Below are 72,089 nucleotides of genomic sequence, written 5' to 3'. Positions count from 1 at the left end.
GAAATGTTTCCTCCCTCTGTGAAAAAGTGAAGATTCCTATTAGTCCCCAAAATGTGTATTATTCTTCTTACTTTTTATGCGGAAATGGCACTTAGTAGATTGTAATTTTTGCGTCTTGTTTTCTTAACAATGTCAATTTCTGGCAGACAATGTAGTATTCTAAGCAAAAGAAAAACAAAGAGGAATGGTAATGATAGTACTAATAATAATTCATAATAATAAGCATGCATACTTACCGTAATCGCCGCTATACTTACAGTGGGTGTTCCTCCCATTTCATTTCCTCATTACATTGACATTGGGCCTCATTACGCGTGTGCCGGTCCGGAAACAGCGGTGCCGGTAAGCCTACTGGCACTGTTCTTTCCGGACCAGCACACTACGGGTTTGCCTGCCAGAGCCACTGTGCCCGACAAGGCTGACCCTGCCGGGCACATCAGCCGTGGTAGGCAAGCCGTTACGGAAGCACCGTCACCGCTAACAACTGTGCCGGTGCTTCCGTGGTCCCCATTCACTAGGAATGGGGACTTACAAATTACTGGTACCTGACTTCCCCAACCGCTGGATTGTAATCCCCCTGCGTTACCGGGAAGTCAGGCACCAGTCATTTTTTTCGGGTATGGCAGCAACCCGCCACGTATTGAGGGCCATTGTCTCTTATCGGAACAGCCAGTGCCAGCAGGGAGGTGAGATTGACATGTGATTTTCTTTGTATATCAATCATTCTGAATAGCATTGGGCTGAAGCACATCTATTACTGAAGGTCCTCAGGGGCCTCCCTGAAGTAGGTCCCTTGACCCACTGGTCTGGTGCAATCACAGTCCAGCTCTCCATTACTCTGGTACCTCTGCCAGTGTATTGTGTGGTGCTGATTAGTTTACCTAGAACCCACCAGATCTCTTGGCATCCTTCCAGTAACAGGTTGTTATCCTAGTAGGGCAGACTCCTCCTTCATCCTTCCAAGTATTAATAAATGGCTGGGTACCAATATTGGCGATTCAGTTGTAGCAAAACATGAATTGAGTGTCGCTTGTTGCTTAAACAGATAATTTGTAATACTAAGGCTGTCCGACAAAGATCCCATTCTGGTGTGCAGCCTTTAATTCACTACCACAGGCAGTCAACCCAAGGAGTTGTCGTACCAACTCTGGTTGCCCCCCACATTACGGGCAGAAAGGAGTATATTTTACGAGGCACACCTCTCATATTAGTGATGATTTACATAGACACTGCTCACACGCCGATTGTGGTCGCTGGGTGTATATGGCATCATAAGAGAATGTGTTTTTTATAAGGGTGCCATTGGAGACCAGACAGGCTCCTTTCTAAATACCCGGAAGAGCCAACCACGCTGGACAACTCCCCTGAACAAAGGATTGAGTGGACACCCTTGGCCCTGAAAAAAAAAAAAAAGCAAGGACTTTCTCTTTAAAGGCACACCCAAACACTAATGAAAGCAAAAAAGAATAAACATTGCAGCAATGCTTCAAATATACAAAATAAGGACAACGTTTCCTAATGACTGTACAGGATTTCACCTGGGAAACGATGAACGCAGCTTGATGTGCATCATCCGGCAGCACTGTGCATGATGGGACTTGTAGTTTCCTTTTTTCGAGTGATGGTATGGGAGATGGGATGTGTGTTAGGCAGGAGTGTGCATTGACCCACTGCTCTCAGTTTTTTTACCACCATACCTGAGATCTTCTCTGAATCCAGAACACTTACTGTGTGACTTTGCTTTTCAGATCCTGGTTACCTCCCTCCTTGGGGTCTTCTTCAGCCCTTTGCTGGCCGATGATGTAAGTAAATTGTGTGAGGCAGTGGTTATTTTTTTTGTTGTCAATATGTCTGTGTAATGGCCATGAGCTTGTGTATATCCATCCATCTATCCATCCCAGTTTTGCTACAGGCTGGCCTAATTCACAGATATAACCCACACCATACAATATTGCATAAAAGTACAATGCCCATCTCAGAGGGGGACAAACTTGTTGAACCAGTTTATTGGTGGGAGCTTACCATGTCACTGACTCTGCCCCAACCTTATTGATCTTTTAGAGTCAAACCTGCCTGTCAAGAATGTTCCGCATTATTTCATTTTTTTTATAACACACCTAATACTGTATCTGAGTTCGGTTTCTAAGTGCAGATCCAAGACTCGAACCTCTGTTGCTCTGCATGGTCTTGCTTCCAAGACCAGCGTGTTGCCCCTGTGCTATCCTCCTTACAGTGTAAGCTTGGCCAGAGGTACCTTCCAAAATCACCTAAGCCAGCAAGACGCCTTGATTAGTCCATGTACAGAGTCAGCCCATCTCATCATGTGTGACTTCCAAGTAACATGTCACTGTGACGTATGCCATCAGCTTTGTCTTCTTCGTCTCCATCTAGTCCATCTCCATCACCAACCAAGGCAATGCCTGTGGCAGTGTCCACCAGACGGTGAACATCAACAACCAGGACAACATCGCCAACATCGTGGCTCACGCCGGCATGTCCTCCTCCAGCTCCATCTTCGACTGGGGCTCCGTGAGTACAAACATACTGGGCTGTTCCTCTACACAACCGCTTATCAAATATGTCCATGGAATCCAGAACAATATTTGGGGGTGGGGCCTAAGAATAGAAAGTAGCTAAGGGACCTTTAACAGGCAGGTGGCCTATGGAAATAAAAAAGGGTGGCCTAACAGACATGGCCAGGTTTTCTTACCTGGCATAAAAGGAGGTGAAATATTTTTTTTTACATGTGGGTTCAACGTAATATATGTAATCAGCAGTCAAAAAATCAACAAAACTAAAAAAATATGGCACTATTAAAACGTATTCAAAATAGGTCGAACCAGGTTCCAATCCCTCAGTTGTTTCGAACGTTACCCACGATTCGTATGTATTGATTTCATTAAATCATTCTATGGAAAATACTGCAATATGTTGCAAAAAAAAAAACCAGTGACTTCTCTAGATTATATGTTCTCCTCAATTTTTCACAAAACAAATAATCTCACTCCAAATGTCTGAAAAGAATGATCTGATTTCCAGCATGGGCGATAGTGACATCAACTGGTGGAAGTGTGGTATTGTTACGCATTTCTTCATAGACGCTTATGCAGAGATAATAGCAGAGACTCAGCATGCAAGCACCTTTTGGATTGAGCCCCGGCTAGCTCCTGCACACTTAAAGCCCTATTGGAACCTATCATATTTAATATCTCGTGTGGATAAGTTCCTGCCACATACGCTTGACTTGTCTCTGCTTCTGTTTAGTGCAGCCTACTACATACAATGACTGCATTACTTGTTACATCTTTGCAACAGATGTTTCCGGTGTCTACCTTCATCGGCATTGAGAACGTGTCGCGCCCCTACACATTCTTTCATATTCACTCCCCGCAATGATTTCCGATGTTCGTGATTTCAGGTGATCACACCTCACCGAAAAATGGTGTACCTTACTTTGCCCTACCATCCTCACTGCTTTGCCTTGGATCTAACCTCCCTCTGCCCCTCACAATCAGTCCTGTGGTCCAGGCTGTAAGTCACTCCCAACGAAAAGGTGTTCTCGTGTATTGATTTGCATTTGTTAGGTCCCTCCGGTAACGGAACAGGTTAGCTATAGCGCCAAAGGAATACCCAGTCGTTAAGAAGCGCCAGTTCAAGCATTTCCATCCATTACCTTTCAGTTTTCTTAGTAAATCGTTTCTAATCCACTCCTGAAGAAGTTGGTGTACTCTAGTGGTGTTAGTGTGCCACGGGCCGCACTCACTGGCGTGGTGTGCTTTTTCTCCAAAATCACGCAGGGCTTTGTCGCCTCCCGGATCCTCTCCCGCAGAGCTTGCTATGTGTCCCGGATGGACAGGGCCACTTTCCCCAGTCTGCAGGAAGTCCAGCGTTTGGCCAGTACCCGCAAGGTAAGACTTTGTTGTCATCATGCCGCCTCCCATGAGGTTTCAATGTATATAGGCAAAGCTCTACCGCTGTGTAATCCTTCTCCCTCACAAGGTGTAGCGATCGCTACAAACGCGTGCCTTTACACTAATTTGGACTGATGATAATATACAGAGATAATCAAATGCCTACGTTTCTCCGCCCCGATATTTCTTCACCAGGCAGCAGCATTTCACTAGGACGGGGAAAAGGAAGCAGCGATGTAATAACACATGTACCTGTTTTTAAGTGAAAATCTTGGGGGCTGGTTTGCAAAAGCGTTTTCCAAAGGGAACATCTGCTTGAAGGCTCTTTGTACATCAGGCCCTTGGCTCCCACTGTTGATAGCCGCCTCCTTCCAAGCTACTGAAACTGGACTAGCACACATCTAACATTAGTTGCACAGAAGATATGTGGAAGCGAAATGGCTCTCATATTGAGAGGGTATTGCAGCGTTTCCAATCGCTGGCAATATATGCGCGCCTTCAGCTTTCCACGCCATGGTGCAAAAGGGCTCTGCTTAATCCATGCTGCACATTTCAGAGGCGCGCCATTAAGTGCAACGCATCTTTTGCACTATTAGTCGGGTGATGAATGCTGTGGGCCTCCACAGGTGCTTTCATTCGTTATTTTAGGGTGGGATGTATCGCTTACAGTGGTCATGCCACTGAACATGAAGGCACATAGCACATAGAGTGTGCACATGTGCAGTGCACATTTGAACCTCAAAAGTTGTCCCAGTACAAAAATCAGCAGTGGGAATTGTTTCATCTGGCCAGTGTTATCACTGGGGACATGCTGGCCCGCCATTGAACTGCATTGCAACCAAATATATGGACAGTGCACATCTGCCATCTCAATCCAATGGTTGTGTTGCGCCTGTGTCAAGATAAACAAGATGAGGGGGGGTACACAAGCAGCCGTGAAACCTCTCGCCTTTTGCTTTTCCATCAGATGAAGCCAAAAAACTCCTACCCTGAGGTCCAGCTGCAGTATTCCGGTAGCCCGCAGCCACTGGTCAACCTTGGACAGTTTGGACCACACATTCAAACCCTCTGCAGGAGCGTGCCCACCTACATGGTCTTCCCCGCCCGACGTAAGTACAAAGAGGCAGGCACACACACTGTGGCGCGGCGGTGGCAGCTTGCCGCTGAGTAACTTCCTTGAATGAATGGGGATTCTGGAAGGGCAGCAGGGCTAGTGCTGGGTCATTGCATTCAGGTATTTGTTTATTTATTTATTTATTCATTCTTTTGTAAAGCGCACATAGCCCCAAGGCAACTAGGCGCTGATTACTACTTTAGGATTTGATTACAGCTTTGAAGTCTTAGAGGCATTGCATTACCAGTTGCACAGTATTTTACAGATAGAGCAAAAGACACTTAGAGCATAAAAAAGTTAACAGTAAATTTACATTAGGTTCCAAGGCAAAAATCAGACAATTTATTGTATTTATTTATTCATTGTAAAGCGCACATAGCCCAAAGGCAACTAGGCGCTGAGCATAATGTGCTCTAGGACACCCTCCACACCACCAACATGTTAAGGCCATTTTCCTCTCAGAAAATGTCTTAATCATTATTGAACTCTCTGACTTTGACGTGAAAGACTTTAGCATCAACAGAGAAGGGTTCCATGTGTTTATATCTCCGCAAGAATATCGCCATACAAGAATATCACCATATTCCTGCGGTGATTTTTAGCCATGGAACCTCCGGGGGACAGCCCTGCAACCCCCATAATTCTTTTAATGGAGCGGGGGACACCCCCGCAACCCACGGTCCCATTAACCCCATAAATTATCCTCACTAATAATATCGCCTATGGCCTTACCCCCCGACCATATATATGGCGATATTATTGGTGGGGATAATATTACCTGATACTCAGAGAAGGTGTCCCCAGAATTTGGATCTCCGTAGTAATTGGTTGGCTGGCGGATTGTGTCAGGTTTCTTACTAACACGGTTTCCAGAAAGAGTGATTCAACTACCCGGCTTCTGTTCAGCCTTTGCCAGTCCTCTGGTTTTGACTTTGCACACCCCATTTCTTTATCTCATTCTGAAATGTGTGTTTTTGTCTCCTGTGAAGGGATAGGCCAGGATATTGAGCAGTGGGTGTTTGCCTAGGTTGTTGAACTGAAACCGTTCTCCTAATGCTGCTCTCTGAATTCATTCACCCTGCCAATCACCAGAAGGTCTCTTCCGTTCCTGCTATATCTGTCTGCAGCCTTTGGCACGGCGGATCACCCTCTTTTGATGTCACCGCTCAGTACTTTGTATATTTCCTGCTGCTTCTCAGGAGAGATCCAGTGTCACCCATAGTTTTCACTTGCAACTGCCCCGCATTCTCCTAAAGCTGCCTCTTTTGTATTTAAGACACATCTCTATGCAGAAGGTTCTCAAATCTTAACTCTTTTTGGTCACTTTTCTTAACCGCCTCTTATCCCTATTCATTATTCTTCACGGCTTCTACTGCTATAACCACAACTCCTTATATCCCTTACTTCCTCTAGTGAATCATCAGTCAATGTTAAAGGTAGGTCTTTACTCTTTTTGTTTATTTGTTGCTCCTTTGAAATGTCTTTTACCAAGTGTAGTGGTCTCCGTCCCTCCCATCAAATAGACTCTTTCCCCTTTAGGCTGGCCTCATAAGCATGCCATTGCCTCTCTGCAGTCTCTTGAAAGCTCTTATGTATGTGGACCTAATTTTTGAGTCTGCAATTTGGGTCATCCATTTTTTATTGTCAACAATTTCACGTAGTAGTCAAGTGTATCCACGCAGTGGGAGATCCTTATTCTAAACCCACTCACATCTGCTGCTAGAGTTGGTCTTCACATTCTTATTTTCACTGTTTCCTTACTGATCCTCGTCCGCTCTGTACACTGATTTTTAAGAAGTGCTTAGAAATCCTTTTGTTGGCAACGGCTCACCAGCATTGATTCATTGTACTACGGTAGGATGTGCATGTAATCCCCTTGCTATTACAGCCTTTCTGAGACCAGTGCTTTGAATGAAGGGGCCATTTGAACAATAAATAAATAGTTAATTGGGTTGGTCAAATCTTCCATTTTGCCCTCCGCTTTCGTTCTGGAGAAGAAGTGGACATGCCCCAGAATTGCAGAGAATTAGGAAAAAGGCATTTTCTCCGGGATAAGGCACATTGATCCACTACATAGTAAAATGTTGTCAGGTTTTGAGGATATCCACAATTGAAATGAATGGGAGACACTGAAATGTTAAGGATTTGACTGTTGATTATTTGCATATGTATTGGTCATTCTATAACCGAAGTGGATTTTAATATTTGGTTGGCGGAAGACCCTATTCTTATTTATTCTTCTAATTGAGACTTTTTACTGATATTTCAGTCCAAAATTAAACAACTGCAGTTTTGTTTAGAACCACAATTAAAGAAATTCTTTAGATTTAGTTTCAGAAAACTAAAAGCGTGTTACATTCAGTGGTGGTTGAGTGTGGACATCAGATTTGCTTCCCATTCTATGGAAATATTCATGGAGAGAAAGCAAGCAAACCAGCCAAGCCCCAATCATCACAGTCCTGAAAACAAGCATCACCACCAGCGTGATATGTCTTCCCGTGGCCCACAAAATCAAAAGTTGGCTAAAAATGAGTTGGACATGGCAAACCGGAGAGAGGTCAATTTACCTACTGCTGAAGTTGCCTATCAACAGCAACCCTCCATTCAGCACTGACTGAAAAGGTGGGATTACACTGGTCCCTGTTCAATGTTAATAGTAAAGTGCATTTGTGCATATTATGTATTCATCATTAACCTGTTACTAGGCATGTGTACCCCAGAGGATTTCATTGTGCGGCACAGTAGCGTGCAGATCTGCCTTCACATCGCCCGGTTCCTCTCCGTATCCATAGAGATTTAATTACATTGTGATCAGATTGTGTCTGTGCCCTCTGCAGTGTTGTGGAGAGTTGTGGCACATCTCAACCAGACTTGTACTGTATTTAAGACCTTGCTTTGGCCCAGCTGAGAATGACACGCATATCCTGATAGACATGCATTGGTCAGGACAAATGTGTGGCCAGGGGGCGTGTGGTAATGGGTAGAGGGGTGGATCTGGGTTAGAACAGGTACATCGTAGAACACATGTTTTCTGGGCAGAGCGCTGGGGATTGTTGCGCTATGCTTTAATGGCTGTTTTGTGCTTTCCTCTGTTCCCACTTGATTAGAAGCGGAGTTCTTCGTCGGTGGCGAACTCTGTGCCAGAGCTGGACTGCTGGGAATCTTTGGCATTTCCATCTGTGGTGGATTTGAATTTTAAGCCGCGTCCTGCCTCTATGGAGGATTTGGCCGCAAGTTATTCTTCTGCTACATGACCAGCTTACTCCTCATCATCGTTACAAATCCAGGGTAGCTGGACCACCACCGCCGTGCACACCGGACCCTGTCCCTTTGTGCTTTGTACAAGTAAAAAGACTGCTTGAGATCGAATAACATGTTAATAAAACAACTAGACACAGTATTTGGGCTTACACAAGTGTGGTCTTCTTTATTGTATACAAAGACATGCATCCAGAGTGACAGTGGTAAACAAACTCAGAGAACTTGGTTGCACCATGCATATGAGCAGATGATGTGGAAGGCACCTTCACCTGAGTTCAGAGGTGACCCCAGGGTTCCAACCCACCTTCCCTAGTCACTTTGCCATGAAACAATCAATGCTCTTCCAAAGAAAGGAGGAGGCATTAAAAGTACCTACCTACACATCCACCCATTTTAGACAGAGGGCCTGATCACGACTTGGGCCTTACCGCTGGTAATAGCCCTACCACCGAACTCCCCGGCGCTAATAGCGCCGGATCACGAGTTCAGCGGTAAAGTAATTCCCCCATTCCCCATTGAGCCCATTCGGGAATGCCCCATCCCCCATTGGGCTCAATGGGGAAATTTCGCGCTAATACCACCGGCGGATTTCCCGCCGGCGGTATGAGCGCGAATTTTCGGTGGATTTCCCCCCAACTCAGAGCTGATTTGGCGGACCCTTAAATCTGGCGGTAATAGCGCTACCGCCAGATTTAAGGGTTACCGCCAAAGTCGTGATCAGGGCCTTATACCTGGAATACTGCAGCACCCTCTCATATAGGGCTGAACACATATATCAATCTCCACTTCATCATTATAGATACCTTCCCCTATTCCAGGGGTTCTGCAGCATCCTCTTGTATAGGGGGCAATACATGAAATTGGAAGGATTCGGTGCTGTGTGATAGGTCAGCTACCGCATGAAAGAAGTGCTTCCGCATGATTGAATTCTAACATTGTGATGCACGAATGACTGACACGCAGGCACACATGGAAGCACCAAACCTCTAAGGAGCTTCTCGGCCTGCTTCAGGAGGCACAGGTGACCTCTGAACGATCAAATGTGATGATACCCAGTTGTAAGAGATCAGTTTGAGGTCCAGTTGGTTCCTGAGGGTACTGCTTCTCGGTAGCTTAGGGCCTCACTCCTGAAGGGCAAGTAGGCTTTGTACTTCTCATCACCATAGACACAATCACACAAAATATCCAGATAAAAGGCACCGTTGGTTTATTTATAAATCACTGTGTTCAATAATAGCCCAGAAGTAAAAGCAAGACTCATAAGCCATCGGAACAAATGTAACCCCATATTAAAGGAGTTGTACCGTTTCAAATAGTTGGCTATTGTAAACACTCCTATAAAGTAGATTAACAGCCTGATTCGTGGAATTATTTGCGTGAAAAACGCAAATGTGCGTGCCTTTCTGCCCGAAAATCCCCATACTTCAAACATGGATTTTCGGGCAGAAAGGCGCGCAAATCTGCGTTTTTCACGCAAATAATTCCATGAATCAGTCTGTAAATGTATACTGGCATTATCAAACAAGGGTCATTCGAATCATTCCATAGAACAATGGGACATTACAATTACACTGTCACGTGCATGACAACAATCATGCTACTGGAGGTCAACTGTAAGGTCTACACAGAGGGTCTTAATTCAACACATTAAAAACAATGACACATAGTGAACAATTGTGGGGCCGGGTCTGCTTCTTATCCCCTACTGGTTGCCATAGAGGCACAAATCACATCTTATGCTTCAGTTAACTTGAGATAATGATGTGATCTCAAAGAAAACAGTGACAAATCACATTCAAAGCAGCGGCACTCAGGCAATAATGCAAAGACTTATGCATATAACTTTGCAGAGGAGGGGTCTGCAACATGTGGCTCTTCAGAGGTTTTGAGTTCCAACTCGCATGACTTCTCACCATTTACAGTGCTCCTCGGGCTGATGGAAGTTTTAGTCTAGAACATCTGGAGGGCCAAAGTTTGCAGGCTTTGGGCCTAATGTCATGGTTATAGATAAGAAACCTGCCATTGGACCCATGGGGCCTGTTGCATCTGGACACTAGGATGAATCTTGCCATGCTCTGGTGCTTGTCTGTTTTGAGAGCTGGGACGCACTGTAAGCACTTCAAGGATTGATCACCTTTTGTTTGGAGAAATCCATCCAGGTTGCTACTTCCTTTGCAGAACCCATGTCTTTCTTCAGTTTAACTCTGTCTAACATTTTCTGAGTCTTTAGAGAGGGCATTGTTTGGTTGTTCTCTCCTCAGTCAGGCAACATATTCAATGGTTTCAGAGAAGATGAGTTGAAGCCATCACCCCGGGCTGGTGGTCCATTTATAGTGTCTCGGAGTACGGTGTAGGAATCAAGGCGGTTGTCCCTTATCTACATGGGCAAAGGATGTTCAGTGAAGATTCCGTGGGTGGTAAGGTTCCCACCCTGCCCGTAAACATAACTATGGAGGTCATATAAGGGCCCTGTGGAGTGCTGATGATTGTGGGTGGTGGGGTTGGCATTTGCCTTCTACCTCGAACACACCAGCATGAGCCCAGGTACAGGACAGTGGAAACATATTCCATTGGGAAAACCAGTTATCACAAGACAGTGGGCTTGAAATAAGATGCCAGAAACAAAGCGAGAACCATTACACATGCACCACAGCAAAGTGGCACTAACCAGCAAAACCAACAGAGAGCTAAGCCCATGCTCTGCCTCTCAGGAGCAATGAAGTCCCCTCACCACTCAAGGAAGGGTGAGGGTATTCCACCCGGATATCTTCTGGGACAGAGCCCAGGCTCTGCCCACAGAAGCAGACTTACAAGACAGAATCCTTCCACTCTTAAATGCTTGGGGTATGGCCAAAGAAGGGGGTGGCAAAGAGGGTTACTCCTTTCTCTACATGCCAGCTATTTTCATAACATTTAAATTGTTTGTAAACGTGTTGGTGCTTCTTGCGCTAGGTGTAGTTGGATATATTGGTCTGAGGACTGTCGTGTGGGGCCACTGGGATCAAGAAGAATTTCAAAACCAAGGAGTGTAAGTTCTTATCCACACATAGGGTACAACAGTTGTTTTGTCCCAAAGAATAGCTGCACTCAGTCAGGCCTTCAGATTTTTACAACACAATTTCAATTTTTGTTTTGTGTTTTATTTGCATTTATATAGCATTTATATAGCACTTTACGTCAAGACACTTCACAAAGTAATTACGGCACAAAATAAATGATAATGACACAACTTAAAAGAAAGAATGTTATGACAAAAGAAGGTAGTATTTGGGGCGAGAGAGGAACAAGTAGTAGGACAAGAGAAAACAGAGAGAAAAGAGAAGTGTGTTCCAATGGAGAGGTCCAAATAAAGGAAAAGAGCGAAATCGAGATGAGGCACAGGTAAGACGAGGCACAGTGAGGAGGAATAGAGATTTGGAGTGAAGCTAGCAAAAGGAAGAGTTTAAAGAAATGAGTGAGGAAAGATACAGAGGAGCAAGATTGTGAAGGGATTTAAAGACAATACAAGGGAATTTGAAGAGCTGGCAAGAGTGTAAAGGAAGCCAGTGAAGTGAATCGAGAGCAGGATACTTAGATTCCCGAGAAGGGGAAGAGAAGGCGGATATAAGAGTTGTAGATGGAGCGGAGAGGAGCAAGACAGGAAGTCGGGAGGCCAAGAAGAAGAGTGGAGCAGTAGAAGAGGCGAGAAAAAACAAGAGAGGAGACAAGTAGTTTTGTAGCAGAAAAAGAGAGAAAATGTCTAGCATTCCAGAGGTGGAAAAGATGAAATCGACATGAACGAGAAAGTACAGAGATGTGAGCAGAAATGTCAAGGGAAGAATCAATGTACACACAAATATTGATAGCAGAGGGTGACCTAGGTAGGGAGTTAGGAGGCAAAGAAGTGAAAACGGGAGGGAGAGAAGGAGGAACGTGGGAAGAAGGGAAAAAGAGAACCCCAGTCTTGGAAGAGTTAAGAAAAAGGAAATAGTTAGACATCGAGGACTGAATGGCAAGGAGGCAGGAAGAGTTAGTCTTAGGAATAGCAGGTGTGAAAGAGAAGAAAGAAAGAAAAGGTTGTGTGTCACCAATGTCATAGTGATGGGATAGACAGAACAAGCTGAAAATAAAAGCAAGTGGGATAGTAAACAAGGAAAAGAGAAGGGGCCCAAGACAGAACGCTGAGGTATACCATGTTGAAGGCTATATGTAGAGGAAATGTCTCCAGTGCAAGAGACAGAAAAAGTATGATTGCAGAGAAAGGAGCAGCACCAGCCAAAGGCATTGGTTTTGAAACCAAGAAAAGCAAGTGATGCAATTAGAAGAGAGTGGTTGACAGTATCAAAGGCTGCAGAGAGATCTAGAAGTACCAGGAGAAAAGAATGTTTGGCATAACGATCCGACAGAAGTGAGTTGGAAACAGAAAGGAGTGTAATATCAGTAGTCTGACAAGAGGAAAAGCTAGATTGGAAGCAACGAAAGAGAGAGTGAAGATTAAGATAGGTAGAGCCTTGAGAAAAGACAATTCACTCAAAAAGCTTGGAGGGATAGGGAAGGAAAGCTAATGGGCCTGAAATTAGAGGGGAGAGAAGGATCCAGAAGTTCAAAGTCCTTTAAATTCTCAGGAGGCTCTTTTACCTCCTCTCTCTGGCATTTTGTGTTTAGGAGTTCATTTACCCTTGCCCCTGTTCTGTTCTAGAAGGGTTGTGCTCTTGCACCTTGAAGCCTTTCTTGTGCCAGATGGAATTACCAATAAAGATCTCAGACCAAATAACTGGACAGACTCAAAGAATATGGCAAAGTACTACTTTATTCTCAATTTAATAAAGCATGGTCAACTGGCAATTATCGGACTGATGCTTCCACACTCACCAGCAAACTAGATTACACAGAGGTCTTATACCCCAATATGCATCATTTATGATGTCATCCTATGCAGCAAAATGTAAAACCTATTAGCGGGAGGGATTGGTTAGAGGAACATATCTACTTAGAGAATACATAGAGCTTAGACACCATTGGCTGTCTCTCATCTGTGAGGCACGCCTCGAACTACCTCTGAATATGTGTAATACTGATTATAGCAAACAAAATGGCAGCGTATTGGTCTATGCAACATTGTAAAGCAGGTTGCCCCACAGACCCACTGATTGGTTGACATTCTCACCCAGTCTTGTACTTTCGGCTCGGCTAGCATCATTTAAGCAAAACAAAACCCAGGTGCTTGAATCACATCAGATTACTCCACACTTTCCCAATTAGTCCATCATCTCTCATAAGTTTGGCCATGAGCCAACGTTTCCTGTCTGTAGTTACCTTGTAGCCTGCTCTCTGTTCTGGGACATTGAAGGCAGTGTAAGCACATCACTATCTTCAACTGAGGCTTAAAGAATAACCTTTGTTTTCGGTTTATGCGTCACATGCGAAGAGAACACATATTTGTCAATTTTGTCCTCTATTTGATTTAATTGTGCTGGGTGTTATTGTTCATTTTGGCCTCTGGAGACTTGCTCACACCATCTTGTATAGACGTCATACACTTTTAATTGTCCAATACTTGGCTCCTGCAGATTTTTTCTTCTGTTTTAATCTTATAGAAATATGTCTCGTCCATGGCTTATTCGTCTGCCTCCATTCTTGCTTTGTAGCTATTCCTTAAAAATAGCATCCTTGATCCTAAGCCAACATAGATTCCTCTTTGTTTTGCACACAAAGCTGTTCTTCCAGCGTCTCCTGTCTTCTTCAACCCTGATCTGTTTCTGAGGTAGCTGAATTGAATCTTGACACGAGCAGGCATCCATTTTCCAATTATGGCCGTAATAGCGGCATTATATATTGCTCTATAGCAAGCTTCCATATGTCTTTTCTACTGTAGGGTTACAGATACAGCCCCAAGTTGAAGGTATTTTGGACCCAGGCAAGCAACAAAGGGGTTACTAGGATCAGCTGAATGTACCCTAGACTTCCCTGCTTCTCAAAGCTTGCAGTAATTGCCCTGGCCTCATCTTATTCCTCCTCCCTCCCTCTGGTCCTGCATAGTATCACACTGGCCTGCCAGAACCTTTCTTCTGACTGAGTAGGTCCTTGCTTCCCTTACTCTCTCTCATGCTCTTTGCTCTTTTCTGCATTCCTGCTACCACTTCTGTACCACTATCTCGCTCAGGTGTGATGGGTTCTGCGTCACTCCTAGAGCCTGGGATCTAGACTTACTGCTACTGGCATCAGAGTTCTACCTCATTCCTCACTGCCCTTTCTTTTCCTTCAGGGTCTGTATTCTGTCTGGCCTCCCTATCTTTCCCACTGTTGTTGTTACAACCTCCTCCTCCTTCCTTCCAAACAACTATTCATGTCTACTTTTGTATCAAAATCCTACAGCCTTCTTCTCTGCTATTACTACCTCCGAAGGGGATCCACCCAATTGAATGTGCCCTAGGCTCCTGCTTTTAACCCTTTCTTAGCAGACACCACCTCCTTCTTTCTCCTCTCTCCCACGCGCTCTCTGTCTCTCTCTCTCTCTTTTAAGGGTAAAAGTACAACGCACACCAGGGGTGTCATTTGGGGGTCGCCAGGGGGTCACACGTGTGGCTGCTGGGGGCCACAGTTGCAACCCCTGAGACTCCCTTGCGACCCCAACTGAAAATAATAAAAAATGGAGAAAAAAAAATGTTTCTCAAAATAAAACGGGTGCTCCTGGTGTAGTGGGCCCTCCTGTGGTATGGGGGGACCCGCCACACCAGGTCTGGTGGGTCCCCAGCCCAGTCCTCACCCATCAGGGTGAAGGCTGGGCTGAGGAGGCACTCAGTAGGGGTTGGAGCTGACCGTGACATGTGGCACATGTCACGTTCAGCTCCTACCCCTTCTCCCTCGGCTTCCTTGCAGCTCACATAAAGGAACCAGGAAGCTCTCACAGCTTCCTGGTTCCTGTTTGTGAGCAGCATGGAGGAGCAGAGGGGCCTGGAAGGACGGACTGAAGCTGTAAGAAAAAGGCAAGAAGGCTTTTTTTGTATTTGTAATATGATGTGTATTTTACATGTGTGAAGTGCGTGTCAGATGTATATATGTGAATGGTGGGGGAATGAGAAGGGATGTGATGCATGTTTTTGAATGTTCGAGTGGGTGGGTGTGTGCCTGTGTAAAGAATGCAATGAGTGGATGTAAGAGAAGGTATGAGTGACTGGTGGGTGAATGAGAAGTGATGTGAGTTTTTGAATGTTCTGGGTGGGTGTGTGCCTTTGTAGAGAATGCAATGAGTGGATGTAAGAGAAGGCGTGAGTGACTGGTAGGTGAATAGGAAGTGATGTGATGTGTGTTTTTGAGTGTTCTGGGTGGGTCGGTGTATGCTTGTGTAGAGAATGCAATGAGTGGATGTAAGAGGAGGTGCGAGTGACTGGTGGGTGAATGTAATGTGAGGTAATGTGTGTTTTTGAATGTTCTGGGTGGGTGTGTTCCTGTGTAGAGAATGTGATGAGTGGATGTAAGAGAAGGTGCAAGTGACTGGTGGGTGAATGAAATGTGAGGTAATGTGTGTTTTTGAATGTTCTGGGTGGGTGTGTGCCTGTGTAGACAAGGAAATGAGTGGATGTAAGAGAAGGTGTGAGTGACTGGTGGGTGAATGAGAAGTGATGTCATGTGTGTTTTTGAATGTTCTAGGTGGGTGGGTGTGTGCCTGTGTAGAGAATGCAATTAGTGGATGTAAGAATCTAAATTCTTTAATATGTGTTATGAACCCTCCCATGTATGTATTTTGCCAATCTCTGAAGCGTGAAAAGTAGATCCACGCAGGCTTGACATGTGGGCAACTTTGGACCAGACCTGCACTGAACTGGCCTGATGTTAATTCTCAGGTACCAGTGTAATGGTATCTACCACAGAGTGCAATTTGCTTTCTGACTTTGAGAACATTCAGACATGTAATTGCTCATTTTACTATAGCCGGTAAGACAGCTCAAGTAAGAAAGATTGCTCAGTGGGTTGAGCACTCGCTGCTGAAATGTGTGTGTGATCTGCAGGTTTTAGGTTTGAATCCCAGAAAGGCCAACACAGCCTTTCATCCTTCTGAGGTTGATAAATAGATCAGGGTTGAAAGCCGGTGATCCGAATGTTCGAGGGAGAAAACACAGAAGATAATTTTTCCAAAATGATCTTCTGTCTTTTCACCCCTAAACATTTACAACTTGGCCCCTGCAATCACCCACACCCTCACCACACCCCCACCCACACCCCCGCCAGACCCCAATTTGCCTTGTGTCCCTGCAACGCTTGTTCCCTTTCACTTCCGTGATTGGGAACTGGTACCGCAGGGTCCTTTTTTTTTTTTTTTTTTTTTTGTGATGGCTGTGGCGGACACCCCTGCAGCCTCTCAGCCGTTTTGTTAAAATGGCTTTTTTCGGGATGGCTGTGTGGGACAACTCTGCAAACCCTAATCACAATATAGTGAGCAAGGGTGCAGGGGACACCCCCGCAGCCCCGAGCACCAAATGTGTGATTTGTCGAATTTTTCAGCCGCTCAGAATTTTCAAACGGCTGAAATTCGGCCAAATCACGCATTCAGGCTTTTAAGCTCTGTCATTTTGGACAGTTCCCGATAGATGAATACCAACACAGGTTGGGTGATATTGTATGTATATTTGCTCCATATAAAGCGCTTAAGCGTAAGTGCTATATAATAACACATCATTATCATTGAATTGGACGTCTGCTTGCATTCACAGAAATTTGGTAATATGGGCCTATACACAGTGATATTAACCATACATATGGTGCCTCATTCTTGTATGAAATGTATATGACATTAGTGATATTGTAACCATATTTTCCATAGTGTACTTAGGACCAATGCTATGTGATTCCACTTCCTGTTTTGTTAAGGGATGAACGGTGGTCATGTTCCATCGCTTCCCGTGATGGCACTTCGGGGAGTAGTCGAATGTCATCACTTCCTGTGATGTCATCAGAGTTCAAGGTCGTGGGATTTCGCTTCCGCTACCCCAGGCATTTTGGTGAAATTGCCGTGCAAAAGGCACACTCTGCAGGCAGTGAAAGAAGTGTACCAAAAAAGTAGTGGAAATGGGACTCTGGCAGGGGACGGAGCAAGAAGGAAAGAAGCAAGGTCCAACACATTTTTCAAGGGTTGCAGTCATGCTGGTTGACAGCCAATTGAGTTGAAATAGATTTCAATTTAGCTGTAACTGATATCCGGTGGTAAACTGGAGAAGTGTGCTTTAACTTCATAAAGAACAGTTCCGGAATGGTGAAGATGGTTGCAAAAAGTAGTGGAGCTGTTCGACCACTGTCTGCAGGGTACGCCTTTCATAGCAGTGCAGTACCTAAACATGTTTTTAGACGCACAAAATGCTTTCTGATGTTCATCTGGAGGCCCAAAGTCTTTGTTCTTACATTGTTCCTTTTCGAAAATCAATATATTGAAAAGAGTGAATAATAAGGTTTAGATAAATATAGCTCTCTTACCTAGTCCCCGTGCAGCCCAGTCGGTCCCTGGATTTAGGAGACTACAAAAGCATTGCATCAGCAGATCTGATGTTCTACATCTTTTGAAATACTTTTTTAAAATCTTAATTTTGGTTGTGCACTTTTGTTCGACCAGAATTCTACCAGCTTTCTTTTGTATAATGAGGGATCACCCTCATGCCCCCACAACACTACCCCCACAGTGCCACTGTTTATGAAAAAGTAGGTGCTCCGATAAATTGCAGGCAAACATTTGCATTTTCATATTCACCGTTTCAGAACTATTTCCAAATACATAAATCTGTTTATTATAAACACGGAATCCACTTAGGAAACAGAGCATGTGTAGGCAAACGAAAATAATTGGAAATCAGACAAGGCAAATGCTGATCTGGATGAAGTCCAGAAATCTGCACTTTAATGTTGGGAGGATCTCTGTTTGTGGAGCAACTTCATAACATGCTCATTGGCCACAGAAGATGGGAGGCCCATCCAAAACCAACACTGTTCACTCAAGTGACATTAGTTGAAAAGCTTATTAAAGTTACTTAATAAAGCTCTAGAAAATGTACTTTCTATTTTTTCATTCATGCCTTCAGGAGTTGTGGTTAGCAACAGCATAGTCCTAGCAGATGATGACGGATGTACAGATCGTGATCCCCAAGATGTTGACGATGTACTCGCAGGCAGCAAATGGAGTCACTGCAAAAAGGAAAAGAAGGCACATGGAATGACCGCAAACAAAGCGACCCTGCCAATACATGTGCCAACATGGGACACCCACACACAATCTCCCAGCAGCAATGCCACTCCTTCCACTGTCATGCCTAAGGAAGATAGCGGAGAAAACCAATGACTGCGAAAACGGCCTTAAGTGTGGACGCTGACGGTAGGACTACATGCCAGGAATGATTCCCCGCGCAATCGTGCACCCTGAGGCCTATCAGAAATCCAGCTGAGCTTGGACTTCTGACTTCTCCTGCATCCAACATTTGCATCCTGAACTCAAAACGCAGCTACTGATTATCCTAGCAATAATCTTAGAAAAGATGCTTTCATGTTCGGATTCATGGCATTCAAACATTTGAGAATATATACATAATTGCGCTAGCACTACCCACCTGGGAAAATATTGCCAGGGCCGGCTGTTGCTCAGTTAAACTCGGGTTTGTTTCAATGAGCCCCGGAAGTCAAGGCAGCATGGCCCTGCCTCCAGTGAGGGCCCTGCTTGGTGGTTAGGCTATACATGTATTTTTTGTATAGTTTCGCTTTGCTGCTGCACAATGGAAAAACAGAAATGTGATAGCACACACGACACACAATCTATGTCTCCTCTCTGACATTCAAATGAGTGAAAATGAAGGGAGGATAAAGTGTAACATACATTCTTAGGAGCTTTAGGCATGACTTTGACACATTGGTGTACGTCATGCCTCAGAAAAACAAGCTCCATTGAATGTGTAACCATAAATGCAGGATTCCGCTGGTATTCAACACTATTTACCATTCTGAAAGGGTTCGAAACACAATATTTCTTTCTGATTGAAGTGGTCTATTACATTACCGAATATGCAGGGCCCAAGTATTTACTGCATTAATGTCTATATCTGTCAATAAACGATAGCAAACACAAAAACGCTTATCTTTGCCGGTGCGTATTTATTTGTGCACCCAATGATATGGCTGCCGGCGGACACCACTGCCCGTCCCAACGATCATTTCTACCCGCACTTAATTCGGACTGCGGGTTCTGGATGTAAGCTGCCTGCACGCGGTCTTTCACGCACCTCACTACAGGCCTGCCACGCATTCCGACTCGTGGCTTAGCTCTTGTGGTTGGGCTTTCCACTAGGGAGTCTCACGTGCGGATGTGTCTCTGCTCTTGGCGCTTTTGGGCAGGGGCGTCTTTGGTGGTCTGGGGCTGCGGGTGATGACGTAGCGTGGCTAGAGGATAGCCAGACACCGGAACAGTATTGCATTCAATTCAGTAAAGAGCAACACGGGCAGCTGTGGTGAGGTGTTTGTGGACGAAGAGCCCGGGGCATATGGGTGTTGGAGGTAGAATGAGCTTGCCAGAAATCATGAGTTCTCCATCTGTTACATTGTATGGACTCATTTTACAAATGTTTTCCCTCTGCACTCAACATGCAGAGTGTTCTGTGTTCCGAGCTGTTTGATCCTCACCAGACCCCCCCTAAAGTGAAATGGGCACAGTGGAGGAAAGACGTCCCCACAATGTCATGGTAACATGCGGCACCAGATTCAATGTGGACAGTGACGTTTCTTTACTAAAGCGCTGTCTCAGTTACAGGGTCAGAGAATCTTGGAGACACTTATCTAGCTTTAAGAACTTAAACAACCACTCCAATCCTAATACTGGCAGCATGTGGAAATGTATCACTTTGCCATCTGTGGTAAAGGAAAGAACAAATATGCAGAGTATTGTATCACTGCCTGAAGGCACCTGCCATCATCCTGCCACTTTGGGGAAAAAATCAATGAGCCCATCAGAGACTAGTTCATGGTGATATGCGCCAACAAGATAATTAGGGAAGAACTGTGATTAAAAGATGACCCTCCCCTACACAAGTGCAAAGGGAGGGAACAATGTGTTGACATTAAATGTGATTGGAAAGATGCCACAGGATGAAGAGTGTGACAGTGAGAGCCTAGGGACTGATGCTTTTGCAAATGAGGTGGAAGGTTGTACTGGATAAGGATCCCCAGTGCGTGAGAAAAAAAGATTTATGAATTTTGGGTTTGATATGGAATCCGACACAAGGAGAACTTTCTCTATCACCCTCAGACAAATGGGGCTGTGGAAAGAGTTAGTAGATGTTTCATGCTGGTGAAAGTATGAAGGAGGCAGTTGTAGAGATGATGTGTGCGCTGAGCTTCTCTCTCCATGGCATCATGGGTCTGGTCCCCTTCGAGATGATGAGGGGAAGGAAAGGCAATACTCGTGTAATCCCCTTTGGTTGAGCCACACAAGCAGGGAGAGTGTGGACGAACAGGTGGTGTGAGAGAGAGTAGAAGTGGTGTCATTCCACTCTAAACGCACTATGACAACAAGAAATGTTTCTGAAGTGGGAGCTTGATGCTGGTGTCTAAGTGAGGATGAGTGATCCTGCGATCATACACAAGAGCGACAGACTGTTCAGATATCCAGTGCATGTGGACAAACGTGTATTAAGGTGCTGTGCATACAGAGAAGGACCTCAGCGGAGTGCTGAAAGTTTACCATTAGTCATTGCCAACTGTTACCTACTAGAACTTGGATGTGATAGAGTTTACATAAGAATGGCAAAGGGGGAGATGTGTTGCAAAGGTCATGGGAAGTGGTTATAACTTGTGTCAGTCTCCAGGGGGTGGCGTTTCAACAGCGGGGGGGGGGGTCCCGTGCTACAAGTTCACATATGGAATTTGGTTAAATCACTTGGACTGGACAGGGTGGGGCCTCCCGAGGGTGTCAGTTGCTGGATGGACCTGCAGGGCAGCTGCTGCAGGGGTTTCTGTTCCTGTATGGTTTTCTTCTACCTGATGTCACCTGAAGACACCAGTATGGGCATAGCTGTACAAATATAATCCTTCATCACTTGTGCCATGAATCTGGGCTGAAAACGCCCGGCAAAGAGCTAGAGCGGCATATATGAGCTGAGGGCCTTCTTCTTTTCCGGGCAATAATAAATAGCTAAGTTCACTTACTGTCCGTCTCCTCTGCATAACGGGTGGGGACGCCAGCGCATAACTGCTCCACTTGTTTTCCGAACTGTGCGACATCTTTCACCAATGTGTGCATGAGAGAGTAGCTCAGCTGTGGCCCAGGAGGGATCTAAAATAAAATGTACACAATTGAAAAATGTCTTCATTCCTAATGGGGTAAATTCGATTAATCACATCATTCCTTGCCCACTATACCAGCAGTTTGGCTTTCAAAGCACTTGAAAGCAAGTTACCTAGTTCACCGAGTATTTGCCCCTCCTCCATGCATGTGTGCGCAACACGCAGCTCTTATTTATGAATCCTAGAAGGTCTGACCCAGCTATTCCTCCATTTCGGGATAATGAAATGAGTGTCATTCAGATGATTAAAAGTTTCACCTCTTATTTACAGCCCTATGATTATGAATGCACGTGGATCTAGTAAGCTCTATGCACAATGACACAGAGTGATATGTAGAGGTATATCATATATACTTTACACACCTCGAGTAGATGCTGTTCCCGGGCACATTATGAGTATGACGGTGTGGTAAATATCGGCAGTAACGGAGTGGTTACTCTGTTACTGCAGCATTACTGCACCATCATACTACAAGTTAGGCAGTGACTCAGAGGATTCACCTCCAGCAAAAGCTGGGGGTACCTTTGCCACTTTACCACTGAAAATTAGCAAAATCGTCAAATTTACTCCCAGCGATAATTCCTCCAAAATGGGCCTAACACTGCCTACCACCACTTGTTAGCTGGCAGGAAATCCGTCAGACCAAGTGGTAGTAACAGTAATTCCATTTGGAGGTATTCTGCTGGATTTACTGCTGGAATACCACAAAACTTGCAATGAGGCCCATAGTTAAGCTCCTTAGTTTCAGCAAAGGGCTACCCTTTGTGTGCAAGATGGGGTCTTCAAAATGGAGTTTCTTTAACAATGTATCAACAAACACATGAAACAGCAGCTGCATAAATATTGCCACCGAGTTTTGGATGATCTTCCGGAGCACTGGCAAGCAGACTCTCCCTAGTTTCCCTGCCTTCCCATGTTTTTATCCTCAGCCTTCTCCTCCTACTTAACAGTCCAGTTGTCCCAAGTTTACAGTGGTAAAGAGGTGATGTTATGCATATTAGGAGAGTTTACCGCAAGTCTAAGGTGTGCAGTTCTTGCTACATAAACAAGAAACGAGTATACTCGTCCTTTTTACATAGACTTCAATGATAGCCTGGCACTTAAGAGGTTAACTTAGAAAATGGAAAAGTGCGTAATGACGACTTTTGCAGTATTTCCTCTCATTCCATTCATGCCAGAGTCCATTTGCGTCTACATGCTGTAATGATAGATCTTAGTGTGACCCGGTTTAATGGTACTCAATGTATCTACCATAGAAGGATGAATAGCTGAGTCAGCCTTGTATGGAGTCAGACTTCAGAAGTGCAAGAATGCCCTAAGCATGAGAGAAGCTCTTTGTGGGCTATTGTTTTGGATTGAAGGATATACAATGTTGAGTTTGGCTAATGGTGGCAATATGACTTATAATTAAAAAAGAAAGCAACGCTTTTGACACCGAATTGTCTTACCTGGGCCTTCTGCGTCAGCTGCTCCAGAGTGGGGATTAGTGCCCTGTTCATCATCATCACAACACAAGTCTGGTGGGACAGCAGCCGCGTTGCAATAACCCCCTGAGCAGTAAAAAGAAGATGGTGGCTCACTTCGGGGAAACCATAACAACATCACCACTGCTGAAAATGTTTGGAGCATCTGTATGACTGAAGTCACCAGCCAATCTGTTTATTAAGCTGGGCCTGCTTTAGATACCTGCAAGTCCTACAAGATTCCTCCCAATTGTTCTTCTGTTTTAGAGATATATCTGAACTCGGGACCTTGGAAGGTACAAAACAGTCAGTTTTCAACGTGGAGGATTGAATGACTCTGTGAATGACGCTGCAGACTCGTAACTACATTCTCCTTCAGAAGCATACATCGATTATATCTTCTGAGAAATCAAGGTATATGGTGAGTTTTGCTAAATACACATTTGGGGTAATTATGTGGCCCTAACCTCCAAGGGAAGTGATCGCATCGAACATTGGAACAATACAATGGTCCAAGTACATGGGGTTTGGAAAACGATTATGAGGATGCCGAAGGAAACCAGATACGTATGGATTTAATGGAAATGAGTCAGTGAGGGCAACGTACCCACATTAAAACGCCATGAATGCATAAGGAGAGTATTACATTAGGAACTAATTTTCCTGGTTGGAGAGACGTTTCAAAGGGTGTTAAACCAACCTCTGCCTAGAAAGCAGGGACATCATTTGGGATTGCTAGGGTCACAACTGTGACCCATGGCAACCCCAATGTGACCCTGGGTATTGCCTCGGCGGCCCATGGGGAAGGGGGTTGGATTTCAAAAAGAAATTCTTTCTTTTTGAAGTCACTCTGACTTCAAAAATAAATTACTTCAGTTTCGGTTTTCCGTAAAGGAAATGTATTTTTGAAGTCAGTCAGAGTGATTTGAAAAAGAAATGATTGCATTTTGAAATCCGAACGCTCCCCCCCAACCCCACCGCGCCCCGGGTCCCTGGACATGAATGGCTCTGGCTCCTGTGCTCTACTGCGCATGACAGGCCTTACGTGGGAGCTGGAGCATGGGAGCCAGAGTCACGCCTGCAGAGGACGGATTTTGTAAGGTAAGGACATGTTTTTTATTTGTATGTAAAAGTGTACGTGTGTGTGTATTATGTAATGTGTATGTATATATCATATCTGTGATTGAGTTCGGGTAGCTGGGAGTGTTTGTGTGAGTGAATGGTGAATGCGTTCATGTGTAAATGAGCAAGTAGTGGGTGAATGTGTGTGCATGTGTCAAATACCTTGATTACTTACCATTAATCTTTATTATTCCTAGCCCTACTCTTCCTCGTTCCAGTACTTGACTATGAAGCACCTTACTTCATACATAACTACTGGGACGAGGAAGAGGGACGAGGAAGAGGAATACTGGGCTGAGGTGTTGATGTTGGGGGTTGGAGGAGAGTGCAAGGGAGAGGGGACGTGTGGGATGGGTGGGACAGGAGAGGAGTATGCTAATATATAAAGGTCATCAATGATAAAGCAGGCATGATATGTATTAGTGGCTAGACTGGCATTTTGGTACAACCAGGCTGGTCATGTCTTACTGTGGCATGACATCTACTGCACATCTATAATAAAGTAAGCAAGGTAAGTGTCATTGCTTGTCTAGCTTGGCATTTGGGTGCAGCCAGTATAGCCTTTTCTTACTGTGTCATGGCATATTTTCTGGGCATATATAAGGAAGTAAGCATCATAAGTGTTATTACATAGCTAAACTAGCATGTTGGTGCAGCTAGTCTAGTAATTTATTACTGTAGCTGACATTTGTAAGGGACATCGCTCATAAAGCAATCATGATAAGCATAATTACCTGACTACATTGGCATTTGGGTGAGACTAGTCTAGCCATTACTTACTGTGGCTTGGTATATTCTTCTGTGCATCTATGATAAAGTAAACATAAGAAGTGTTCCTATTTCTTTAGATTGGCATTTAGGTGCAACCCATCTGAGTATGTCTTACTGTGGCTTGGGATATGTGTAGTGTACATCATGAAGGCTACAGCAAACATGAGAAGTGGTATTACATGTCTAGCCTACATTGTGCAGCCAGTTTTTTGCATGTTTTTTTTATTGAGGCATTGTGTTTTTAATATTAAAGCGGTAAGATAGCTTGGCTGGTTGAGCATGAGCACTCCCTCCTGTGATCTATTTTCAAACTCAGCCTTTTATTGTTCTGAGGCTGATAAATCAGGACCAACTTCCGTTAGAATGATAATTGCATTTAAATATGTGGAGGTGGGGTTTTGTTGAGGTTGATGGAGGTGGGGTTTGACGGAATTAACAGTGCTACAGAATGGAGACTCAGAGGCAGAGCGGGCAGATGTAATGATTCATTGGGCCCAATTGTTAAACGACCTATCGAAAGACAATGATCTACGACCTCCGTGAAAGACTGTAGGCAGGAATGAGCATGTAAGGGGGTCAAAAGCTAGAGGAGAATATGATGATGGGAGTTGTTGGTGGAACCACCTAGTTCGAATGTATTCATGGACATGGAAGAACTGCAGGCTGGGGCCGATGAAGGGAGTGGGTATTAAGAGAATTATCTGGACACTGGAGAGATGGGGGCTCGGGGTGGTGGGTGGGGCTGGGGAATTGTTGAAATTGTTCGATTGAAAACTTGGAAGGTGTTTAAGGGAAGGAATATTGGGGGATGGGGGAGAAGGTCAGGAGGGTGTTCTGGGGTTGTTATGATAAAATGCCAATAAAGAGTGTAAAAAAAGAGATATGTGGCATATAAAGTACTTTGCTGAAAGCTCTATATGAATAACAAATCATTATGATGAATGAAAGAATGAATGCTCCTGTGCATTGTTGGTCACTTGTACCTATTGATTTTTTGGATACTGTAATAATGAAGCAACTGACAATATAGGGGTTCTAGTTCTACTTATATAATGACGGTGTCCAGTCAAAGGATCGATTACTAAAGGCTCGAATGCAAAAGGTGAGAGTCAATAGGGCCGAAAACCAAAGGTTTGAATTTTTTATTTTATTCATATATTTATTTTTGGGTTTCCGTGTAGGTAAAAAAAGTGGTTTTCACCACAAAAACAGGGGTTTGGGGGGAACCCCCCCCAAAAAAAATATATTTTAAAAAAAAATGTTTCAAACCTTTTGTTTTCGAGACTATTGACTCGAACCTTTTGTCATTCGACCCTTTGCAGTCGATCCTTTGACCTATAATAACTATACCTGACATGCAGCAATAGCTGTATAGAAAAAACGGAGTGTGAGTGCACACCTTACATTTAAATGAAGTTAATAGAACAACAGTTAGCATATCTTGGGTGCAGTGGGGGTAGCACAACCTTGACACGAGGTTGGAAAAACAAGGAAACAGAAATGAGTATCCATGAAAATTGGATACTCCCGTCCCCTGCACACCTTTATGCTGAAGATCAGCTGAAATGATCAGAGATATTGTACAACAAAGTAAAGTTCAAAATTCAAAATGTCACAGTAGTAGATTTCATAGAAATAATATGGTGTAATTCAGTCCACAAGGGTCCAGTATGTAGTAAAAAAGTATTTATATTCAGTGCCGTTTGCACAACACGTTTCAGGATTCAATGTCCCTTTTTCAGGTGCAATTTCATTATATCTACAATACAATATGATATATATTTGTATCAGTATAATTTTTCAATGCATGAAACCAACTTAGACAGTGAATACATAAAAAAGTAATGTAACATTCCTTGTTCAACTGATTTGTATACCATTACACGAGAATACAGAACAATGTGTTAATCGCTATGTGTGTAAATTAAGTTCATGTACCAAATTGGTAATAAGGGGCCATCTAATATTCATACTCTGTTGGACATATATCAACCAAACATTTGACAAGTAAGCAGTTATAACTGGCATAATATGGAAGTCACTTGCCATGCAATGCTGATGTGCATATCTATGGCAGTGCCTCGGCCTATATTCATTCTACTGGGTCAAACCCTATCATATCATGACCCCATCTTTGGCATGTGAAGGCAGCACCCTTGTTAAAATGTGGTTGGTATCTAAAATATTCTTGTCTGCTTAGTACCTATGTGGTATTCTAAACATTGTACATTTATGTACATTTTATTTATGCCAGCGAGCCACTTCCGGTGATCTCACCAGGGTTAAAGATGAACTGATGCCACCCAGGTCCTGTGATGTCATCAGGTGTGTGATGTCACTTCCCCTGCCCCTGGCAATTTGGTGAATCGTCATCCCTTCTAGAGGGTGATCAACATTGTACATTCATTGTAAACATGCAGAGCTATTCTTTGTAAACATGCAGAGCTCATGATTTGACAGATATCCCAGCATAATTCACATCTTTTGAATCTTGGAGTGAACAATCAATGCCAGAAAAACTGCAATGATGAAATGGCAGATCTTTAGCACAGCACTTGATTCACGTTATTCTTGTGCAGGCTGAGCATGCATACTAATAGTTGCCTGTGGTGTATTGGTGTGTTGGAGGCACAGTAGATGAAAAGATCCAGCCCCAGTGATGCGGTTTTGTGATACGACTCTAATGCAGGAAGTTTCCGTTCCAAACTAGCTTCCTTCACTGGCTGGACTCCATGAGTTCCAAGCTAGAGATTCCTGCAAATCAGAGGCTTCCACACTCTTCAGGTGAGAACGGTTATTGGATGTGCTGGACTGCTGATGAGGAATTGCAGAGATGTATTAACTGTTGTGCATGAAAGCACAGGGTTGGATATGCCTTCCTCTGCGCATTAAAAGCACAGGGTGGGATATGCCTTCCTCTGCGCATTAAAAGCACAGGGTGGGATATGCCTTCCTCATAACAGGAGGACAGTTCAGGCCAGAGGTGAATACACCCTAGTTACACAAACGCTGGTGATGCACTGCATGGCATGAGTGCATGACAGGATGTTGGCAGGGGTTAACAAACGAAACATTGGGTCACGGTGCCTGGAGGCTTATATAAGGAAAAAGTGAAGTTAGGTATCAATGAATGGTGGCCTTGAGAGGGCCACCAAGAAAGGATACAAAATCAGTATAAATTGCCAGTAGCATGTAGATGCAGTGGTGTTGGAAACCACAGCCAAAGTGTGAAAGGTGACAACACTCAGCTCTGTGGAACAATGCTAGCATAAGAGGAGCCGGCATTCTGCCACAGACTGAATCACATTGGTCTTCATCAACATAACTGCTCCCTTTAGCTCACAGGTGTGTGGTGCCTCCATCTCACATAACCATCTGATGCCCACTTAACATGGATCTATTGGAGATCTCAATGCAACATCAATGGGATGGCGCTAGACCATAATTACACACATCAGGGTATCTACACATACTTTCATGTGTTTTTTAATTATGTCTTTTCTCCTTGTCTCAAAATCCACATGTTGAGGCGCTGGTGCTTGTCTTGGGTTCATGGGTATCAGAGATGTGGCACATTCTCCCTCCACCCATAACCTGGTATTAACAGTATGTCTTTATTAGATATGAAGGGCTTAGGCCCCAACTCTAGGGATTAGCTTTGCTCACTCCAGGGACAGATTCATAAATGTACATACATATATATATGTAAGTTATTTGGATTCACACCTGGAAGGAATAAGACATCTTTGCGTATGTTGCCCTCCTTCACCTACTCTGTAAGGATGGTTTTACTTTACTTACCGCGCCATCCTGCAGTGAGTTTAATAATGAAAGAGAGTACACCATGCAAACTTGTTCCTGGCATCTAGTGCTAACACCACAGTCTTTTCAAGGATGATATGTTTATTCAATACTGTGTTACAGTAATTAATTAGAATTGCTACACTTGCATTACCATTTGAAACATACCCACTTTGCTAGCCTAGCAATACTTGAAATGAAAATAGCATGTCCTAAAAGAATTAGAAAAAACTAGCTTTAGCGTTTGATAACGTGACTCAGCGCTCCCCTACCATAATGATTGTTTAGCTTCTATCGAAACTTTTTAAATTACTTCTAATGGACCACCCCTGCTGCGTGAGTTTGTCTAGTGGTTGCAACACTCTAAACCAACCAGTATTGAAAATTGAGAAAAAAGAAAACCAGAAAGTACCATGCGCTGAGATTCTCAAAAAGATTTGATATCATTCTTACTTAAAGACAGATGTTTCATAACATCATATAGTTTCCTTCAAAATAATTTTAATTCACTGATAACAAAGAAACACATATTATCTTCAAAATTCAGAAACAACCCTCTAGAGGAAGAGCCAAAAGCCCCTACCAAAATCTCTGCCCCCATGCTGCCTATACGTTGGGAATGGGAAATTGCAACACGTGCAGTACCACTGAGAATGCCTGTACCGCAAGGAGTTTTTGAAACAAGGTATCCATTGAGAAAACCCTATATGCATTCACGAAGAAATGATGGTCTTCTAATAGAGTCCGAGAAAAAGTATAAAAATGAGCAAGAAAGAAGACTGGTGACATCATACGAAGCAGAATCGATGCACCCTGAAAAGATAAGTCAGACGAAAGAACATAGACACTCTATAAGATCTGAAAAGGAGGTGTCAAAGATGAGCAACATTTCAGGTTCGAGAGGAAGATACTCATGCAAAGAAACGCTGAAGAAAATGCAAGTCATTTCACACTCGTAAGGATGTAGTAACGCAAGTAGATAAAGGGATCTTGAGGCTGCCTACATAGTGAATAGATTGCAGCGATGCGCCAATGTATATACATAGTAATGTATAGAACCTGGATGTTCCACTATGCACTTTAGCAAGACTTGAACCCTGTGAATGGAAAAGGGTTTCAGTGTGGTGCAGTTGGAAAACAGCTAATGGCGAAGGAGAATTCAGAAAGGCTTGGCTGGCCCAGCACCAAGAATCGAGGCAACCGTGAGCCTGGTTGTCATTCAGTAGTTACATGAACATAAGAAAGAAACAAACTTCTGTTCGAAGTGGAATGAAAAAACACTGAATGCATCAAAAGTTAATAATTTAATAATATTATATGCAGCAAAAGGCTCGAAAAGGTGGTCTGCAGTCAATGGTCTGATGAAAATAGACTTTGGGTCGAGCTACACCGAAACCAGAAGATAAAACCATGCCACACACCTTTTTATTCTCAGGCACAGAGAGCATCTGCAAGGCCAAGTTCAAAGCCTTAATTGAATGGCAGACCGCAAGAGCGATTATGGATTTCAGACTAATTGGGTGGGAAGTTATGGCCAAGACCAGCCCACAGGCACCTGGGGTATCAGCCAATGTGCTGCTAGCATGTGAAATATTCCAGAAGGATACTACGTGCCAACCATTTGTAGAGGGCCATGTAACAGAGAGCCCTATAGTTTGTGTAACCAATGGATCGTCGTGTATTTTATGACGATGAATATGACTTGCACTAGAGGAGGGCTTAGTTGTCCACCTGATGTTAGAGACCCAATCACTACCACCATTAGTATGGAACATGTACTTAGATGTTCTCTGTAAGCCTATCACATCCCCAAGTAGGTTTTTGTAGTTTGCCACGTAGTGTGACGTCAATGATAATGAGTTTTGACTATAAAATGTGTGTTTTTTATGAAATTCATCAAGAGAAATCGAGCAAACGTCCGTTGATATCTGTTGTAACTCCCTGTCGGTTTGATTATTGATGCATGAGTAAATTCTGCATCCCCATCCATCTCTAAGTATTGATACCTCGTCTTGAAGGACCCAGGTCTATGGGTTCACGTGGTAGCAGAGGTAGGATGGTTAAAGATCCCTTGACCCAGTAGGCTTTTAAGGGTCTCGGAAATATCAGATGTCCTCAGCCGTTTAGCTGGAGGAGCAGGAGGCTTCCTTTGGATAGTGGCCGAAACTAAGATCTTGCAACAAGACACAACGAGATAGGTGGGACGGGTCCCTATTTCACGGAATTCCCCTCCCGGTTTCTACAAGCAGCAGAGTGGACCAAAGGCTAAGGTGGCCGGTTGAGGAGGAGACGATCCGAGGGTAAGGAGCTCGAAAACGAATGGTGAGTAGAATGAGAAAGATGGCAAAAAAAAGATGTATACATATTAAGTGGGGAAAGTGATAATGGGAAGAAAGTAACAGAGGGTTAGTGGAATATCTAGTGGATGACGAAGGATGTCATGTAGAAGCATATGAAGGACGAGGAGTGTCATAGATTAAGCCCATAAAAAAGTTATTTCGAAATCCAAGTGGATAAACCAAGGCTACTAGCAAACAAGGTTTGCTCAGGGAGAAAACTTACACTCCAATCAGAGTATTTTTAGGAGCAGGAATAAGTAGCTCGGAGCGCTGAGAAGAGATATATATTGGGGCTGGCCAGTCTGTCTTTTTTTATATTGTATGTAGTGAATGTAGTGTATGTATAAAGGAAATGATGAAATGTCGAAGAGTGGCAAATAATAGAGTGTGGTAAAAGGTTGAGGGTAGATTATTTATTTATTTAGTTGTTAATGGTGCTGATTGAATAGGTAGATTGAAGAAAAGTGAGACATAGAGGTTTGGAGTGGGGACGATTGGTGCACGCTCATGTTATATTGTTTTTCTGAAAAGTATTTTCTGTGTAAAATTACGGTAAGTATTGACAGTCGATTGTGACTTGTCATGATGGAGGATGTTACTCTGCTCATGCACCTGCGAAAATAGTTGCCGAAACATGCACCCAAGCTTAAGCAGTATAGTGCATAATGGGTTAAGGCCACAGCTGATAAAATGTTCATGCCTTGGCCACAAGGGGGATCACTGTCAAAAGCAGTTTTGTAACACATGACCACATACTTGCATGCTGCGTACACGGGAAAGAAATTGGAAAAGAGGTTAGCTAGCCTAGAGCTTTGGAAAATGTATCAGGAGGAACTGGAAGACCCGCCTCCTGAAGACTGGATGCTTAACCAGTGTAAAGAGGGGGGTGTTGAGCCTTCTGCTCCCCCTACTGTGCCTGAAGTAAATGGCGATAGTATGAAAAATAAAGGATTATATCCATTAAGAGAGCTTAAAGCAGTGACAGGATATAGTAATCCGATACATGAGCCACCTGCATATAGCAGTGACGACAGCCCAGAGAGAACTCCAGAAAAAGATGTGATCTCTAAAGTCTCATGGGACAAAGAGAAAAGTGAACGGCCAGGTGTGAACCTAGATATAGAATGAGAAATTAAGAGATAGAAAGGAGAAAAAGACAAAGCTGATGAGATAGCACTCATATAAAATGAATGGATGGGATGTTAGATACTGCTTAAACTTGATGGGAAGAGCATCAAGGAAGTACTACAAGGGGAAGATCAAGACGAGCAAGATTAAAAAGACAAGGAATGAGAGAAACGATTGAAAGAAGACAAGTATAAAAGAAAGAATAGAGAAAGAGGGGAGCAACTGTATCAGGAAGACCAATTAAGAAAAGAAGAAAGAGCAGAAGAGCAAATAAAATATCACAATAGACAGAGAGCAATCGAAGAACGAGACAGGCTCAAAAAGAAAAGAGAAGAAGTGGAAGAACGGAAATGAAGAGATAAAAGAATGCAAAGATGGAGAGATGACGAGGTGCGTAGGGCAAATGAGAGAAGAGAATCGAAAAGACAGGAAGAGGTAAGGGTTAGGGAGGAAGCAAATAAACTAAGAGAATTTGATGAGGAAATGGAACGAAAGAGAAGGCAGAGGGCATGTGACATTGATCGCATTGAGAAAGACCTAATGGAATCTAGTCCAGTAGTATTATGGGAGGACACAGAGAAGTTCCTCCCATCCCAAGAACCTATCCCAGGACCCTCTAGAGATAGGAAGTATCAGAGGCAGAATCAAGAGGCTTATCAGGAGATGAGGACAAAAAGTGAATCGAGAAATAAAGGGAAAGACGATCGATCTTAAATTATCCAATCACAGGGCAGGGAGGGAGGCCTCTGTAGCCTCGAGCACAGAGCCTTGGCTTTGGACAGGCTAACTCTAATCAGAGACGAGAAAGAGGAAGTCATACTAGTTATGGACAAGATATGTCAGATGAATACAGGGAAACCTTCTGTGGGGAGGAGGGTGACGGTCCTGAGGGATCCTTTCAGACAGACAAGGAAATAAGATGGTGGGATTTGGACATGCCAAAAGAAAGGACGGCAGAGCCTATGGCGTGGCCAGAGTGACCTAAAAGGTGACCTCTTAGTGAGAGGGGGGAATCACCATCATATGTGAGCAGACTGAAGTCATTACCAGGAAGAAGGCGATCAGGAACCATTGTCCCTGCTATGAACAGCAGACGATGAGAGACGATTGCGATTATGGGATTTCACAATTTCCCTTGAAAAAGGAGAGGCCAGACCACAGTATATTTCGTGGCCCCAGATGGATAAGGATAATCTAAGATGTAAGCTCCCTGGTTTGACTGGAGGAAACACATTAGCTATAGGGGACATTAAGGGTCTTCCTGCAGCTATCCTTGGGGAGAGGGTTGATGACATTTGGACCATTGCAGATTGTTGCAAGAGAAAAATCAAAAGAGAGAAGATGCTAGGATGCTCGAGGAAGCTAAACTAGTACAGAAGAAGCTGTTGAAATACGCTACAGAAGGGGCATTGTTAACTAGCCGAGAAGGGCCAGGATCACAACAGACATTAGGTATGCTGCAGGTGAATGACCAACGGCAGTCGGATCAAGGAGGGAATGGATTTATGTTGAGAGGCGTGGGAGACTTTCTGCGGAAGAGGAGGCTTTCAGAGAAATCAGGGAATGCTATGACTGCCCTTGCAGCAGATTCAATGGTGCGGGCTGCGGTTGCCTGGTAAAACCAGGCGTCCTTAGCGGGTCCCGCGAGCAGACCAGGATGCTAACAACAGGCCCGTCATTAACGGACCCATTGTTAGCATCATCCCATTCCCTTTGAGCCCTATGGGGGCTGAAATGGGAATGGGGATATACCGGGTCCGGGTTCCTTCAATGGGGAAATACCGGGCCCTCCAAGGTCAGAATGGCCCAGTATTTCCCCATTCAGGGAACCCAGACCCGGTACCCGGAATGGGGGTAGCCATGCCGCAAAAAGCAGCATGGTTACCTCCAGGGTCATAATGAGGCCCACAGTACCTATATTAAAGTTACCTTCTTATAACCAATCAAGTTGCATGTTAGGTTTTTAAGATTACACGTCAATGATGACGAGTTTTTGGTATAAATGTTGTTGTTTGTCTGGAATTAAGTGGAGTTTAAGTGAGAAGGAAGATCGAGCGGTTGCTGATGTTCATTGAACTCCCCGTTTTCTGTTATTGTCATTAAACGGACTCCCTTTGCCAAACTATTGAGTTGTCATTATTATTTGATGCAAGAGTATGAATTTGCAGCCCCATCTATCTCGAGGGTGCTGCTGCTCATCTTAAAGGGCTGTTCACACAGAACTTATGGGCCGGTTGGGGTCCATCCAGTTCACTTGGTAGCAGAGATTAGATGGTTAAGATTAGATAAGACACACATTGGCCGTTGACATAAGTAACTTCGGTCCCCAGCAATATCACAAGTCCTTTGCCAGCCGGCTGATAGAACGAGAAGCTCCCCATAGATAGTGGTTAGTGTAATTGAAAACCCTGCAGGTTAGGTCTGAAGGAACCTTTGCTTTCACCCAGAATCCCTTCCCACTTCTACAAGCAGCTGATTGGACGAGCAGCACAGAAAGGCGTTAACAAAGGCAGTGATCCCTAGCGTCCGGAGAGGAAAACATGCGACCGGTGAGTGAAAAAGACGGAATGCTTTGGCAAAAAGTTGCAGGCCTTGAAACAAGTAAGGGAAGTTAATGGCGGGAGGTGGGTCAAAAATATCGTCAGAGTAAGAGTATAATGTACGAATAAGGGGATAATATTGACTCGAGGATGGCCGAGCAATAGAGAGAGATACCGTGAATGACTGAGGTAGAGAGTTTGCCCAGTTTCCTAGGTTTTAAAGAGCGCTCGAAGAAGCCTTCATTTAAAGTCCTTAACTGATAGGACGACGTAGAAGAACAGAATCGATTAAAGACAATGTGAAAGAAATGGGTTTGAATTCCATGTCGGAATAAAATTAGGGGCAGAATGCATCTGAGGAAGCAGATGGCATGAGATTTGTGTAGCCAGCCGGAGTCCGTCTTGTCTGTTTCATGTTTTTTATTTGTAACGCTACAAGGTAAAAACTTTAAAAAAATTGCATGAAAATTGCATGAAAATTGCACGATTGTGCACGATTGTGGTAATGTAATGTGGTAATGTGATGGTGCATGGCATGTATTGATGGCTGTAGTTGACAAAAGTAACAGTGGCATTCTTTGAAAAAACAGGATTGGAGCTTGCAACGATTGGTGCTCGCTCATATTGTTGATCTTGATTGTGAAACGTAAAGCATAATAAAGTGTTGTATAGAGGAGAAACTAAACAGGTTAAGCATGGATTGATGCACATGTGCAAACAGCTGCCGAAGCATGCACCTAAGCTTAAACAGTACAGTGGAGAATGGGTTAAAGGAACAGCAAACAAAATGTTTATGCCATGGCCCCAAGGTGGCTCGCTATCTAAAACGGTCCTACAGCACATGACAACATATTTGCACGCCACATACAAGGGCAAAAAGTTAGACAAATGCCTAGCTAGTTTAGAGCTTTGAAAATGCACCAACAAGAAAAGGAGGAGGAACCACCATTAGATTGAAGAGTGAATGTATGCACAGAGGGGGGTAAAGAGCCTTCTGCGCCACTCGCCCGGTCTGAAACAAAAAATGAAGCTAGTAAAGATGAAGGATTATACCCGTTGAGAGAACTTAAAGCAGCTACGGGATATAGCAACCCATTGTATGAGTCACCTACGTCAAGTAGTGATGAAAGCCCAGAGAAAGACAGAGATATAGAATTTTACCTCCAAAGTCCTGAAGGACAAGGAGAGGAGCGAAAAGGAAAAAGGAGAACAAGCGCAAGCAAATACATCTCTAGATATCGGAAGAGAGGGATAGAGATGGAAGGGAGATGAGGATAGGACTGATGAGATGGCATTCGCACAGAACGAATAGATGGGAGGTCATATTTTATTGAAACTCGATGGTAAAGGCATTGATGATATGAGACAAAAGGGATAACGGGATGAGTTGGAGAGAAAGGAAAAGGAATGCCGATCAAGAGACTAAGGGGCTAAGAAAAAGGATAGACAGAAACGAGAGCAGCTGTATCATGATGAACAGGGCAGAATACAGGAAAAAGGTAGAAGAACAGAGAAAACGCGATCACAAGCAGAGAACTGCTGATGATCGAGATAGAATAGAACAAGGAGAGTAGTAGAAGAAGAGCAAAAGATACAGGAGAAGAGAATAAAAAGACAAAGGGATGAGGAAACACAAAGGGCAAATCAACGAAGAGATGCGAGGAAACAAGAAGAAGATAGGGTCAGAGAGGAAACGTAGAGAGTTTGATGATGCGATAGAACGTAAAGGAAGACAGAGAGCATGGGATCCTGAATATCTGGAAAGAAAGGTTAAAAAACCTGATCCAGTAGTAGGCTGGGAAGATATAGAAGAATTCTTCCCTCAGTACGATTCAGTACCAGGCATGTCTAGGGCAAATATCGAAGATGACTTCGACACCAAAAGCATCAGAGAGATGATCGATAGAATATATGATGAGATGGAGCTAGAAGGAGTACCCCAAAGGGAAGAAGAGGATGAGCATCAGGAGAGCACTCAGTTGTACTATACTGAGGACGCCTCACGAAGTAGCAGAAATAGAGAGCTGTCATTAGATAGGCTGACCCTAACCAGAAAGGAGGAGGATGAGAGAAGTTGTACGAGTTGTGCACAGACAATCTCGGATGCAGAAAGAAAAGAATGTGAAGAAAGAAGATGAGAGAAGATGCGAAAAACGCTTCTCTAGGGAAAAGTGAGTGAGATGGTCCGATACTAGTGGGTCTACACCTAAGGCATCAGAGTCAGCCACACAATTAGATTGGCATGAAGGAGTAACATACGGTCAGAGGGGGGGCCTCCACCACCCTATGTGAGCAGACTAAGGACATTGCCAGGTAGAAGGCGATGCAGGAATATTACCCCTGTGGTAGACAGAAAAATGATGAGAGAGGAAAAGGAGTGTCATGTGTCACAGTTCCCTTTACTAGAAAAGGGAGGAACAAGACCACAATATATACCCTGGCCTCACATGGACAGAGAAAACCTGAAAAATAAGCTAAAGATGTTGACATCGGGAGCTGGGAAATGGATACATGAGTTAGAAAAAATGACAGGAGGGAACATGTTAGCTAAAAGGGATATTACACGTTTTTTAATCACCGTACTTGGTGATAGAGCTGATGATGTGTGGGCACGAGCAGGTTACCCTGGAGTGACTACAGTTAATACCGCGCATGATGAAGCGCCGTTTAACAATTGCAGTACCCCGGTATGGAAAGCGCTTCGAGCGCTATACCCGGACAGTTATGATATGGGAGCTTTAATGTCACGCAAGATGAAGGAGTCAGATGATCCTTTGCTTTAGATTCAGAATTTCCAAGACTCCTGGGTGCTGGAAACTCATGAATCTTGGGGGAAATGTATACCCATGTTTTACCATATGTTGTGCCAAAGGCTGCCAGAACAGGTACAGAAGTAGCTCAAGAAATTGGTAGGGATTGAGGCAAAGCCATAGTCTGAAATACAGTTGACCATCGTGCACTATTTCAGGCTGCTGCAAGAAAAGAATCGCAAAAAGGACGCTGCACGGAAAGGCGAAGAGGCTAAATTGGTGCAGAAAAAATTATCAAAGTATGCTATTGAGGGTGCAATGATAATTAATACTGATGTATCAAACATGCAGCAGGCCAATAGCCAGAGACAGTTTGATCAAAACAATAAAAGGCTTTACCCAAGGGGAAGAGGCCTTCGAGGAAGAGGATGGCAGATTAATCAGGGAGGGTTTCAGAATAATCAAGGAGGTTTTCAAAATATGCAAAATTGAAACCAGGGTATGCAAAATGGGCAAATGATCAGACCACCGCCAATATGTTGGACGTGTGGAATAACAGGGCATCTAGCACGCACATGCAGAAGTCAAGGCATGGTGCAAAGTGAACCGCTCACAAGAGGAGGGATAGTGAATCCATCTGCGTTCTCGCAGCAGGATGGAAATGGAGTTGCACAGAATCACACAGTGCAGCTGCAGGCGTGGGGAGTACAGCAAAGTTTGCAACCCCAGAATGTGACAAATTCTCCAAAGGTACAGTCTCAACAGTCGCCGATGCAATTGCTGCAAACAACAGGTACAGGACAGATACTGAATTCAGGGATGAGAAATGCCACAAGTGATGGGGGAAATCCGTTCACTTATAATCGGACAAGATTATATATAGACAAGGAGAGCTCACTGGGAGACCTGATGTGTTCTATCCTATCAGTAACACCGAACCCTCACCAGGAACCAAGGGTAGATTTCTGTATAGAGGATAAAAAATATTCTTTCTTAGTTGACACAGGTGAAACACGCTTGTGTATACGTGAAGGCAAGTTTTCTTTGTCCAGCGATGCCATAACTACTCAGGGCTTCACAGGAGCAACAAGTCATGTTCTTTTTACAAAAGAACTTCCAGTCTCCATAGGGGAATATGACATGAATGTGTCCCTGCTATATTCAAGGCAAGCCCCGGTGAATATATTGGGACGAGACCTAATGACAAAGCTAAACATGACAATTTCGTTCACAGAGAAGGGCATAGTATGTTCAACTCCAGGAATGCTTTATTTGACGGTATGCAAAATGATTGGATCATACGCAGGACAAACTGCTATGAGAGATATTCCATTGGAACCAGAAATATTCGCTTATGGAGTGCGCATATCAATGTCATGGCTACCAGGCCTTGCAGACAAAACCATGAGACTCCCAGATCAGATTTTATTCAGATCAAGAATACCTATGCATGAGGAAAAGGGACAAGTGTTTCCCTTGACAATACAAGCAGCTATAGTGCGAAGAGAAATGGCTCTGCTTGACGGTTGTGATGATGAAGGTAGACAATGGTGTGCAGTAATCGCCATTGGAGAAGGTTACAGATTGACTAAAGTCACTGATGACCATTTGTTTGAAGAACAAACAAGTGAAGATGAGATAACAGTTGAGGTTAATCTCATATATTTGGTGAGAATGATCAAAATAGAAGTGCCTCAGAGAATGATGCTGGCACAAAAATGTCCTGAATTTTTTGAGGACGACATGGCAAAGGTGCCTGTCTCAGTATGATCTACAGGCCCATATGACATAGGCTTATTGAAAGGAGTCGGAGAAGTGAAGATTAAATTGAAACCAGGAGCAATTTTACCAAAAGCACGACAGTATCTCATGTCTAGGGAAGCAGATGAAGGCATTTTTAAGACAATCTCTGCTATGATGGTGCAGGGCATCTAAGTGATGTCAGAGTCATCGTGCAATACTTCAATTTATCCAGTGAAAAAAGGGAAAGGGGGTCTTGGCGTTTAATCCAAGATTTACAACCATTGAACCAGATAGTCGAGGCTGAGTTCCCTCTAGTCCCTAACCCGTTCACAATCCTATGTAATATACTAGTTTAAGCAAGGTACTTCACAGTGATTGACTTGGAAAATGCATTTTTCTCAATCCCATTGCACAAAGACTCACAAGATTTAAAATTGGTTACATTCAGACAAATTCATCTGAAAAGCACAAGGCTGCCTCAAGGGTACTGTGAGTCTCCTTCGATTTTCAACAGAGTCCTGCAGATGGACTTGAGCAATATCGTGCTAGAGAGTATTGTCTTACAATATGTGGATGACATCCTTATTTGCAGCATGACAGAGGAACAGTGCAGACACAATTCTATTCAGCTATTGACTATACTGGCTGAGAAAGGATATAAAGTTGACAAGGAGAAGTTACAATATTGTCAACAAGAAGTGTTGTATATAGGCCCGCTAATCTCACACGAGGGGAAAAGGATTACCCCTGAAAGATCTGAGACCATTTCAAAGACAGCCAAACCGCACACGATAGAACAAATGCAGAGTTTTCCCGGATTATGCAACTATGTCAGGGCATGGGTCTTTGACTACAGTTCCTATACCAGACCCTTGTTACAAGCCTTGAAGAAAGCACAGGCAATGAGAAAAACAAATTGTGTAGACCAAGATCATGGAAGAATGGTTTGTTGAACTAAAAAAAGGCCATTTGCACGGCACTAGTTTTAGGGATTCCCAATTATGCAGAGGAATTCTACCTGTTTTCACACACGAATGGCAGTGCTATGACAGCAGTACTCACATAGAGAACCACACTGGGGTAAAAGCCCCTTGCATACTACAGTGGAAATTTAGACCCAGTGATGAGGGGTCACTTACAGTGCAAACAAAGTTTAACTGCTGCAGTGTTCACCATAGAGAAGGCTACAACCATTGTGATGGGATGCCCAATGATGTTATTCGTCGAGCACCCACTATTTGCCATTTTAGAGAAACCAAAAGGCACATTGACATCTCAGAGAGCTTCTGCTTATGAAAGTGATCATATCAAATCCAACAATTAAAATAGTTTGATGCAAAATAGTGAACCCAGCTTTATTTATAGCAGTCACTGAAGGAGAGCCAATACATGATTGCGCAAATTATGAAATGAAGAATTCTATGATGGGATTCCCAGAGTAAAAGAAAATGCATTGACAGGAGGAGAAATCATCTTCGTTGATGGTTCTTCGAGGATCGATCAAAATGATGGACAAAGATATACAGGCGCCGCTCTGATGAAGCACACGGCAAATGGGGAATTTCAAGTACTCATTAGTGCATGATTACCCTTACATTATTCAGCACAAGCTGCAGAATTATTGGCATTCATATTCGCGCTCGAGAATCACGCAGAACAGGAAGTGACAGTGTACAGTGACTCTGCCTGTGTGACATCAACAGTACATGCAGGCCTAGCACACTGGAAAAGGAGGAGCTACCTCCAAGCGGAGGGCAGGCCATTACAGCACACAGCCCTATTGGACAGGCTCATTAAGGCACTACAGTTCCCAGTGGGCATAGCGGTCATGAAATGCGCCGCCAACATGAAACGGACAGATTTGATCTCACGTGGAAATCAAGCAGCAGACACTGAAGTCAAGCGTGTGGTGCCTAAAGAAAAAATAATCATGAGTGTGGAAATAACTGATGTGCATGAGAGAATGACTGTTGCACGAAGTGAACCTGAAGGCTATAGCAACTTGGCCAGGACTCAGTTAGTGGCGTTTCAAGGGGAGGGACCACAGGAAGAAAAGAACTTATGGAAGTGACAACAGTGTTCTTTAAACCCCTCTGATAGCTTGTGGTGACAAGACAGCACTGGTAAACCGGTGATGCCTATAGCCTTATTGAAAATAACACTGGAACAGTTACACTATCCATCGCACATGACAAAGGAGAATCTAGTTGCAATGGTTGCTGAAGACTGGTTCATACCGAACATGGCAGAACACATTGCATTTTTTATACTGAACTGTATAAATTGCCAGTAGTTCACGGCTGGGCATACACTACGAATAATTAGAGGAGTTATCCCAAGGCCTAATGGGCCTTTTCAGCACTTGCATATCGACTACGTCGACAAGATTCAAGTATGTAACGGGTACAGGTATTTAATTGTTGTGGTGTGTCCATTCTATAGATGGAAAGAAGCAGGTCCATGTACACACCCAGATTCTACCTTTGTGGCCAAATTCTTGGTGAGGGATGTGTTTCCCAGATGGGGAGTGTGAGAAGTCATGAGATCAGACAATGGTCCTCATTTTGTTAATGCAGTATTTGAGCAGATTAGCTTGTTGCTTGGTATAAAGCACAAATTTTCCTCAGCGTATCATCCTCAAGAAAACGGTGTATGCGAGAAGCTCAACGGCTTGTTAAAGGAAAGGATAGCCAAGTTGAAGCTTACTCTGAATAAGGGATGGCTACACTGTCTTCCACAGTCTTCCACTGGCACTGTATGCACTCAGAAACCAGCCTGGTTCTGACCATCATCTCACGCTGCACAAAATTGTGACAGGTAGAAGGATGCACACACCATTGACACCCCAGACTAGAGCTAGATGTGATGCCCAGCCAACAGGAGAAGTGTTAGGATTGGAAATGCAAAACTACTTGAATTGCATGACATCTTGTCTTACTGTCATTTCAGGACAGCTGCAGCGATGACTAGAAGGGTTCAAGGCAGCACAGAACACAGAACGAGATACTACAACAAACCCAGTTCCGAAATTACACATTCCTCCCATATTCCCATGGGACACAGTCCTGGTGAGAAACCACACAAGAAATAAGTGGGACGAGCCAAGGTTCACCCGGCCCCTTTCGAGTGGAGGACATCACACCCTCTGCAGTCAAGCTACAGGGAAGAAGAGCCTGGATCTTTCTAGGCAACATCAATCCATACTTTGTAGAAGACCCTCTTTCCACACCCCAGCACGTAGAGACTACAGACAACGGGGAAGAACCACAGCACATGCAGACGAGATCCATGACGAGGAAGAAGGATGCATGATCAGCCAAGCAAAGACAAGGAATATTTTGTGCAAGTTGAGGCTTAGTTTTGGACACTTCCTTTGTGCAAAATAAGGGCAAAAAGGGGCATAAAAACACAGACGCATTCTAGTTGCAGGAAAAAGAAGAAGAATTGCATGTATAAGCAACAAAAATAGCTTGTTGATTTTAGGCTTTGGACTGAGGCACACTGAAGCCTTGAAAAAAATGGAAATGTCTGATTTTGATCGAGGACACGTTAATTGGAAAAGAGTAGTATCTTGACTCTTTCAATACAGAAGCCTTATTTGGACTTACTCATGGTGTCACGCAAAGTGACCTCACCAAAGACATTCTGATATTTTTCGAGTTAGATCCTGAAAACGGAAAGACAATAAGAAGGCTGCTCACAGTGATTGCAGAGCAGTTTCTTTGGCTTCCGGAATACAGCGAGGACAAGAGAAATGTCCCTGTCACGAGAAGATAGCAGACTAGCTAGCAATGTATTTTTTCAATTAATTGAAGACTTTCCAGAACTTGTGGGGAGACATGCCAGTGTTGATATCCTCACTTTCATTAGAGACCGAGCAAACTCTGAGCAGATGAGCATGCTCCTGCATGGCATCATAATGCAGGTCGAACTTTATAACCAACAGCAGATCGTAAAACTTTCCTTTGAGGGACAGATCGTGAAGGTGTTACCAAAGACTTTGTTTTGTTTATGCTGGGAAGGAATGACATGTAATCCGGAGCCAAACAGATAAGAGATATTGAGTGGGAACTGGTCTAGTTTGAACACGCAAATTAAAAGACTTGCTGAACCTATGGCCTCATTTGGAACATTCATTTTTAGAGAAAGGAGCTGTTTCCAGAGACAAGAGACAGTGGGCCTCATTACGAGCATGGCGGTAGCTGTGCCTTTATGGCAGGCACTGCTGCCGCCATGCTTGCTACCGGCACCGCCTCCCACAATTCGGCAATAACCGGCCCATTACGAGATGAAGGGGCCGGTAATTGCCCATTCGCGGGAGGCAGTAATACCAGGCTCCCGATCCCCATTCTGCCCCATAGGGCACAATGGGTGTTGGGAGCATGGTTGCACCGGCACCATTGATAACGGTGCCGGTGCAATCACGAGTTCTGCTCGCGGGTGCCGCACAGCCCGCCAGGTAGGACCTGGCGGACTGTCAGGAACCCGCAAGCAGAAATCGTAATGTGGAGGCCAGGTATGAACGGTGCTGGTGCCTTACCGGCACCGTTCATACCATGACCGCCACTATTGTAATGAAGCCCAGTGTATTATTCAGACAAAAGTATAAGCAGTTTAGCATCTGTAAACTGCAAACAGAGACGGCAGAATCAAGTGGCCATATTTGAATATGTATTAAAAGTTAGTTTTGCTTCCTTAAATGATCAAGATGGGAAACCAGAGTAGTGTCGTTGTCCTGCCTCATGAGGAGAGACATTCATATTGGCCAAGGAACAAATGCTGTAAACTCACTTGCAAATGCATTATTTACATGTCCGTAGTATTCATTATGCTATTACCTTCATTGAAGATTAGAACTGCATTATTCATTGGTGCACAAAGCGTTCAGGCTTCCGTGCACCACCTAATGATGTACGCATGCAACCTACAAAGGTACCCAGACCTTACATAGTCATTCCAGTTCCTAGAAAGAATGATTGAGTGACTGAACTTGAGATGGATGTGATAAATAATGACACACGCACAAAACTTGGGGTAACAAATTAATTGCAATGCCGGAGACAGGGTCGGCAAAGTAAACCCGAGAAGGGGTTGAGGGAAGGTACACATCTACAAATAATGAGCATATACACACCTGGTCTAGTGTCAAGAAGTTCAGAATCACATTCCAGAGAATGGGGAAAGCTCGGACAAACAACGATGAGAGGTTCCACACCAAGAGAAGTTGAGAGACAGATGGAGGAAGCTGAACTTTTAAAGTGACAAAAGACTCTAGAGAATGAACAAACAGAGACAACACCGACAACCACGCCTGACCCAATCATGAAGAGGTCAAGCTTAAATCCTGCAAGACGATCAAGTGCTCAGATACGGGCAGAATCAATTTGGACGATTATAAACAGAGCCAGAAAGAACCAGAGGGATAAAGAAAGAGTTACAGGACTTTCTCCTACCCAAATAATACGGACGAAAATGCCTGGATCATTGATGAAGATACCTAAGAATCCTCCAGCAAGAAGAAGCTATACAGATGTGTTTAAGGATGTATTTATGGAAATCTACAGGAAGACCTTAAGAATTAGAAGGAGCCACAAGAAGACAATAATGAATTGAATGATTACTTGGACAGCACAGCACATTTGTGCAACAACATATGGTACCAACACATGAAGGAAGTTGGAAGACGAACTTCAGAGAAAGAATGCTTTGTGTGTGCACTCCCACCTTACAGCATGGGGAAGTCAAAGATCTTAGTAGCTGTTGAAGTCGATGTGCAGACATCACACTGTCTTTCACACATAGCAATGTGTAGAACCAGAGGTCAGTTCATGGGAAGTGATGCTTCACTCAAATGGGCAACTGAAGCGATGGATCCGGATGAAGTTGATTATGTACAAGACATAAAGACAAGAATCAATGGCAAAACAAAGAACATTGTGATAAGATATGAAAAGCCTGGAGTTAAAGGAGCGGAGATCAGAAGGGAAACAAACAAGAAACTGAACATCCAAGGGAAATCTCCAGAAGAAATATGAAGATGGAATAAAAGAGGCCAAATGCAAATCTGGGGAACAGTGCTTTCACCAGATGGATGGGAGAAAGGAGTAGTGATCTGCACAGCATAGATGATCATTGGATACTATAAGGAAACCATTGAAAATGCACAGAGGCTATGCAAACCATTATGGCTGAGACTGGCCAGACTGCTAACATGGGTCGAAGACAGAGGAGGACCCCTACAGATAGTGCCATTGGAGAATGCCAAACTGTGCTTCAGAAACAATGGTACAAGAAAAATGGGAGAAAATCAGAACTGTGGACGAATCTTCGATGCCACAGGAATGGCACATGGTACTGCAGTGATCAGGGATCATTATTGGGCATGTGGATCCAAAGCATATATTAGGTTGCCGAAGAATTGGGGAGGTATATGCACATTGGTAAATGTCCATGTTCCAGCATTGGTGATTCCAAAAGGTGACCTGAACATTGACAGTTTCCTGAAAGCAGATGCTCATGTGAGGAAGAAGAGATCTGTATAACTGATCAACCAAATGAAGAGAGAAAATTACTTCTCTGCCAAATCAGAAGAAGCCTTTCATGCAATCCCATATGAAAACAGGTTGTTTAGCTTGACCTCATCAGTGTTCACGACAATCCTGATGCCAGGAGTTCATGTTGGAGCAAATACTTAATGGTTGCAGATAACCAGATGGGAATTGCAAGGACATGGCACTCACTCTTGCAGGAATCCACGGAGGAAATCTAGCTTTCAACTTCTACCCTTTACCTAGAACATTTACATTGTTGGAAGATAGGTTCCATGTGTATTCTTTGCATAGTCTTTTTTGTGTTACTGGAAGATAATGTTCCACTTCTACTCTTCACCTAGTATTTTTTGCATTGTTCAAAGATAGCATTTGACTTCGACTCTTATGATAATTTTTCTGCATTACTGGAAGATAGCTTTCCACTTCTACCATTTCCAGCTTGCTAATACTTTTCTTTTGCTTGTACCTTTGCATTGTTGGAAGTGAGCTTTCTACTTCTGCTCTTTACCTAGTACTTTTGCATTGTTCGAAGATAACTTTCCACTTCTTCTCTTTGCCTAGTATTTTTGCATTGTTGGAAGATAGCTTTCCACCTCTACTTTTAACCTACTATGTTTCCTTTGTTCGAAGATAGCGTGCCAATTCTTCTCTTTGTCTGGTATTTTTGCATTGCTGGATTATAGCTTTCAATTTCTACTGTTTCCCCAGTACTTTCTTTTGTTTGAATATAGCTTTCCAATTGTATTCTTTTCTTTTTACTTTTGCATTGCTGGAAGATAGCTTTCTACTTCTGCTCTATTCCTAGTATTGTTTGTATTTTTGGAAGACAACTTTATACTTCAATTTTTTTTAAATAATGTTTGCAATGTTGGAAAATAGCTTTCTGCTTTGACTCTACCTTCGATGTTGTCTGTGTTTTTAAAAGACAGCTTTCGGCTTCTTTTCTTTACCTGGTACTTTGGAGTTGTTGTTGGAAGATAGTGTTCCGCTTTTACTCTTCACCCAACATCTTGAAAGTTTTCCTCAGACTTGCAATGTGTCCTTCGCATTACCACCCCTGATCTCTTGTCTGTTCCATTGTTTAACCTGTTGCCCCATTAATTTGTCACAGTACATGCTTACTTATGGCCTTTTGTGAAAAAAGTGATCCTGAAATCACAATTGAATTAAATGTTTGATTGCAGCTCATATGACATTCTGAATATAATGAATCCATTACAGCAAATAATTTAAAAAGGTTGAAAAGGATAGTTAGACAAATGTGGAAGCTCTTTGCAGGAATCATGCAGGAAAAGCAGGACAAACAGAAATATCTCCCCATGTTACCAAATTGTAGTCCAAGACTGTATCTTTGGAATCCAAGCCATCTTCGGTCTTCAGGAAGGCCACGTTCTCTTCTACATTAACCTGCACCATCTGGAAGGTCACCATATGCATTGGGAGAAAGGAAAATATGAGATCAGTGATGAACATCTTAAGACGACCAGAGAATAAATGAAAGCGGTCACAAGCAACTGCTGTGTTCAGAGGAGCACCCATCCCGGATGTGGCACTTAACCTATTGTGTGGTATGCATGCTCCTCCTTGAAAACACAGACAATGGTGCTGTTTTGAAGTGAACTCTCAATGAGAGTTGCCTCTGTGAAATCCTAATAAAGGGTTGGTGTTTTTGTTTATACTGCAGGTTGTCACTTATCAAGAGCTTTAACATAAGGTGAAAGTAAAGTCATAGCAGGGCTGTACAGGCCCAGGTCATTCTCCAAGTCTGTTTCTTTCAAGTCTTATCTTTTATTAATGGGCTGGGGCAGACACAAGTGTGAAATGGAGAGTGCTAGTAAACCTGTTTTTTTAACTTACCAGTACTAAATGGTCTGTGATGTGTCTAATCTGTTGCCATGTGTATTACAGTGTGTTAGTAATGCATGCAGTGCTTTCACATTTTATGCACAAGATGCTTGTTTGTTTGTTTATTTATTTATTGTGCGCGCCAGACCCGAAGGTATCAGGGCGCAAGAGGTAAGCAGGCGTACAACTTAGTTACAGCAATTTTAAGGCAAACAATATATTTACAGATTCATCATACAAACAACGTATTTACGTACAACATATTTACCGCAAATAATGTCTGAAACAATGACTTCTGTATTGCTAAGATTACAGGGCAGTACACTGCTAAGATAACAGGGCAGTGGAAAGAGATGTCTTGTTGTCTTGTGCGACGTAATAGTTTTACTGACTCCTTGATTACGGGAATAAGTGGTGATTAAAATGAATACCACTGAGCTTCTGATCTCTTCGCTAGTCTTTCCTCGACTCTTTTTTACTGCTCTGTCTTATTCTTTGGCTTTCCCTCCTCACGTCTTGCCCCTCCCAAATCAATCTATCACTCTTCTATTCGATCACTTTGTTTGCTCTCTTACCAAGACTCGCTTTTCTCTGCTCTTGACTCTTTTGGATGGCTTTCTTTTCCCTCTCAGCTCAAATACAACTTCCTTTGTCTAGTGTTTAAACCTCTCCATGGTCTTGCCCATGTTTACCTTGCTTCTCTTCTTTCATTCTATTCTCCTTCTTGGCCTCTCCGTTCTGCTGGACTTTTTCGACTCAACGTTCCCTGTGCGCCCTGTGCGCAATCTCGCTTCCGTTCTTTCCAACTTCTTGCCCGCTCCACTGGAATCTCCTTCCTCTTTCTCTCTGCTCTATTACCTCCCATCCTCCCTTTTGCTCTTCCTTAAAAACTCACTTACGTCAATCTCCCGCTTGATTGTCACTGGTTGACCATGAACACCGTTTTATTTTACTGACATTTTAATGTACTTTTGATTGTTCTCTGTGAAGAGCTTTGGCTAAAAGCGCTATATAAAATATAATAAAATACAAATACAAATACAACCAAGGAAAGAGGGAGTTTTAACATGTTCAGACGAGCCATGCTACCACGGTATATTGACACCACCAGGGCTCCCAATCTCACAGGGACACGCACAGTTGTCTACAATAACCAAAAAATAACTATAATTTGTAAACATGCCTTCAACCTTCTCCCTGCTTGCTTATCCTCTAACCCTAAAATGACAACAAATCACTCCGTAAATTAAAACAAAATTTAAAGAGCTGATTCATGGCTCAGAAATGAACCCCTCATTAGTGTTGTGACCTGTGAACTCCACTAGTCCCTTCACACATCCTCCTTGTCCTCCCCTCTGAAGACCAGAACTAGAATCAACTTCCAACTCAACATTGATATCATGGCACTGCCAAAACAACACACATCTTCAACATCCAAAAGGTCCACAATTCCACCGACAAAGTAGCAGCTGAGAAAAAGTACCAGGGCTCCATCTGCAAGTAAGGTGACTTGCTCTGGCCGTCATGGAAAGGAAGAAGGGACGAGTCAACACCTAGCTGGACCTCAACGGTCTTGGCCTCACCCAGAAATTCCCCCCCAGAAGAAAAAAAACATGACATAGTTTTGCAGCACAATATCGCAATCCACCCCGTACACTCATCCAATGAAAACCTACACCACCCTCGAAGAACACACCACAACTCAAAAAGAGGAGAATGCTTCTCAGTCAAACTGCAAAGAATATAGAGCACATTCTCCTCGTGGACCTCTGCATCTAGACGTGACACCCATTTCTGGAAAGGAACTGAAAGCACTTCTCCATGCACCCCCGTGTCCCCAGCCATTCAGACGAGGAAGGACATTCACTCCATTCCGTTAGATGAGCTGTTGTACAGAAATGCCCTCTCTCCTTCATCCATACATTCACTCATGTTGATCTATAGGATAATCATTCTGTCCTACTATTGCATGCATGATACACATTCTATTCCCCCTGTGCCCGCCACCTCAGTGAAAGTACCTGCATCATTAGCAAGAGCGTGTTGCTAATGAAGATGTCACTGGCCATTTCGGATGTAGCGTTTGAAAAAACAGAAACTCAGCTGAGATATCACCTCTTGTCCACATTCCTGGCTGCCAAGTGTTTACGTGTGACATCTTCATCCAGGTCTGGCTTTCTCAGCCAGCTATACATTACATGCTAGGGATTGTAGGAAAACAGTAATTATTAAACAATATTGCATCCATCTGTGGGCAGTGAAGTTAGACTTAAGGCCCGGGCAAAGCAAGGGCATATAAGGATGTCAGGCAACATGCAAAAGGTAATAGTGTCCACAGCTGCGAGAAATAATGCTATTAGCACCTGTCTGCAAGGCCTGATGCTAAGGGCGGTGCCCATCTGAGAAGGGAGATCCTAAGATAATAAAGCATGCCCGACTACTGAGCAACTTGCACTTAGGGTGAGTCCCACGTGGGGAAAGGGCGCGGGAGTTGGCGCCACAGAGAGTGCCCTGCTGCCATCATTGGAGCTGCGGCTGCTGCTCTTTGCCCTGCCTCCTCCCACCTGAAATCATAAAAGCCTCTTCACACCCCCCCGCAAGAGTGAAGCCCGTGGGGGGCAAGGGAGGGAGATAGTGCCGCAGTGAGTGCCCTGCAGTCATAACTGGAGCTGCTAGTGCTTTTCTTTGCCGGTTATATGTGATTTTACCGACCCAAACCTCAGAGTGGTACATTTCATTGCAGCCATAATACCGAAAACACTGAATTTCTTATATTTCTTTTTATTTGAAGGGTTCCCCCAAACCCCTGTTTTCTATCCTTTTAATGCCACACCAAACCCATCCTGACTCATTTTAACCCCTTACCTCCCGACTCATTTTAACTCCTTACCCCATATATATTGAATTAATATTTTTGGCGTTTTCCGGTGTAAATGTACCACTCTGTTTTGTATTTGTTAAAATGACTGGGTACCTTGTTTGCCCCACATCCTCTGCCCTGAAATCATCAAAGCCTCCTCACACCCTTGCCCGGGTGTATGAGATGGAACCTTCTGAGTAACCTGGGGGAATTTAAGTTTGACTGCAGAAAAAAGGGCTTGTCTTGACAGCCGAATGATCCAAATTGTTATAGGAGAATTCCGCCAGAGGTATCAGAAGTGACCAATCATCCTGGACTTTGGTAGTGAAACAACGAAGATATTGTTCCAGGGTTTGATTCACATGTTCGGTAGCCCCATTAGTCTGTGGATTATACCCTGAAGAGAGGGCACGTTGTATTCCTAGTATTCGGCAAAGGTGTTTCCAAAATTGAGATATGTATTGCGGTCCTCTGTCTGATATGATCTTGGAAGGGAGTCCATGGAGTCTAAATATGTGTTCCAGGAAAATTCCAGCAAGTTCTGAGGAAGAAGGTAGCTTGTATAACGGTGTGAAATGAGCCATATGAGTGAATCAATCTATGGTGACCATTAGGGTTGTATACCCCCTAGAAGGTGGTAGTTCTACAATGAAGTCCATAGCAATAATTTCCCAGGGCCTTGTTGGTAGTGCGGGCTGCAGTGGGAGGCCCGCCGGTCTCTTGTTATCATGTTTGTTTTGACTACAAACTGCACAGGCTTGAATGTACAGTCTTCATTCTCGGCCACCAAAATTGTCTTTGTATTTGTTAGATGAAGGGTGTTTGTGATGCCACGATGTCCGGAGTGAAGGGTATCGTGACAAAGGTTTATTATCCTTTGCTGTAGTTTCTGTGTGGGGATGACTAAACCTTTATCCTTGAAAAGAAATCCATCCTTAGTTCTGAGATTCCATCGGTTCTTTCCTGAATATTCTTTCCAAAGTTCAGAGGACTGTGTTTGTATCCAAACCTCGTCCAGGAGACTGATTGCTTGAGCTACGAATATCGTGTGTGTAAACATTTTAGGGAATCACCGGTCTTCAAGGGTTTCGTAGTCAGGACGTTGAGATAGGGCGTCAGCAATTATATTCTGTGTTCCAGGGACATGATGAATCTGAAACTGGTATTTGGCGAAGAAGAAGGCCCAACGGGCTTGACGGCTATTCCTACATTCCAGGGCCTGTAATACTTGAAGATTTCGATGGTCCGTGCGAACCTGGACAGGATGTTTTGCTCCTAGAAGTAATTGACGCCAATCTGTGAAGGCTTGATGGATGGCTAGCAGTTCCTTTTCTAAAACAGAGTAATGGGTTTCACTGGGAGTTAATGTCCGTGAATGATAAGCAATAGGATGCTCCAGCTTGTCGTCAAATTCCTGTTTTAGGACTGCTCCAATGGCATAGTTAGAGGCGTCTGTCTCCACTAGGAATGGCCGGTTGATGTCAGGTTGAGCCAGGATGGGAGCTTGTGTAAACTCTGTTTTTAACCGTAGGAAGGCCTCCTCTTCGGCTGATGACCAATGAAATGGAGTGTCTTTCTTCAACAGGACAATGATCGGTTGGACTATCTCGGAAAAGGAAGGTATGAATTTCCTATAGAAGTTAGCCAAGCCCAGGAAAGACTGGATCTGTTTCACGGTGGTCGGACTTGGCCAAGATCGTATGGCCTTAACCTTGGATTGATCCATTTCAATACCTTCTGGGCTAAGGACGAATCCCAGATAGTGAACAGTAGCGACATGGAAAAGGCACTTCTCGGGTTTTGCAAGGAGCTTGTTTTCACATAGTCGCCGTAATACTGCCTTAACATGTTCTTCATGCTTAAGAGGGTCCTTAGAGAATATTAAGATATCGTCCAGATACACGATGACGAAGAGGAACAGCATGTCTGAAAACACCCGATCCATGAAGCATTGGAAGACCGCCGCTGCATTTGCAAGTCCAAAGGGCATGACCAAGTATTCAAAATGACAAAAGGGTGTTCTAAAGGCTGTCTTCCATTCGTCACCTTCTCTAATACGAATCAGATGGTAGGCACCTCTGAGATCCAATTTGGTGAATATTACGGCTCCTCTTACTGCTTCCAGGATATCTGAGATCAAGGGCAACGGATAGCGATCCTTAAGGGTGCACTGATTTAAGCCTCGATAATCAAGACAAGGTCTGAGCTCATTGGTGTCTTTCTTAGGAACAAAAAACAGTGAGGCTCCGGCTGGGGATTTGGATGGTCGTATGGTGCCATTTTCAAGGTTAGCATCCAGATATTCACGGAGGGCCTTTTTCTCCAGTTCGGATAAAATGAACATCCTTCCAAAGGAAATCACAGCTCAAAGTTTGGTTTCAATAGCACAGTCTTCTGGTCTATGAGGAGGTAAGGCTTGAACAATAGCAGAAGAGAACACATCAGAGTATTCCTGATAGACTTTAGGAACCCGGATGATGTTTGAAACTGTGAGTGGGCCTTGATGGTTTGCTGAAAGTCCTTCCGATGGTGTCGGAGTGTGATCCAGAAATAGGCAATGAGACATGCAATGCTCAGAACCCAGAAACAAGGAACCTGCTGCCCAATTGATGTATGGATTGTGTCTTTGTAGTCAGGGCATTCCCAAAACCATTGGGTAATGGGCGGTCTTTATGATGTCAAACTTTATCTTCTCTCGATGGTGGTTTATTGCGAGCTCAACTTCCTTGGTCTGAGGGGTTATGGGTCCTGAAGAAAGAGGTCTCCCATCAATTGCTTCTACAGGTTGCATAATATCCCGGGATTCGAAAGGAATATGGTGTTTAAAGACCCATTCTTGATCTATGAATATTCCCATAGCCCCACAGTCCACCAACGCCAGAATGGGGTAGGTTTCCTTCTTGGAGGGCGATAGAAAGGCCTGTAAAATGACCAGATTGTTTTGTCCAGGAGAGTTAAAGGACGGAATAGATGTGGAGCAAACATCTCTCTCCCGACACTGTGCTCCTTCTATGATCGGGAGCTGGCGTTTCCCGAATGCCGTCGAGGGGCTAAAGGTCACTCTCTCACTAAATGTTTGTCCGAGGCACAATACATGCATAAGCCGGTATGGATCCTTCGCAACCTTTCTTGGGGGCATATGGGTCCACGGAAGGCCCCTAGTTGCATAGGTTCGGGTTCGTTACTAGGAACAGAAGCACATTTAGGTTTCGAGGCGGTCTCTATAGGGTTCTTCTGGAAGGGTAACTTGGTCTTCTTTTTCTCTGCCTTCCTTTCCTGGATGCGGAAGTAAATCTGTAGAGCGAGATCCATAAGGGCTTGGTATGAACTTGGGTGTGCCACTCTGGCTAGTTCATCTTTGATGTCCTCATTTAGTCCTCTTCGAAAGAGAGTGAAGCAGGCTTCAGAGGACCAGTCCGCTTCTTTAGCCAATTGTTTGAATCGTGTTACATACGTAAGCATGTCCTGGGAGCCCTGCTGGAAATCGAGTAAACGTTCCTGAGCAGTATAGACCTGTACTGGGTGGTCAAACATGGTCTTAAGGGCTTGAATGAATCTGTCATAATCATCCAGGAGGGCATCTCCGGCATTAACTAATGGTGTGGCCCAGGTTAATGCATTCCTGGAAAGGTGCGAAATGATAAAGCCCACCTTAGCCCTGGGGGTAGAGAAATAATAGGGCTTAAAAGTAAAGTGGACCAAACAGGAATCAAGGAATCCACGAAGGTTTTTTGCTGTCCCATCGTATTTGTCTACAATGCCGCCCAATAGTACACTTTCCTTCGTGGCAGAGTCGTGGGATAAGACTAATTGTTTTAACGCAGCATTCTCTGCCTTTGGGTTTTGTACTTCGGTCGTTAGTTCTTGCACGTCGCGCATAAGATCTTGAATGGCCGCCTCCATGTCTGTATCGACTTCAGTTAGGTGTCGTTTCAATCTGTCACAGGTTTCCAACTTTCTCACCTGTTTTCGCTGCTTGATTGACTCTTTAGGAGGAGTTTTCTTCCATACGGTACGGGTCTTGTACAAGCCCGCTCGGCCATCTTCGCTTTCCAGTGTTCGTTCAGCTTTGATGTCCGGGATCAATAGGAAACTCCAGGAAGTCCACGACAAGGAGAAGGTGCACTAGGAGGCGGGTGCACGGAATCCGGGAAGAAGGCTGAATAAGAAGGAGAAAGGATAGTAGGGGAAAGCGAAGGATCCGGTAACCAGGAAACAACAGAGTTCCGTGAAGGCGAACTACGTAGCACACATCTAGCCACAGCTAACAGTAGCGTTGAGACGCGCAAGGCCGTGGGGGTGTGGCTAATTTATAGAACGTGCTGCATCAGACGTGAAGGCTGGTAAACAGCGTTCTCTGCTTACGGCCATGTTGGAAGTACAACAGAGTGTAAGCCCCGACGTGACAAGGACCAGGAGGCCCAGATGGGGCGTGTCCGATGGTTCATGACAGCCCCATTATTTGTAACAGGATATTACATGAAGACTTAGGGAACATTCAAGTACCCAGCACGATAATTCAAGACGTAGATGACTTACTGGTCTGCAGTGACAGTGAAGAAACCTGTCAAAGGGACTCTATTGCATTACTACAATTGCTAGCAAGAAAAGGGTACAAGTTGGACAAGGCAAAACTCCAGTATTGTCAACTGGAAGTGCTTTACTTAATTCCTGACAGGCCAGCAACAGTCTGTGCCACCCCAAAACCCCTCAAAGTGAAAGACATGCAAATAATCCTAGGGTTATGCAACTATTGCAGGGTGTGGATCCTAGACTATGCAGCATACACCAGACCACTCCTACAAGGCCTTAAGGAAGCCAAAAAGGAGAGCCACAAAATCAAGTGGACAACAGAGATGATAACTAATTTTAATGACTTGAAAGAGGTAATTTCAACAGCTCCTGTCCTTGCCACCCCTGATTACACACAGGAATTCTACATTTTCTCCCACTCAAATGGCACACTCATAACAGCAGTACTCACACAGAAAAGCACGTTGGGTCATAAACCACTAGCCTATTACAGTGGCACACTTGATTCTGTCATGAAGGGACAGTTCACCTGTGAACAAGCTCTTGCTGCCGCAACCTTTGCTGTTGAGAAGAGTTCCACAATTGTCATGGGGTGCCCAGTAACGCTATGTGTGGAGCACTCACTTTTTACAATACTAGACTGCTCTAAGTCCACACTCACAACACAAAGAGCATCAGCATATGAAATAATAATGTCTCGATCCCCACATCCATGTCGTACAGTGCAAAATACTAAAAACTGCCATATTTTTCACCCAGCAGTGCACGGCTGAGGACATGCAGCAGCATGATTGTGCCTCCTATGAAGCGGGAGACGATGATATCCCCAAAGAAAAAGACAGCCCTCTAGAAGAGGGAGAAGTGTTCTTCATTGATGGGTCAGCATCAATTGACCAGGAAACAGGTGAAAAACATGTTGGGGCCATCTATTTGGACTCTGCCTATGTCACCACCACAGTACATGCAGGTCTGTCACGCTGGAGAAGGAGGGGAGTCTGAAGAGCAGGTGGCTCAACGGTACAGCATGCACTGCTCAACACTGTTCAACACATTGATTTCCGCCCTCGCAGAGCCCTCTGTGGTGGCGGTCGTGAAATGCACAGCACATACACATAACACAGCCAAAATCTCATTGGGGAATGCCGCCACAGATATGACAGCAAAAGCTGCAGTATATCTCCCAGTACAACCATCAACAGAATATGTTGTGACCACTGCAAACACCAGGCCAGACACAGACGCATACACAGCCCTCCATATCGCACAAATGATTGAACTACAGCATAGGGCACCTCCAGAGGAGCAGGACATATGGCTTAAACGTGGGTGCATTCAATCACCTACCAATCCCTTATGGAGACAACAGAGCACAGGGAAGGTAGTAATGCCCGTAGAAGTATTGCATACAGCCTTCGAGCAATTGTGTTTCCCGTCCCATAGCTCCAAACAACACATTGCAGCAGACATTCAGGAAGATTGGTTTGTCCCAAACTTACTGGAGCACCTAGCAGCGATGGTGGTCCAATGCAGGACGTGTCAAGTATTTAGTACAGACATGACTCTAGGAACACTGAGTGGAACCTTGCCCTGCCCTATCGGCCACTTCCAACAGCTGCACATTGATTATGCAGACATGGGAGAGATATGCAATGGGGCAGGATATTTAATAGAGGTTATGTGTCCAATTTGAAGATGGGTTGAGGCTGGCCCATGTGTCCACCCAGATGACAAGTGTGCTGCTAAATTCCTCGTCAGAGAGGTATCCCCCCCACTGGGGAGTTTTTGACATTCTAAGGTCAGATAACAACACTAGTTTTTTCAACAAGCTGTTCGAAGAAATCACAGCGCTGTTAGGAATACAGCATCGTATGTGCTTGATGTACCACCCACGAGCAAATGGGATGGTGTAGAGGATCAACTGCCTCCTTAAAAGCAGACTATCCAAACTATGCAACATGCTAAAAAAAGAACTGGGTGTATTGCCTGCCCCTGGCCCTGTTCCATCTGCACACACAATCCAGTAAGATCCACCACCTGCCCCCCCCCATGAAATAGTGACTGGCAGGCACATGCAAACGCCCCTATCACCTGTCAGGAGAGCGTCGGATGCTCATAGGGCAGCAACAAATCTGGGGGAAGAGTTCAAGTAGTAGCTGTCCCAACTGACACGTGCGATAAGATGTATCATGAAACAAATGGCTCTGCCACAGACCGAGGAAGCACAGACTACAACTGTTTGCTGTCAGATTCGGGTCATTCCCTTGCTTTTTTAGGAAAGGGGTGGCCGTAGCCATTCTAAAAAATAGAGGGAAAGCAACTGGAGTTGAAGGACATGTTGAAGAGTTCAGTGAGGTGAGAGGCCACTAAAGGGACAATAGGCTTGAGTAGCTGAGGCACAAGAGGGTCTGATGGGGCTCACGAGGGGTTAGCCTTCATCAGTAGAGATAGGACCTTTTCAGTATTAGTGCAACTAAAGTGGGAGATAGAGGCCAAGAATGATGGTATAGGAGGCTGAGTGTAGAATGTTGGAGGAGGGAGCGCTAGGAAGGTCACAAGAGAGCCTCTAATTTTTGGAATGCTTGCAGAGAAGTATTCAGCTAGGCCATTAGCTGTTAGAGTGGATTTGATAGTCATGGGTTTAGGAGGAGTGAGTTCAGAGTGCCATGAAGCCGGTGAAGAGGGTTGGAGTGAGAGTCGATGAGGGTGAGGTTGAATTCCCTTTCGCTCTAGAGAAGTTGAGAGAGTTCTGGGCAGCCAGATAGACTTGCAGATCCTCATGTGAGTATTTCCGCCTCCATTCGTGCAGCAGCTGATGCATTGTGTGCAGGCAGCGTATGAATGGATGACCCATGTGTGAGGATGCTGAGACTGAAGGTTGAAAGTTAGCAGTGGGTAGTTAGATGAGAGTGAGTCACATAGTAGGGATTGGAAGTTGGAGAAGGCAGTGATAGTGGAAGATGCATCAGGTGTGAAGGAGGAGACTGACAACTGTCGGAGAGAAAGGAAGGAATGACAAAAGGTTTCTGTTTCCTTTGTAATCAGGCAACTATGTGTGTGTTGTGGTTCCGTTAACCATCACATATGCTAGCATCAATTATGGGTGCAAGTTTCTGAGTTAGTCAAATTTTGCAAGAATTTTGTACCACTAGTTTGAAGACATTTACATCTATATAGCAATTTTTTACAAAAACTGTTAATGCACATTCATTTATTTTCCCCCCAAAATGTTATAGATTTGCATACATGCTGACAATGCCAATTCCATTCTCAAAACACTAGTCCAGTCCTAGTTTTAACTTTGCATCCTGGGACTTCTTGTCCTGGGTTTAAAATTGGACAATCCGAGACTACGACTCACATAATGCAAAGTTAAAAACTAGTCGTGGACCAGTTTCTCCCAATGTAATGCATACTATTGGCATGCATGCAATTGACTTATTATCAAATACTGGTGGGAAAAATCTCATGAGAGGGTTGGAGGCACTTTCTGAGAGAATTCCAGCTGGATCTATCAGGGTGCTACCCGGACCATACCCCTGGTAGTGTATTTATCCTGGACTGCATTGTGTCAAAGGGATGTGCTATTGCACCCTCTGCCTATCTGTGGGCTGTGTATCTTTTTTTGGGGCCCTGGGTTATTTGGTACCAATAAACTGGGTGCTGGTCTCTCATCAGGATTACATTCAGTGCAGTTGCCTTCATGGCACTAAATCCATACGATGCTGTAACCAGCCCTTGGGAGTCTCTGTAGAACAATTGTTAGGTTATTTAGCAATTCCGCATCACACTTCTGTGGGTGCTTGAACGGTGTGAGGCAGCCTTAAAGGCTCGTTTATATCTCCTTGCCGGGTGTGACTACCTTGACCCCCTGCCTATAGAACCATAATTTGCTCTCCAGGGAAAGCTGTTGATGAAATGGCCCTTCTTTAAAGGTCCGCACAGGGGTAACCCAGGTGCCCAAAGGGGTGGGCTGATAACCAAAAGAGGCCCATGGGGAAATCTCCTGACTTCCCTGTAGGCCAGTCTGCCACTGGTCCCCTGTTTCATCGGGAAATGCGAAAGAAAGAGCGCTGCAGGATTAGGAGCGGCTGGCAAGCCAAATGTCCAGTCCTGATGATCTGCCAATGTCGGTGTTAGGGGCAGTCTTTGGGTGAGAAAGAATGTCTTAGGCCACATGAGGACGGACACCTCACAGAACTCGTACGGCAGATCTCTTGGCCATAGCACACATCTAGGTGTATTAGACATGCCCGTCCATCGTGGTTTCTTCAAACAGAAGCACTGCAGAGAACTCGGTGGATTCTTTGCTTATTACCTCAAGTGGATCTGGCTGTCCTTGGTCAAGCGATAACACTAGTTTTGGTCTTGCCCCCAAAGAGGTCTTATCATGGACAGAAATAGCCCTTTTACTGCAGCAAAGCTCATCGCACTAAGCACCGGTATACATTGCTTTACATCTGATTCGGATCCCTGCCCAAGGGGTCTCCTTAGGTGATGTGGAACAGTGTCCTCCTCTCTGGTTGAGATCGCCAGTAGGCCACTTTCAATGTGGGTGATGCCAAAGCATATGGGAAAGGTGTGTGTCTGACCCCTCCTCAAAAAGATTGCCCCGCCAACGATCACACCATTTGTACTATAACTCCATTCTAGAGGCTAGAATCTATCCAGTTCAAAATTGTCTGGAAGAGACGGACTTCTTTGTAGTCTCCCAGTCCTGTGTGAGAGCGAGTCATGGAACTGAGTCCAGCATGGTGTACGCAGCCGATGCTTTGCGGATGGCTCTGCACCGACTTTGTACTTCAGTCCCTGTCATGTTGCCAGCAAGGGTGGACTGGCCTATAATGAACTCTGGAGATTTCCCAGTAGGCCTCTGCAACGGGGTCCTCTTTTGTGTGCTATTTCCAAATGTTCCCATAGGAAAAGGTTTGGGCTTGCAGAACATGTGTAATATCGGGCCACTTTGAACATTATTTCCAGGGCCTCTTTTGTTTCCCAGTCCACCCCTGGTTGCCAGTAGCTTTTGACAACAATGACCATGGTAGGTTCCTGGCCTGTCTCTGGGACCTGGGGCCTATGGGGGAATTACAGAAACGTACTTTATTCAAAGCTGCTTCTGTGCTTAGCCCAGTTGGCGGGAAACACTACAGCTTGAATGATGCGACGTTTCAAACCACCAAGCATATCCCCCCCTCCAACCCGCCAATACTGCACAGCTCTGCATGACCAAGAGTACCTGTCTATGCGAAGTAGAACACAGGCAATCATCTCCTCAAACGCGTTGTAGTGCCACCTTAAAGGCCGTTCAGTCCCCTGTATTATGCAGAGAGCTCTAGGCATAACCTAACATCATCAGAGGGGTTTCACCTCACTATACCATGGTTGCTTCACCCAACGAGAGGGTGTTTGCACCTTCTCAAGTGCAGGTCCAGCGGTCTGGCATGCTGCTTCGCTGCAATAGGAAGCACACGGGATGCTCCCCCTGTTCCTGGAATGCGGATGGATCCAACTGTTCAATGTGTCAGCTTCATAGCGCTGTTCTTAATATATCACGCATCAGTTTTAGCTGTGTCTATCCTGTAGTGTTTTCCCCCACGAGTAGTGATTTGAAAACTGTCACAAATGTATCTTAAAGTGGAAACGTTGTGCGCTCACGGTTGTGTGTGCATGTCTCAGGGTGTTTGAGGCTGGAGGCAATGTGCGAAGGGGGGCGATTGTGCGGTTTGAGTTTGTACCTTGTGTTTTGTTTGAGGGCCAGAGGTGTTATTAAAATGTGGTACGGTGTTCGTGTTGCTGCATCTAAGACGCGCCATGCTAGCTGTCAAAGATGACAAGCACTTGGTATAGCGAAGCTTGGGCTGTCCTGGCAGAGCCTCGCTCGGTAGGACGCCGGGGTGTAAGGCCCGTGTGCTCCAGATGTGGCGCTGTGCTCTTATTGCTGCATCCACGACGTTTCAGCATAGGTGTGAGGAGCTGGAGCTTTGCTGCCAAAGCCCAGAGTTGGATTGTCCCCTCGGCCTTTCGGCCCGTGGCTGGGCCGAAATCCTCCCTGGTGAGTGGGGACCGGTTTCTGGCCATGCCTCGGCCGGTTTGGAAGAAAATTAAATTCGAAAAAAATATATTTATTTTTTCCACATTTTTTTTCTTTTCAAAAAGCCTTACATCCTTCTTAAGTTGATAAATGAGTATCAACACAGGTTGGGTGATATTCTATGCATATTTGTTCTATAAAAAAGAGCTCAAGCGTAAGTGCTGTACAATAACATATTATCATTTGGCCTAGGACGTCAGCTTGGATTCACAGTAATTTAGTGTACTTAGGACCAATGTTATTTGATGCCACTTCCTGTTTTGTCAAGGGGAGAAAGGACGTGTTTCATCACTTCCCGGGATGCCACTTTGGGGCGGGGTGAAAATACATCACTTCCGGTGATGTCATCAGAGGTCAAGGGTCGCGAGGGGTGGGCCACTTTTTTGAGGCAAGGGGTGGGCCACTTTTTTTTGGGTGACCAGGCCTATTTCTTGTCCCAGTCCGACCCTGCCAGAGCCTCACTTGGTAGCACACCTGGGTGTGGGTCATGGACTGGGAGAGTAACATTTGAGTCAGTAGTGGGTGTCGTTCGGGGTAGCCAGAGATGTGCATGAATTGTAGTGCCGAAAGCTCCTCCCTGTAGCAGAGATACATACCGCAGTGCCAGGCAATGGGAACCCTAGATTAATGCTGTATAGCAAATGAACGCTGCTATTGTGGCACCAAGTTTTAATTATTTTCCCTAACAACATAGTCTGAGGAATCAGGTGGGCCCACGGGGATATAAATCCGTGCCACGCGGAAAATACATAGGAGATTCCCAAAACAGAAACAGACAATGCAGCACTTCAATGTCAATTGCGCTTGACACGCCACTTGGTGCCGCTGTTCCTCCATTGTTGCTTACCCATCGCTTATCTGGAATGCTATACTTCTAGGAACCCGAGTCAGTGAAATAATTCAACTGGCCACTGTGTGTGTCACTCCAGCACCACGCCTGTCTGTCTGCAGGTTCTGGTTCACTCGGCGAATTCTACTACTACCATAATATCACTAATTCCACAGTCCTGTGCTCACATACAGCAGCTCCAGCATACACACAGACCCTGCCTCGACATGGCTCCCATTCGCACAGAAAGTGGGGTGGCCAGAGATGTGCATGCAGAAAGGCCATAGGATTTCACTTGCTATTTCGTTATTTTTATTTTTATTTTATTTTTTTTGCGTGCTTTGCCGACTACGCTAAGAAACACCTCCAAATCGTTTTGGTAGTCCCAATTAGATACCATGTTCTCTGCGAAAGAAAAGTGTGGGTGAATTCTTGAAAGAGATGAGTGCGAGAGCCAGAATTTGAGTTCTTAGTTCTCAGGTGTTCTTTCTGCTAATGTACACTGCATCTTCCCAGGGTGGTTGATTAGGATGGCTTGTTACAGGGCTTTTAGTGGGCCCAGGCTTGCAGGGGCAGAGTCCAGGGAGTCTCATAAAAAAGTGCCCCTGAGCCAGGCTCTGCCAGGGCTCACCCGACAAGCCCTATAAGTGCCAACCTCCTCAGTCAGCTCTTTAACTCAAAGAGCTGCATGGATAAAGGGCTGCCTGTGGGGTCTGTGCTTATGATTAGAAAAAAGGAGAGGCAGGAGCACCAAAAAGTAGGACAGCAGCCCCTGGCCTTTTTTTTCAATTAGAGGCACTGAGCCCACAGGTAGCCCTTTAATCGCACAGCTATGCAGAGTTAAAGGGCTGCCTGAGGGGATTGGTGCCTTTCACAACGAAATAAAAGGAGTGTTACAGCACATTGCTATCATGCCATTTGCTATGCCTGCCTCTCCTTTTTTTTCTTAATCACAGGCTCAGACCCCCACAGGTAGCTTGCTGGCAGGGATCAGAGCCTATGATTAAGAAACCAAACGAGAGGCTGGATGCACGAAAATGAATCATTGCAGTACGTCTGCCTCTCCTGCTTAGCTCCCACTGCCTGCCCAGATTGGAAGCCAGGCAACTGGCAGTCCCTCCCCCCACCAACCCATCCACCTGTCCTTAGCCCCCCCACACTAAATAGAGAGCCCCCCCCTTCTTCCACTTAAAGCACAGGCCTTTTAGGATTGCGTGGAGTGATCTTTTGATGCAAGGATGCAGGAAATGAGCCATTCAAGCCGTTAGAGGAGAGGCAGCATATTTTGAAGTGTATGGTTCCTTCAGGAGACTGTTGTGTTGGTCATGGGAAGTCCTGCCTTTGATTGGGGTGCCAGACAATACTGTGTGAATGGCAAGGGGGCAGAAATACCCTGCTTTTATTTTTCTACATGGAGGTCCATTTTGGTACAGCTAGTGCTTTAAATGGGCAAGCACTTTCCGTTCCTGAGTACCAGCACTTCTTTTATTTGAAAGACACAGTATTGGCCCTTCTCAGCAGGAAGTCAATTCATGTAATGGAGGAGCACCGGCACTTTTCAACTGTAAGCAGGTACTCTGCTATAGTGCTATAGTGAGTACCTGCACTTCTGAGTTTCCATTTAAAGCACTGCCTAGGGCCCTTTTGCTTCCTACCCTCCACCCCCTAGGGCAGATCCCATGTGCTATTCCCATTACAGCTGACGAAAAGAAAGTATTGCTCACCTGCTTAGCGAAGGTCTGGGTCAGGCAGGCACCCACCAGGGCCGCAATCAGCATCTGAGAGGGGAGAAGTTATGTTATGTTACGTTACTTGACATTTATATAGCGTTCTATATATCATTGGTATGACCTCAAAGCACTGGTAGGTTGAACACCCTCGGGAACCGTAGTTCAGGTCAGTAGAGAGAGATAGTGTAGTAGGGTGCTTGGGTGCACCAGATATGTGTGCAGCTGATGTAAGTGCCGGACGGTAGCTGCATCCTAGCGACAGGTGTGGAGACGAAGATATCAGTTGGATGTGTGCAGTCTGGTGGGTGGACACCCAGACTGGGCTCTAGCTGCGTTAGGCCTAGGGATGCACATGTGAGCAACTAGGCCGGAATGTGCTCGGCTAGCTGCGTTTTATTAGGGTGATGAGGTGTTCATGGGGTCGTATTTGTATGTAAACAGCTAGGCCAAATTAATCAGGGGTATAGATGTGTTCTAGTTGTGTGATGGTGTATAGTAGAGAGTAAGCAAAGAGATGTGATATGATGGTTATCTTTAAAGCGCCCGAGACCAGGCACGTGAACAGGATGGCAGGGGACACATGGACACAGAGACAGTGGCTGGGTTTACAGCGACACGGTGGGGATACGGATATAAAGCAACAGTATGGAAAACAGGAAAACAGGGTACACAGTCATACACAGGTGGGGCATGTTTAATATTTACATTTCTGTCTATATGCGATTCAGGCCAATGTTCACAACTCCTCCCAAGTGTGGGGCAAGCTAACAATTGCATTTCTATCTAGAAGTGACTCAGGCAAAAGTCTGCAATTTCATCTAAGTGAGGCACCTGCTTCCATCTAGAAGACCATTGAGAGTGGGACATGCCGACATTTACAGTTCTGTCTAAGTGTGGGACATGCTAACATTCACATTTCTATCCAGATGTGACTCAGGCTAATGCTCATGATTTCATCTAAGTGTGAATTAAGTGCGATCGAAGCACTTGGGAAGGAAGATATTAGATCAAATGCAGACTAAGTCCCCAGTTACATGTGGAGTGAAACAGACTTTACTGTCAATGCTTGCTTTCATTTCCCACCAGCTTGTCATTTCACCAGCTTTCATAATCCAAAATCTAAATACTAGCTGTAAGGTTTGACAGTTCCATGAGGAATCTTTCAGCCCGTCCTGTTGTTTTTGTTTGTTTTTTTGCACTGGATGATCGGACTTGAATGCCCACCCTTGCAATGGGGAAAACGAAACTACAAGTTCCGGCATGCAATTGGAAGCAAAAACCAGGACTGGCTCGAGGTTTCCTGCACGAAACTGGGAAACTTGCCAGGGAGGTAAAGTAACGCATACGGTCAGGATTTGAAGACAGGATTACATACGAATCCAGGTCTTCCATGTGTAATGATTTTACTCAAAGACAGACAGAAATCAATCTGCTTGTTGTCTGTAGTTGTTTGTAAAAAATAGAAATATCTTAAAAGCAGGTATGTTTGGTTTCTCTAGTGCTATCCTTCATGCCATGCAAGCCATTGACTTTGCATACTGGCAGCAGAGGGGGCATCAGAAGGTGAGCGGATATCACATTTGCAGCTATTTAAATTTCTGACAGGGCGGTTCCCGGGTCAGCAGCCACCACAGGAGCAGCTGGATGTTTTTAAAGCAACATTGGATCTGGGTAATATATGCAAGAACCCATCTGCATATGTGCTTTGAATGCTATCAGACCTTCCCCGCTCCAGCATAGCCAATTGACTGATATCGACACAAATAAGTGCTTACCCAAAGAAATCAGTGGGTGCCTGCCACCCCATGCCTACAGACGCCTATTGCACAAAGCTGCTCTGCTGCTACACACCATTCTTGGCATAGACAGGCCTATTATATGACAGACCACGCCATCTAGGTCAACAACCATGCCAACCCATCATGGGACTGCAATTACCCAAAATCAATGTATTGTCTATAACAGGGGTCGGCAACCTTTTGCCCTCCAAATGTTGCGGCCTACATCTCCCCTCACCCCCAGCCCCTATAGTCAATAGCAAGGGATTATGGGAGTCTCAGGGCAAATGCTCTGGAGGGCAACATATTGGATATCTCTACCCTCAACAACTGTGTCATTCCCTAGATCACTGGGGTCCCAACCCTGTCAGGAACATAAACTGTAGGAAGGTCCGTCGCATCCTGAATTACTGTTGTTTGCAAATCATTTTGCCTTTGCAGGCTCAAAAACCATGTAGGGACTCACCTGCTCCACAAGGCCCAGAGAACCACCGAACACAGTCTCCTACTGCGTGAAGATATATGCAACCAGCGCACACTAGAGGCTCTTCAGATCACCTGCACCCGAAGCACATAGTAGTACCCTAACTCCCGGTGCCGCCCAAATATAGGTGAGCAAGAGTGCAAAAAAGCCCCCAGAGGTACATCAGTCAGCCTGGCGTCCCATAATGCACAGCGTGCCTTACCCTTCCTTTATCAACCAGGGAAAGGAATATGTTTCTGTAAAACTCTACCACACCTATCGATACACATTTCTCTTCACACACCACTGCATAACCCACCACACACATGATCGAAGCAACGTTCTTCATGACAAGACACAGGTAGGATGTCAAGGGCTGCAACATGTAGCCCTGTGGCCCTTCACATTTAACTTAGACTGCCAACCATCAACACAGACACACGAGTAGTGGCCACCCAGTGTGCGGTCTCCCAAACCTACACTGCTACAGTGATTAGAAAGGTGGGGTAAGGTCCCAAGCCAGCATCTGCCAGCACCCCTCTCAGCACCACTACTGGGACCACTGCTCAGTACCTTCGGCGCCACCACTCAACCTCTGACCTGCAGAAGTTGTTATTGATAAACAGCACTTGAGGGCGACCCGCGGAATATCCCAGCATCCTCTGGTTCCCATAACTAAACCCGCCACCCTGAAGCTGGGGCTCCTACAGGTCATGCACGAATCATCAATGCTGGCTAACTTCATTTAGTTACCTGATAAGGGCTGCAGCGCTCGCACTTGCAACATACACGATCCCCACATCCTGAATAAACGTGGCCGCCATATTGGATTCCCCTGGGTATCGTGTCAACACTGTGTACGTCTCAGTTACTCCACTACGGCCGGCAGCTGCTCCGTCACACACATGTAATTCGTCTGTACAAACTACTATGCATGTCAGAATTTGTACATCTTTCACAGCTTCACACGTGATACAAGGTCACAGAATATTATTTAACTTATCATACACAGATACATAAATAATACTTACTGACGCTTGCATTTTAAATCCCGGTAAAAAAAAGTGTGGCAGAGGATGAAACAGGGTGCTTTCCAAGCGCTTGCTTTATACACACAGGCGGTCCTTAATGCCACGTGTGTGGGGCAGTAAATGTGGGATGCTTGTGGAATCGCTGACGAAACGGTCGTAAATTTCGCAGGCACCTTAAGTCGTGTATTCATTCACCTTATCAGTGCTGTGTGTTTGCCAGCTGCTGATTCAGCGGGATATTACAAAGGCGCACTGGGTACGGATCGGAAAATCGGTCCGTTCACGCAAACACAGGCTGTCGGAGGCGTGACTGGCCCATGTATTAACGCTGATTGATGGAGGAAGGAATATAGGACACACGTCCCAAAAAAAGTGGGGGCACTCTTTGACATACCAATGGAAAGCCGCAGAAATTGAACACATCTAAGTGCCTGGGGACCAATTCCGTTGGTGACGGTGCTCTATACAAATACCATTAACATAACGTCTTAAAGTGAAATGTGCACATTTCATCCAGTCTTTACCAATCGAAGAAAGTGCACAGTATAAAGAAACCTTTGCCTTTCGTAAGATTATTCATGAACACCGAAAACATTACTGGGGAGAAGAGATGCTCCTGTAACGTTGCTAGCACGGACGGCCTGCGTGCCTTTCAACTGTTTCAGGAGATATCGACCTGGTTCATTGGAGTGCCCCCGCATCTGCACCACGTTGACAGTCTTGTGACACAGAAACACCCTCCTCCTTTAATTCAGGACATTAAACGTGCCTAGCACGCACGTTACAGGCTGCCTTTGCTCACACCCGATGCCATCACCTCTCCCTTGCAGATAGCACCCTGCTGTCAAAAAGTGATTAGTAGCTTTTCAGCAGGACAAAGTCACTTTGAACCTTGCAAATAATTCCATGAATCGGGCCCTTAGTGTTTTGCTCACTGTGGCAGGCCTTTCCCACGATAATTTGCAGCCACCTGCTACATTACTTTGACTTAATATTTATAAAATACACAGGTGCCTCTGACCGTTTTCCCCAACTGTAAGACAAGGGGGCCACCAAATATCATGTTGAAATGTCCCCCCACCAGCTATGACACATCTTTAGCTGGCTCTGGTTGCTGTCAAAGTATACAAGCTGCACACCTTTTAAATGTAAGAATCTGTATATAAAGCCCAGTATTACACACTTTACACACATCATGATCAGCAGTTAATGCGGTATTGTGAGTAAGTGTCTGCCCTCTGTGACTGACACCCTCGGTTTGAAACCTACCGCAGCACTGTTTGTAGCAGGCCACGATGCAATTAATTATGGGAAGGCAGCAAACTATTTTAATTCCTTAAAAACACCCTGAGAGGGACCAGGGCAGAGGCGTAGCTAGGGGGGGGGGGGGGGCGCTAAGGGGGCTAGTTGTAGCCCCGGATAGAATCTCAGGAGCTACAACCAAAAGGCTAGCTAGGCCCCAGTCCTGACAGTTCTGGCATTAGTGTAGCCCCAGGTCTTTTCCAGAGCTAGCAACACCCCTGGACCAGGGTATGACGTCCATCCTTTGAAAAAATTGGGCACACACCATCCACCCACGTGTACCCTTGACTCGTACCCTGATTGTGATAGTGGCGTGGGTGGCGAGCTGTACAGTGTGGTAATGACATGCATTTTGCTTGGACCATTACCAGTCATTAGAAGACTTAGAGAATGCCACCAACGACATTATTGCAAGCACCACCACATCCTCCTTCCCCATCCCAGTACTTACCTTCCAGGGTCGCCTCCATCACAGGAAGCTTTTTTTTCTCTTCAGTGGTATAAACCTCCTACCTACCCACAATCCCCCAGTAAATACATTCCTGTCCTTTGGTTAGGAACCGACATCTTTCTGGTGCAGGGCAGTGGGGAGCAACGTGGCTGGTCCTGGGTGTCTCCTCCAGCGGAGCGGCGTAGTTGAACCAGGAAAGCATGGCTCCCAGATTAATGAGCCCGGTGCTCACAGGTAAGGAGGATCAGGGTAAGAGGCCTAAACTTGTCCCGGGAGGATAGCTCAGCGGCAACGTGTTCGCCTTGGCAGCAAGACGACACGAAGCAACACAGGTTCGATCCCCGGGTCCGCACTTGGAAACCTCTTGGTATTTAATCGCGTTATATATGCAACTTAGAAAAAAAATAAAATAAAAACGATGCCTGCGGGCTGTGTGAGGCTGTGTGAGTGCTTTAAAAATGCCTAAATAAATAAATAAACTGCGTGAGGGCTGGGAGTTCTGGGAAGGGGTGCAGCGATCAGTTTCTAGAATCATGGGTTTCTGTACCTTTCCATGAAGGTTTCCCGATTTCCTCCTGCTTATGGTTAACCTCCATGATTCGAAGGGAACTGGGAAAAGAGTCTGGGTTGCTAGGACACCTGAGTCACCATGTAGGTTATGCGGCTGCTTTGGTTGTTGGGGAAGGGTGGAGACATTGGCTACAAAGTAACCTTGTTGGCTGAATAAGGAGGCGTCGCCCTAAATAAGGAGGCATACACGGAATACTGATTTCCGTGTATGGCCTTTTCATGAGGGGCTTTTGAAATAAACGTCTATGTCAAAGCACTAGGACAAAACACCTGGAGTGGACTGTGGAGACTTCCAGCACATAAAGAAAGTCAAGAAGGAAGAAGGAAACCAAAAAGAAAATGGAACCGAAATTCTCGCTCTCACTGAACGAAATCAAAAATATTATGAAGCAGGCTATCCAGACCATGAGGGAAGGAAGCAGAGCACAAGGTTTCCTAGCACCTCTTCATCCTCCTCTTCTTCAGTGTTAAAACTGAATTCCTCTTCCTCATAAGGGTTCTCATCTCATTCTTGGATGATGGGTCCAAAGGGAAATATCTGATTAGGTTGGAGGTAGAGACTGAACTCTCCCAGGTCTGGCATAGCAATAGGTTTTCTGAAACTTCTATCCAGAGAGGATCTGCTGTTCCCCAAATTAGGCAGTACAAGCCCACTCCCAAAATGGGCCTTCCATTGATTTCTGACATAAAAGACAAACATCACAAAGGAGAGGGAGGATCCAGAGCACCCCTCGATGTCCCGCTTCATGACAAAGTCGCACCCACTGAAAGGCACAGAATCCTTTCTCCCAGAGACTATAGAGATTGATAACATCCTGGCCAGTCTTGCAGGGCGATTGTCTATGGCAGCTGAATAAGCAGTGGTCCTGGACCCAGTTGACCCGATGGTGAATGCAGCTCTTAAGAAGGTCCACTCAGAGGCCCAGCTGGCCCTTAAATTCAATGTGTATGGGTCATACACTGCTGAACCGTTTTTGAGAGACTTTAAGAAGTTATCCAAAGCTGAAACCCCCTGGAGAACAAAGTCCATCAAGTGTTTTGAGTGGACAAACATGCTGAAAGGCTGAGAACAATCATTTCCTCGACCTCCAGCCAGAAGTCATCTGATTTCATGTCCTAGGCTCATTCTACTGAGAAGAGACACAAGTCTTTTCAACGACTGCAAGGAGTTTGGGCCAGGCTAGTGGCAATGAAACCTACAAGGCAATCCTGGAAGTTTGACAACTACAATAGGTCAGTGGGTGGAATACTCCAGCCCTTTTTTTCTGGTTTGGGACCCGTGGTCTTCAGGTGCCTGGGCTTTCAAGACGGTCCAGGAAGGCTATCTAATAGAGTTTTTAGCTCAGCCTGTTCAGTCACTTATAGCCATTACTCTAATTCCAAAGAACCAGATCAAGAGGAAAGCCATGTTCAGTGCTACCTGGGAGTTACTAAAACAGAGAGCAATATCGAGGGCTTCTCAGGCTCAACTGGGTCAGGGGTTCTATTCTCGGGTGTTCAGGCCCCCAAATCCCCAGGTAAAATCAGACTGACCCTAGATCTAAAAACCTTGAACAAATATGTGAAGGGAGAATGATTTAAGAAGAAAACCTTTTGGAAAATAATTTCCCTGATCATGACAGGGTATTTGTTGGTGTCCTTAGATCTCCAGGATGCATACTACCATGTGGCCATGCACCGCTCCTAGCGAAAAAGTGTCAGATTTCCAATGGGGGGGGAGGAGAGGGTGGCAGCCCTTAATACTTAGTTCTTCCATCTGAGTTAAAGACGGCTACAAGGGTCTTTATGAAGCTGGTAGCTCCCCTAGTAGCACACATTCACCTACAAGGGATTCAGATGTTAATCATATCTCAATGATTGGCTAATGAAGGCAAATCTCAGGGGGACAGTTCATGCCCATCTTCTTTTGGTCTGCCTGAAAATTCAAGACTCGGGGTTTCTAATAAATTGGTAAAAGTCTCAGCTAGTACCTTCAGCCGTATACAAGGCTCTGAGAAGTTTCTCCTGCTGGATCAAGGGCCAGGTGGTGCTGGCCAGGAGGGACGTACCCTCTCTGGAGGCAGTTCACATCAGAAGGGTGGAACATCTCGAGGCATATGGCTCAGCAGGAGATTCTAGAACTCTAAGGAGTTGGTCCTGCCAGACATGACCTTGTTGCAGGTTTGAGTCCCCAATATTGAATCTGTTTGCTGCCTCTTCATTGGCGAAGGTCAACAGTTTCTGCTACAGGTTCCAGGTGGTGGGTGCCTGGGAGGATCCAATGAGCTAAATCTGGATTGGCCTCAGGGTCTGCTTTGGGTCTTTCCTCCCATACCTCTAATGCCCAGATTAATACAGAGATCATACAAAGCAGGGAAACTGCTATTCTGGTGGTTCCCTAATGGTGGCAGAGAGGTGGTTCTCCTCTCCTCTTGATCTTCAAAATCCGGAAGTTTGGAAAATCCTGAAATGTTCTTGCCCTCTACAAGTGGGTAAAGGGTCAGGGATTCCCTGGATACAATTGGCAATCTGACAACTGAAAGGGATATTCTAAAAGCTCAGGGCTTCTCGGATCAGGTGACAGATACTATCCTTCACTCTAAGCACCCATCCACTTTGAAAGCCTTTGAGAGGCATTGGGGACACTTCTTGAAGTGGTGTAAGGGATCAACTACTTCTCCTCTTCTCTGTGGTATTCCAGCTGTACTACAATTCCTGCCTGATAGTTTTGACTAGGGGTTGGCAGTGTCTACTCTTTTCTCCCAGTGGGCTGCTCTTACGGCATTCAAAGGGGGCCTAGTGGGAAAAATGAAAGGTGAACTCCTGTTAGGAAGGTTCCAAAAGTA

The 72,089-nt window shown here is 44.7% G+C and overlaps 2 protein-coding genes across 2 annotated transcripts in view; one reads left to right on the top strand and one right to left on the bottom strand.

Annotated features, from left to right (window-relative positions):
* LOC138493284 (gastrokine-1-like) overlaps window positions 1-8,423 on the top strand; it is a 10,229-nt gene extending 1,806 nt beyond the window's left edge. The window contains exons 2-6 of the mRNA XM_069620390.1: window positions 1,749-1,802; window positions 2,392-2,529; window positions 3,798-3,908; window positions 4,879-5,020; window positions 8,133-8,423. Of these exons, the coding sequence (XP_069476491.1) occupies window positions 1,749-1,802; window positions 2,392-2,529; window positions 3,798-3,908; window positions 4,879-5,020; window positions 8,133-8,224 (537 nt within the window). The 3' untranslated portion in view covers window positions 8,225-8,423. The remainder of the gene's footprint in view (window positions 1-1,748; window positions 1,803-2,391; window positions 2,530-3,797; window positions 3,909-4,878; window positions 5,021-8,132) is intronic.
* A 9,726-nt stretch (window positions 8,424-18,149) lies between these two features.
* LOC138493282 (gastrokine-1-like) lies at window positions 18,150-67,193 on the bottom strand. Its single transcript, XM_069620389.1, has 6 exons — window positions 66,942-67,193; window positions 63,664-63,717; window positions 47,111-47,200; window positions 23,025-23,126; window positions 21,439-21,565; window positions 18,150-18,435 (listed from the first exon to the last, which is right to left on the bottom strand). The coding sequence occupies exons 1-6, from the start codon at window positions 66,951-66,953 to the stop codon at window positions 18,359-18,361; spliced, it is 462 nt and encodes a 153-aa protein (XP_069476490.1). The 5' UTR covers window positions 66,954-67,193; the 3' UTR covers window positions 18,150-18,358.
* Window positions 67,194-72,089: the final 4,896 nt, after the last annotated feature.

The sequence above is a fragment of the Ambystoma mexicanum genome, chromosome 10, assembly GCF_040938575.1.
Source record: "Ambystoma mexicanum isolate Mex_15411 chromosome 10, UKY_AmexF1_1, whole genome shotgun sequence".
In the NCBI taxonomy this organism is placed as follows: Eukaryota; Metazoa; Chordata; class Amphibia; order Caudata; family Ambystomatidae; genus Ambystoma; species Ambystoma mexicanum.
This window is presented reverse-complemented; position numbering and strand designations above follow the sequence as displayed.

What these genes read in the sequence shown, in the direction of transcription:
- LOC138493282 (XM_069620389.1), bottom strand. An exon ending in CAGTCTTGGACTACAATTTG is followed by an intron (nt 23,127 to 47,110) that starts GTAACATGGGGA and finishes TTTACTGCTCAG; the next exon opens with GGGGTTATTGCAACGCGGCT. An exon ending in AGCTGACGCAGAAGGCCCAG is followed by an intron (nt 21,566 to 23,024) that starts GTAAGACAATTC and finishes ATTTTATTTTAG; the next exon opens with ATCCCTCCTGGGCCACAGCT.